The 72,089-nt window shown below is 43.3% G+C and overlaps 1 protein-coding gene across 1 annotated transcript; it reads right to left on the bottom strand.

Annotated features, from left to right (window-relative positions):
• Positions 1–19,463: 19,463 nt before the first annotated feature.
• On the bottom strand, positions 19,464–65,645 carry DIPK2B (divergent protein kinase domain 2B). Its single transcript, XM_081566400.1, has 5 exons — positions 65,204–65,645; positions 59,037–59,301; positions 32,940–33,113; positions 29,296–29,584; positions 19,464–27,569 (listed from the first exon to the last, which is right to left on the bottom strand). The coding sequence occupies exons 1-5, from the start codon at positions 65,434–65,436 to the stop codon at positions 27,229–27,231; spliced, it is 1,302 nt and encodes a 433-aa protein (XP_081422526.1). The 5' UTR covers positions 65,437–65,645; the 3' UTR covers positions 19,464–27,228.
• Between the last annotated feature and the right edge of the window lie 6,444 nt (positions 65,646–72,089).

Raw genomic sequence — 72,089 nt, 5'->3', positions numbered from 1 at the left:
ATAAATATAGCTGGATCCTAAGATAGGTATGTATTTAATTTCACAAGAAATTGTTAGATATCTTTTTGAAGTGGTTGTACCAGTTTACACTTCCTCCAGAAATACATGAGAGCTCTAGTTGCTCTGCATCCTTACAGACATCTGGTGTTGTTAGATTTCAGAAGTTTAGCCATTCTAGTCGATGTGTAGTATCTCCTCGAGGATATAATTTGCATTTCTGTGGTAACTAAAAGTTGAATGGTGCTTCCTGGGTAGCTCAAATGGTAAAGAATCTGCCTGCAATGCGGGAGACCTGGGTTCAATCCCTGGGTTGGGAAGATACCCTGGAGGAGGGCATGGCAACTCACTCTAGTATTCTTGCCTGGAGAAATTCTATGAACAGAGGAGCCTGGCAGGCTACAGTCCATGGGGTCGCAAAGAGTCCGACACAACTAAGCGACTAACACTTTCACTTTCTTTCAAAAGTTGAATGTCCTGTCATGTGTATGTTGATCATTCGTATATCTTTCATGAAGTGTGCAAAATCTTTTGCTCATTTTAAATTGGGTTCCTTTTTTGTTACTGATTTGTGGAAGGCTCCTTATATAATCTGATTACAAGCCATTTGTCAGACATTTGCATTACAAATAGTTTTCCCAGTCTGTGATTTGCCTTTTTATTTTCTTAATGGTGTCTTGATGAGCCAAAGTCTCAATTTTGATAACGTCTATTTTATCCATTTTTATAATGTTTAGGTTTTTATTTTTTCTTTTGTCTCAAAGGTATTCTGCTATATTTTCTACTAGCAACCTTATAGTTTCAGTTTTTACATTTAGATTCTTTACCTCTGAGCCATAAAAACTGGGGAAGCCAGTTTTTACATTTAGGTCTGTGAGTCATCTCAATTTAGTTTTTTTTGTGTTTTGTGAAGTCTTTCAATCAGCTAGTGTAAATTTTCCAACTTTTCTTTTTCAAAATTGTTTCAGCTATTCTGGGTCTTTTCATTTCTCGATGAATTTTAGCTTGCCAATTTAAAAACACTCTGTTGGAATTTTGACTGACACTGCATTGAATCTTTAGCTCAATTTGTGGAGAATTGACATCTTGATGATACTGAGTGTTCAAACTCATGAAAAGCATATTTCCATTGATTTAGACCTATAATTTCTCTCAGCAGTATTTTATAGTTTTCAGTAAACAGATCTTCATATTGCTAAGTTTTTTTATATTTTTGAGGCTATTGTAAATTGTGTGCTTTAAAAAATCTAATTTCCAATTGTTTGTTGCTATTTTATAGAACTATAATTGATTGTTGAATATTGACCTTGTGTCCTGCAACCTTACTTAGCTCATTTATTAGTTCTAGTAGCTTTTCTATAGATTCCTGAGGGTTTTCTACATAAAGAATTATACCACATGTGAATAAAGTTAGTTTAACTGCTTCCTTCCCAACCTGGGTACCTTCTATTTCTTTTTCTTGCTTTTTTGCACTGGCTAGAACCTCCGGTACAATGTTGAAGTGGTCAGAGTAGACATCCTTGCTTATTCTCAGTTCTAGTTAATTGAAAGTTTTTCATAGATTCTCCTTGAAGATTGAGGACATCCTCTTCTATTGCTGGTTTGCTGAGATTTTAAAAAATCAGAAATATATGTTGAATTTAATAAAGTGATTTTTCTGCATTGATTGAGATGATTATATGTTTTTTCTTTTTTAGTTTGCTAATATGATGAATTACATTGATTGATTTTTATTAATAAAAGTTAAACTAATCTTAAACTCTTGGGATAAAGCCCACTTGTTCATGCTGTTTTATTTTATATATTGGTGGATTATATATTGCCAATTTCTTGCTGAGATTTTTATATCTGTGTTCATGAGGGATATTGGTCAACAGTTGTATTTTCTGATAATGTTTTTGTCTGATTTTGTTATCAGGGTAATTTGGTCTCAGAGAATGAGTGGGAAAGTATTTTCTCTCCTCAGTTTTCTTGAGTTTGTATAAAACTAGTATTATTTCTTCCAAAATATCTAATGCTGCTGCTGCTAAGTCGCTTCAGTCGTGGCCGACTCTGTGCGACCCCATAGACGGCAGCCCACCAGGTTCCCCCGTCCCTGGGATTCTCCAGGCAAGAACACTGGAGTGGGTTGCCAATTCCTTCTCCAATGCATAGAATATTGTAATTACAATATTATTTTTTTTAATATATATATTTCTTCTGGAGTGAGCTTTGGTAGTTTGTGACTTTCAAGTAATTTATCCTTTTAATATCTGTGGAATCTACAGTTTTTTGTCATTCCTGATATTAGCGAATTTGTCTTTTTTCCTCCCCATCAGTCAGGCTAGAGGTTTACAAATTTTCTTGATCTTCTCAAAAAATCAATTTTTTACTTCACTGTTTTTTCCCTATTGTATTTCTGATTTTTTGTCCTCGATTTTCCCTCTCATCTTTATTGTTTTCCTTCCTTCTATTTACTTCAAGTTTCTTTAGCTGCTTTTATTTTAGTTTCTTTAGGTGGAAACTGAGATCATTGATTTGAGACATTTTTTAGTACAGTAAGTCCCCAACATATGAATGAGTTCTGTTCCGAGAGCGCATTAGTAAGTCCAATTTGTTCACCAAGACCAACAAAGTTAGCCTAGGCACGCAACTAACACAATCGGCTCTATAGTACTATACTGTTATAGGTTTATAATACTTTTCACCAAATAAAACATAAAAAAAAAAACACAAAAAATAGAACATTTTTTGATCTTACAGTACAGTACTTTGAAAAGTACCATAGTATGGTACAACAGCTGGTATACAGGGGCTGGCTTTGAGTGAACAGGCAAGAAGAGTTACTGACTGGAGAAGGAAGAGGAGGTGGGAGATGGTAGAGATGAAGGATCGTCAACAACAGGAGATGGAGGGCAAGCTGCAATTTCACTCATGACTGACACGGATTGGACTGGTTCCTTGCTGGATTCAATTCTATCTACCCTCTTGAAAAAACAATACGGTGGTGTCTGGGTAGTAGCTATTTTTTTTCTCACATAGGTTGCATTCTGAACAGCTGCTGCAACCTTTGTGTACCATTCTGTGTTCTGGCTGGATCCTATGCCTCAAAAACTAACAGTGCCTCCTCACATAAAGAAAATCCCTTTGCTATTTCCTGTCTCCTAGAAGAAAATGTAGGTAAAACATTCTCTGATATAAATTCCACCAATGTTTTCTTTGCTCAGTCTCCCAAAGGAAATGGAAATAAAAATGAAAGTAAACAGTGAGACCTAATCAAACTTACAAGCTTTTGCACAACAAAGGAAACCATAAACAAAACAAAAAGACAACCTACAGAATAGGAGAAAATATTTGCAAATGATGTGACTGATGAGGGCTTAATTTTGAAAATATACAAACAGCTCATACAACTCGACAACAAAAAAGCAAACAACCCAATTTAAAAATGAACAGAAGACGTAAAGAGACATTTCTCCAACATGAAAAGATGTTCAATATCACTAGTTATTAGAGAAATGCAAATCAAAGCTGCAATGAGGTACTACCTCATACTGGTCAAATGGCCATCATTAAGAAGTCTACAAAAACAAACGCTGGAGAAGGTGTAGAGAAAAAGGAACTGTCTTGCACTGTTGGTGGGAATATAAGTTGGTGCAGCCACTGTGGAAAACGGTATGGCAGTTTCTCAGAAAAGTAAAAATAGAATTACCATATGATCCAGCAATCCCACTCCTGGGCACATATCAAGACAAAACCATAATTCAAAAAGATACATACACCTCTATGTTCATAGCAGCACTATTCACAATAGCCAAGACATGGAAACAATAAATGTCCATTGACATATGAATGGATAAAGATGTGGTACATATATACAATGGAGTAGTACTCAGCCATAAAAAGGAATGAAATAATATTTGCAATAACACAGATGCAACTAGAGATTATAATATTAAGTGGAGTCAGTCAGAAAGAGAAAGACAAATACCATATGATATCACTTATATATGGAATCTAAAATATGACACAAATGAACTTATCTATTGAAACAGAAGCAGAATCAGGACATGGAGAATAGAATGGTGGTTACCAAGGGGGAGGACAGTGGGAGAGGCTTGAATTGGGAGTTTGAGATTAGCAGATGCAAACTGATATGTATAGAATAGATAAACAACAATGTCCTACCATGTAGCACAGGGAACTATATTCAATATCCTGTGGTAAAACATAGTGGGAAAGAATATGAAAAAGAATGCATATATATATGTGTGTATATATATATATATATACACACATATATATATATATGTATGTATGACTGAGTCATTTTGCTGTAGAGCAGTAATTAATACAACATTGTAATTCAACTATACTTCAATAAAATATAAAGCAATGAAAAGAATGAGGTGGCTACTGGAAAAAGCTCAGGTCACCAAGACATGAATCTCAAGGTGGGAGGAGGGGGACTGTCATTGGATTCCCTCAGGTGGGTTTGATTATATGGACTTCCAAGAGACCATGGTAGGCCATGGTGTCCTTTCCATGTCTGAGTCTAAGGAGGTGTGAAGGGACCTTGGAGAAGGAGCAGTTTCTTCTAGGGCTACCACTTTGGGGTCTACTGCCTCTGTGTTTTAATAACTGGACTTCAGCCCCAAGTAAAACTAACTCATCTAAAGAGTCCCAGAAACTAGAGAAAAGATAATTCAGATCAAGGATAACACATGTCCAGCACAACTTGTTCAAGATAACCATTTGAATAAAAAAATATGAACATGGGAGGAGTCATTTTCAGTGCAAAGTATTTTCTGAGTCAGCATTACTTCCCAAGTGCTCAATTCAGGAGCTGATTAGAAGAAAATGATGGTTGTTGTTAAGACACAACATGGTGGCTTACAAACTCAAGTTGAAGAAATACTTTGGTGCATAGCACAAAAACACAAAGATGGAAAATGAGAGACTTGTCATAAATTGAGGTGAATGTATGCATGACTTTCTTTAGTAATATACCCAAGTAGAACTGCTAGGTCATAGAATATGTGTATCTTCACCTTTGTCAGAATATGCTAAAGCATTTTCTAATGACATGGTACCAACTTCCAACTCATCAGCCATTTTGAGTTACTTTGCTGCACATCCTCCCCAACATTTTTGATTATCAGACTTTTAAATGTTTGCCAATATGATATGTGTATAGTGTTATATCATCATGGTATTAATTTGTATTCCTTCTTTAGTTCAGTTCAGTTCAGTTCAGTCGCTCAGTCGTGTCTGACTCTTTGCAACCCCATGAATTGCAGCACACCAGGCCTCTCTGTCCATCACCAACTCCCGGAGTCCACCCAAACCCATGTCCATCGAGTCGGTTATGCCATCCAACCATCTCATCCTCTGTTGTCCCCTTCTCCTTCCACCCCCAATCCTACCCAGCATTAGGGTCTTTTCCAATGAGTCAACTCTTCGCATGAGGTGGCCAAAGTATTGGAGTTTCAGCTTCAACATCAGACCTTCCAATGAACACCCAGGATTGATCTCTTTTAGGATGGATTGATTGGATCTCCTTGCAGTCCAAGGGACTCTCAAGAGTCTTCTCCAACACCACAGTTCAAAAGCATCAATTCTTCGGTGCTCAGCTTTCTTCACCGTCCAACTCTCACATCCATACATGACCACTGGAAAAACCATAGCCTTGACTAGACGGACTTTTGTTGGCAAAGTAATGTCTCTGCTTTTAAATATGCTATCTAGGTTGGCCATAACCTTCCTTCCAAGGAGTAAGCGTCGTTTAATTTCATGGCTGCAATCACCATCAGCAGTGATTTTGGAGCCCAAAAAAATAAAGTCAGCCACTGTTTCCACTGTTTCCCCATCTATTTGCCATGAAGTGATGGGACCAGATGCCATGATCTTAGTTTTCTGAACGTTGAGCTTTAAGCCAACTTTTTCACTCTCCTCTTTCACCTTCATCAAGAGGCTCTTTAGTTCTTCTTCACTTTCTGCCATAAGGGTGGTGTCATCTGCATATCTGAGGTTATTGATATTTCTCCCGGCAATCTTGATTCCAGCTTGTGTTTCTTCCAGCCCAGCGTTTCTCATGATGTATGCATATGCTTATTAGCTACTTATATTTACTTGTTCAAAATGGCTATTTCAGTGTTTTCCCCATTCTTATACTGAGTTGCCTTTTCCTCCTTCATTTGTATGTACGTATTCTTTATATATTCTGAATGAGTCCTTTTTTTCTTTAAAAAAAAATTATTTTTGGCAGCGACACTGGTCTTGTGGGATCTTAATTCCCTGAAAGTGAAAGTCATTCAATCATGTCCAACTCTTTGCAACCCCATGGACTCCAGGCCAGAATACTGGAGTGGGTAGTCTTTCCCTTCTCCAGGGGATCTTCCCAACCCGGGGATTGAACCCAGGTCTCCTGCATTGTAGGCAGATTCTTTACCAGTTGAGCCACCAGGGAAGCCTAAGAATGCTGCAGTGGGTAGCATATCCCTTCTCCAGAGGATCTTCCCGACCCAGAAATTGAACCAGGATTTCCTGCATTGCAGGTAGATTCTTTACCAACTGAGCTATCAGCGAAGCCTTCCCTGACCAGGGATAAAACCTCGTCCTGGCAGTGAAAGCACCGAATCCTAACCACTGGACCACCAGGAAACTAACTCCCTGTGAGTCCTTTGTTAATGACTGATTTGCAATTATCTTCTCTCATTTTGTGCCTTCTTTATGTAGTCGTCTAATGAATTAAAATTTGCAAAATTTTAGTGTAATCAAATGTATCAATCTTTTACTTTGTGATTATTGCTTTTTGTGTCTTGTTTAAGAAAATGTTCCTTCATCTCAAGTCATGAAGATATTCTTCCATATTCTATTCAGAAGTCTCAAAGTTTTGTCCATATTTAGTTTTATAATCCACCAGAATACTTATGTAAGGTATAAGGTAGGGATGAAGGTTGTTAGCCTCTTCCAATCTGCCAAATATCCTCACGTGAGTAGTAATCTTTTATTACCTCCCCTTCGTTCTAATAAAAGACCTCAACTGAACACTCTCTGGCACTTCTCTCCCTTCCTGAATTTTCATTAGACCAACGTAGTTCAGACCTTCTCTTTCTCTCCTACAGAAAAATGTCTCATAGGGACAGTGAACATGGGGCTGATTGTATAATTGATCATTAAGACAAGAAGTGCTTGATAAGAGGGAGACTACTGAGGGGCAGTATCAATAGGAAAGACCCCTCCAAGAGTAGGTGAGCTTCAGCTGTGTTTTGAAGGATGGTTAGTCCTAAGAAATCCCAAGCAGGAAAAAGAGCAAATGCAGGGGTGGGCTTGGACTCAGAGTCTGGTGGTACATTTGGGTTGGTAGTCTTTGCCACTGTGATCTGACCTTGTGGCCTGACACTCAGGATCTACCTGGCTGTATCCCATCCCAATGGTTGGTGGTAGAACATGAATGTGAGCAGAGGTCTTGATACCATCAAAGCATTATATTATAGCATGATGGTTAAGTACATGGACTCTAGAATCAGACCTAGGCTCAAACCCCAGGTCCACTGCTTACTAGTATATGCCATGGACAATTGACTACTATGCACTGAATTGTGCCCTCCTCCCCAATTCATATGCTGAAGCCCTAACCCCCAGTGTGATGGTATTTAGAGATGGGGCCTTTAGGAAACAAGTAGGTTTATATGAAGTCAAAAGATGGGCTCAATAAGGGACAGAAATGGTAGGGACCTAACAGAAGCAGAAGATATTAAGAAGAGGTGGCAAAAATACACAGAAGAATTGTACAAAAAAGATCTTCATGACCCAGATAATCATGATGGTGTGATCACTCACCTACAGCCAGACATCCTGGAATGTGAAGTCAAGTGGCCCTTAGGAAGCATCACTGTGAACAAAGCTAATGGAGGTGATGGAATTCCAGTTGAGCTATTTCAAATCCTGAAAGATGATGCTGTGAAAGTGCTGCACTCAATATGCCAGCAAATATGGAAAACTCAGCAGTGGCTACAGGACTGGAAAAGGCCAGTTTTTGTTCCAATCCCAAAGAAAGGCAATGCCAAAGAATGCTCAAACTATTGCACAATTGCACTCATCTCACACACTAGTAAAGTAATGCTTAAAATTCTCCAAGCCAGGCTTCAGCAATATGTGCACCGTGAACTTCCAGATGTTCAAGCTGATTTTAGAAAAGGCAGAGGAACCAGAGATCAAATTGCCAACATCTGCTGGATCATCAAAAAAGCAAGAGAGTTCAAGAAAAACATCTATTTCTGCTTTATTGACTATGCCAACGCCTTTGACTCTGTGGATCACAATAAACTGTGGAAAATCTTGAAAGAGATGGGAATACCAGACCACCTGACCTGCCTCTTGAGAAACCTGTATGCAGGTCAGGAAGCAACAGTTAGAACTGGACATGGAACAACAGACTGGTTCCAAATAGGAAAAGGAGTACGTCAAGGCTGTATATTGTCACCCTGCTATTTAACTTGTATGCAGAGTACATCGTGAGTAACGCTGGGCTAGAGGAAGCACAAGCTGGAATCAAGATTGCCGGGAGAAATATCAATAACCTCAGATATGCAGATGACACACCCTTATGGCAGAAAGTGAAGAAGAACTAAAAAGCCTCTTGATGAAAGTGAAAGAGGAGAGTGAAGAAGTTGGCTTAAAGCTCAACATTCAGAAAACTAAGATCATGGTATCTAGTCCCATCACTTCATGTCAGATAGATGGGGAAACAGTGGAAACAGTGGCTGACTTTATTTTTCTGGGCTCCAAAATCACTGCAGATGGTGATTGCTGCCATGAAGTTAAAAGACGCTTACTCCTTGGAAGGAACGTTATGACCAACCTAGACAGCATAGACATAAAAAGCAGAGACATTACTTTGCCAACAAAGGTCCATCTAGTCAAGACTATGGTTTTTCCAGTGTCATGTATGAATGTGAGAGTTGGACTGTAAAGAAAGCTGAGCACTGAAGAATTGATGCTTTTGAACTGTGGTGTTGAAGAAGACTCGTGAGAGTCCCTTGGACTTCAAGGAAATCCAACCAGTCCATCCTAAAGGAGATCAGTCCTGGGTGTTCATTGGAAGGACTGATGTTGAAGCTGAAACTCCAATACTTTGGCCACCTGATACGAAGAGCTGACTCATTGGAAAAGACCCTGATGCTGGGAAAGATTGAGGGCAGGAGGAGAAGGGGACAACAGAGGATGAGATGGCTGGATGGCATCACCAACTCGATGGACATGGGTTTGGGTGGACTCAGGGAGTTGGTGATGGACAGGGAGGCCTGGCGTGCTGCAGTTCATGGGGTCGCAAAGAATCGGACACGGCTGAGCGACTGAATTGAACTGAACTGAAGGCTGGGGCCTTCCATGATGGAATTAGTGTCCTTATAAGCAAAGGCACCAGAGGACTTGCTCCCTCTCCCTGCTGTGTGGGGACATGGCAAAAAGGCTCTGTCTACATGACTGAAGCAACTTAGCACACTGCAAGCTAGGAAGAGAGTTCTCACCAGAACCCGACCGTGCCAGCACTCTGATCTTGAACTTCCAGCCCCTAGAACTGTGAGACTATAAATTTCTGTTGTTTAAGCCACCCAATCTGTAGTATTTTGTTAAGGCAGCCCCAACCTAAGATGTTTATTTTCTCTAAGCCATGGCTTCCTCACCTATGAACAAAATAACATAATATTTACCTCTCAGGGTTTATATAAGAAGTAAATGCATGCAAGAAGCGAACAAACACACAACAAAATGAAATGATTTGTTTGTGGCACACAGTAAACACTCAATGAATCTGTGAAGTTACCCTTAAGGAGTGGAAGTGGGAGGAGGGCATCATTGTGACTGTGGGGAACCTTCTTCAACAACATAGATTCTGCAAAGGAGACTAGATCAGTTTCCTTGGTCTCCATGGCATCTGGTGGAATCAGTAGTCCTTTTTCTGGACCCATGGCTAATACCCTCTCCTGAGTGAAGGGATAGGGCAGGGTCATCTATGAAGAGGTGGGTTCAAACCCCATATATGATGTCCAAGTCATTTATGTTAGACTTGCCAGAGTCTGAAGAAATCAGCCAAACACAAAATTTTAATCAAAAATAAAAACTTGAGCTCAATCATGACTCCCATTCATTGCTGTCAGACACAGCTGCCTTTGAACTGTTAGGAGCATTGGACAGCCTCCTTGAGTGGGAATACCTGGGGCACTCCTTTGATGCTCTAAATCTATTTGTGAGCCGGGCCTCTGGCCATCCTGCCAATGTCCCGTTGCTCTCAATGAAGATTTTGGACCCAGCCCTAACTGCCTTTGTCTTCCCTAGGAGAAATGGATTCTTCTGTACAACATAAGAGTGTACATAAGTCACATGAAGACATGTACAAGATCATTGACAACAGCTTTATTTCTAATAACCCCAAACTGGTAGCAACTCAAATGTCCCTCAATGGATGAATGGATCAAGGATAGATGATATCTCCACACAATGGAATTCTACTCGCAATAAAAAGGCACAAAGAACAGATACACACAACATGGGTACACCTCAAAAATATGTTGGGTGAAAGAAACCAGATACAAAAGAGTACACAGTGTGCGAATGAGGTGCACTTCAAGAACAGACGAAACGGATCTATGGTGGAACCATTTGGAATTATGATGACCTTCATTGTAGGTGAGAGGGGCAGAGTAGTGAATAGTAAGTTACATGGAGGACATTTCTTGGGAAATGATGGTGCTCACGTGGGTGTAGAAATCTGAAAATTCATCAAACAGTACACTGAAGATGTGTGCCTTTTAGGTGTCTAAGTTATACCTCAATTAAAGTAATAAGAAAGAAAGGATGGGAAGTGAGAAATAGAATCATCAATTAAACCGGTAGAGCACAAAAGAAGGCTAGATGGAAGAGTCACATCAGCACGTCCTCTGTGGAGGGGGGCAGCCAGCTGCAGTGTGGTCCCTTAAATGGAGCCAGTGTTCCCAGCCACTTCTGGGGGTGGGGGTAGGGGGGCTATGCAGAGTCACTCCAAGAGGGGAGGCCTGCCTTTATCTGGGCACAAGGATTGGGTCTACCCAGCCAGAGACTCCTCAGCCTCCAGGAACAAGTTATCACACAGTCTTTCTGAGGAGACAGATAATTTGCTAAAAATTACACGAGCTTTTGCCAACTCTATTCAGTCTCTTAACCTCTTGGCAGCTGCTTCAGGCACGTCACAGAGCCAGTTGAGACAGTTTCCAGAGTGGAACAGAGTGGGCGTTAATCCCACAGGTTTGCTGCCAAATGGGAAGAAAAATGGCAACTTAAAAAAAACAAAAACAAAGTAATAGTATTTACAGGCCAAGACTGCTTTACTGAAGGGCCCGAGTGTCTCCCAGAGCTTCCGCCCAATTCTGGGTTGGATGGAGTTTGCTCCTGTTCTCAGGGGGCCGCTCCCACCAACACTGTGGCCTCACTTGCTTGTTCCGTCAACACTGAGCCACTTTCTTCATGAGCAGAGGTCGCTTGTCCCCTTTCACTCAGCCTAGAGTGGCCCCTGCTTCCCTTTCTTTCCTCCCAGAGGTCCTGAGAGTGGCAGGGCAAATTGGATTTCTCTCTCTCTCTTCTTCCATCTCCAACATGTAGTTTTCATGCATCTCTCCACAAAAACCTCTATTATGGACACTGCAATGGACAATTACGCTTTGATATGAGTAGCCCAAAATTATGTACGTGCAACCTTACCAAAACTTTTTTAATGTATAAATATTATCCCCCTTTTCTATGAGTACACCAAGGCAATATAAACTGACTCCCACGTGACTCACGACTCTAAGGAGCCCCACAAAACTCACATGGAAACTGAGAGACAGCAGGCTGGGAGTCTAGCACCGAACCACATAAAACAAAAGAGATGGTCAGTGTGAAAATTATTTGTTCCAACTTTCATAGTTGGTCACCCAGTTTCTGAAATTCTTCTGAAACTTTGCGTGGGTGACTTTTTAGTTTCTAGGACTTAACTGGAAATTCAACATTAAAACTGGTTCAGTTTTTTTTTTCAATAAGATTTTATCTCAGTTTTTTTTTAAAGCAATCTTGGCACTGCAGATAAAGTCTGTCTCAAAGTCAAGGCCAAGTATTGGAAGACTTGGTCAAGTCCCAGTTGACCAGACCATCTTGGACATGGCTGCTCCCAGGCCACTGAGCACACACGAGGGAGAAATCTCTGCTCTTTAATATGTCTGCATTTTTTCATAATAAAAAAATAACTCTCCATGCCTTTTCTTTTATTCTTGGTTCATGTTAATGCTTTCAATTTTCTATAGTGACCACATATTTAATATTGTTATTAAAATAGTTTTAAAGCTCCAAAAGAATATTTATTAAATTAAAAAAAATAGAACTGATTTTGTAAAGAATCCAAAGCCCCATTATCTAAATCCAACCACTGTTAATATTTTGTTGTCTTTACTTCTAGTCTTATTTCTATGCAAAACTTTTTATTGAAAAAGAAACAAGAGAAACAAAAACCAAAAACAGAAACAGAAAAAGCTCAACACATGTAGAGCAGTTTGGTGACCTGTTAGTTTCACTTAGCACTGGAGTCAGAGGCATTTTCTTCAGCATTTTCTTCAGCCATTATAACTTCTCTGTAAACGGTATTTTAATTTACTTACATATATAATTGTGTGGGTGCAACCTTAAATTCAGGCTTCTCTGGTAGCTCAGCTGGTAAAGAATCTGCCTGCAATGCAGGAGACCCCAGTTTGATTCCTGGGTTGGGAAGATCCCCTGGAGAAGGGATAGGCTACCCACTCCAGTATTCTTGGGCTTTCCTGGTGGCTCAGATGGTAAAGAATCTGCCTGCCAACCAGTCAAAGTTTGTCTGCTCCACACAACGTAGCCAACCTGGTCCAACACTTCTTTTTGTGTCAAATGCCTAGTATGACCTGGCGGGAGACCTGAGTTCAATCCCTGGGTTGGGAGGAGGGCATGGCAACTCACTCCAGTATTCTTGCCTTGAGAATCTCATGAACAGAGGTGCCTGGCAGGCTGCAGTCCATGGAGTCACAAAGAGTTGGACACCACTGAGCAACTAAGCACAGTACAGCACAACCCTAAATACACAGGTGTTTATCTACTCTTGGGAATTTAAATTACATACAACTCTGCTATTTAAAATAATGGTGTGATTATATAATTTCAATGCATACATCTTCTGTTTCTTATCTTTAAAATCTTTTAGTGTTGCTTTAGAAAAATTTTTTTGGCATAGTTATAGATGTATATACTTTGAAGAGTCATATAGCGATGCAGGGACTGTTAAAAAAAACAACAGCTGCCCCCCACCTCTTCCTCTCCATTTGCCTTGTCACACGGTGGCGAAAAAGTTATCTTTCAGCCAATTCTTCGGTCTACTTACTACCACTTCTCTAAATACCAGGTTTGAATGAAGACATCTTGTATTTTTCTATTGTCTGCATTATCTATTGAATCTCCGTTACGGAAGATAAAGATGTTTTGCTTTATTTTTTTCTTCCTAGCCCTCCCTTCCTATACACACTCTTCCCATTCTCCCAAAATGAATATATCACCATTCTGGCTAAGTCAATATGTAGTGTTACAAAAGGAAAAATTTCCACAGACAACATGCTGTTCCAGTAGGTTTTTATTCAGCGATTCATGAATTAGGCATCATCCAATCTAGCAGACAGAAAGGAGCTCTGCAGAGCTGTACAAGGTGAGAGTTCTTATTTCTTTATTTTTTAAAAAAAATACTTAATTCTTTGGCTGTGCCAGGTGTTAGTTGCCACATGTGGGATCTAGTTCCCTGGCCAGGGATGGAACCCAGGCCCCCTGCATTGGGAGTGTGGAGTCTTAACCACTGGACCACCAGGGAAGTCCCTAGGTGAGAGATTTTTATGGAATAAAGGGAGCAGGGACAAGGAAGTCATACTAAGCATTTGACACAAAAAGAAGTGTTGGACCAGGTTGGCTACCTTGTGTACAGCAGGCAAACTTTGATTGGTTGGTTGACCTAGGCCTTTTTTTGGGAGAGCGGAGTGTAGAAACTTAATTAAATTTTGATTTGCTGGCATGTGGCTTAGCATGAATGACTCCATCTTGGGCCTAATCTGGTTGTTTTAACAGTGTTTCGATTATTGTGTCTACGTAAATGCCATTTAAAGCTGAGCCATGTAGTACACAATGCTCATTTTTCCTTTCCTGCATAAATGTTTTTTCCCCTCAGAAGTTAATTGCGTGGTTTATTCCTTTGCTTGGTTTTCTATATATTTACTGTTAATTCAAATCCAAACACTTCGCCAATGGTCTAAATCTTCTCTCAAAACATTCGGATGCGTCAGGTTTGTATGAGTTGCATCTTCCCAAAGGTACAGCTCTTGAAGCCTTCCGACCTGCTCCACTGTGGACTACATGGCCCCATGCCTAGTGCACAGCTATGTCCTGGGACCACTCTTTGCCATCATCCAGGGACCTTTTCTCCTTTCTCCTGTGCTGAATCCCTTGTTTTCTATATCTCTGGTCTTTTTTATCTTGGTCTGTGTGTATGAAGTTGCTTTAGTCATGTCCAACTCTTTGTGACCCCATGGACTGGAGCCTGCCAAGCTCCTCTGTCCATGGGATTATCCTGGCAAGAATGGTGGAATGGGTTGCCATTTACTTCTCAGGGGATCTGCTCAAACCAGGCGGGTTTCCTGCATTGCAGGCAGATTCTTTACCATCTGAGCCACCAGGGAAGCCCTTTTCTTGGTCTATTGCCCGTTTGGGGTAGAACACCTCCTCCAATAGTTTCCTAAGACAGAGTGCTTAAAAATGAAAACTTTTGAGAACTTGAATGTCTGAGATTGGTAGTTTGAACAGATTTAGAACTGACTGATAATTTGGGTAGAGAACTGAAGGTGGGAAAAAGTTTCTTTCAGAAATTTGCAGTCACTGGCTTCTGGCTTCTAGTATTGTTGAGAAATATGAGGCTCTTCTGGCTCTTGACCCTTTGTATGTGGTCATCTGCCCTACTCCCCAGCCTCTAGAAGCTTGTAGGGTGTTTCCTTTGTCCCTAGAGCTCTGACCAGTCATGCATTGTAATGGGCTTTCCAAAAGTTCTTCCAATGTAAACACTTTCATTTGGGAAATTTAATTTTCTTGTTGATGATTTCTTCTGGTGTGTGTGCCCATGTTTGTATCTGAGTTTGGGTATATGGGTCTGTGTCTCTGTATATGTGTTTTTGTGTGTCCCCATGTCACCGTGCGGTGTCTGTGTGTCTGTGTGTGTGTCCTCTTTGGAAGTCCTATTATTGGATGATGGACCTCTTGGACTAATTTAATTTAATTAGTTTTTAATTTAAAATTTTAATTTTTTCTCTAATTTTTAGTCTGACATTTTGCCCTAGTTCCTGGGAATTCTTCCACTGGTCAAACCTGGAAAAATTTGGATCACCAAAATCAGTTCAGTCACTCCGTCATGTCTGACTCTTTGTGACCCCATGAACTACAGCACGCCAGGCTTCCCTGTCCATCACTATCTCCCAGAGCTTACTCAGACTCATGTCCATCGAGTCAGTGATGCCATCCAGCCATCTCATCCTCTGTCATCCCGTTTCTCCTCCTGCCTTCAATCTTTCCCAGCATCAGGGTCTTTGCCAGTAAGTCAGTTCTTCGCTTCAGGTGGCCAAAGTATTGGAGCTTGAGCTTCAGCTTTAGCATCAGTCCTTCCAATGAATATTCAGGACTGATTTCCTTTAGGATGGACTGGTCGGATCTCCTTGCAGTCCAAGTGTTCACGTACCGTTGAAGCCTGGCTTGGAGAATTTTGAGCATTACTTTGCTAGCATGTGAGATGAGTGCAATTGTGCCGTAGTTTGAACATTCTTTAGCACTGCCTTTCTTTGGGATTGGAATGAAGACTGACCTTTTCCAGTCCTGTGGCCACTGCTGAGTTTTCCAGATTTTCTGGCATATTGAATGCAGCACTTTCACAGCATTATCTTTCAGGAGTTGAAATAGTTCAACTGGAATTCCATCACCTCCACTAGCTTTGTTTATAGTGATGCTTCCTAAGGCCCACTTGACTTCGCATTCCAGGGTGTCTGGCTCTAGGTGAGTGATCACACCATCGTGGTTATCTGGGTCATGAAGATCTTTTTTGTATAGTTCTTCTGTGTATTCTTTCCACCTCTTCTTAATATCTTTACCAAAATAATATCACCAAAATAAATGATAATAATACACTATAACCATTGAATAAAATGAGAATCTCCAAGTCCATATGTATATAAATGTATTAATAAGTAAGCAGGAGGGAAGAAAAGTTTTTTTTAAAAACAATAGAATGCCAGCTAATAAATGTGAAAGGAATAATAGAATTTAAAAAAAAATCACCATTTGGGAACTTCCCTGGTGGTCCAGTGGTTGAGTCTGCCTTCCGATGTTAATGATGCTGGTTTGATCCCAGGTTGGGGAGCTAGAATCCCACATGCTGCAGGGTCACTGAGCCTGAGCACCACAAATAGAGAAGCCCACGTGGCAACAAAGACCTAGCACAGCAAAAAAAAAAAAATCACCATGTGGCAACCATCACAGTAATAATTGATTCAGGCAAGAATCATCAATGGATGTTAAAATGAGTGCATGTGAGTTTAATGAATACAGGACATTTACATAGTCTCAAAGTATTTCCTCTCCAGTTACAGAGTAAATGTACAGTGGAGAAACCAAGTGAATGTCACCCAAAATAGGACAAATTAACCTTTTGTATCTTTTGATAGGCTTCAATGAAGAGAGCACAGAATCACTTCTGAGGCACTTCTGCCAAAGATGAAAAAAAAAAAAAAACTAAACTGAATCATGAGGGAACAACAGACAAATCCAAATTGATGGAAATTCTACAAAATAAAGAGCCTTTCCTCTTCAAAGATGTCAAAGTGATGAAACACACATGCACACAGATGCTGAGAAACTGTTCTAGATTAAAGGAGAGTAGAGAGATGTGCCAATTAAATGCAATATATGAACCTGGGCCAGAAAAATTTTTTCTATGAAGGACATTATTGGAGAAATTGGCCAAATTTGAATAAGGCCTGTAGGTAGATAATAGTGTTGTATCATTGTTAATCCCCTGATTTTCAGAATAGTCCTGTGGTTATATAAGCATTTACTTTATTTTTAGGATAAAAACTCTGAAGCATTTAGGGGCATATCTGCAATTTACCTTAAAAGTATTCAGGAAAAAAATGGAGAAAAGGGGTGGTGGGGGAGAGAGAAAGGGGAAGAGAGAGACAGAGAGAGGGAGAGAGGCAGGATGGAGAGGGAGAGAATGATAAAGCAAACATAGGGAAAAATTTAACAGTTGGGAATATGAACATAGGGTATATGGGAGTTCTTGGTACTCTTCTTTCAACTTTTCTGAAAGTCTTAAATGATTTAAAAATAATATTAGAAAAAAAGAGAAAGAAATGAGGAACTAAAAAGATGACTGGATGCTCTGAACAGCCGATGGAGTCTGCCAACTGTGACCTCATGTGGCTGGGTGAGGTGGTTGAGGGGCTTCCGATGTTGGGATCTTTTAGCCTTTTCCCATGAGGCTCACTCTTCAGTTCTCCTGCCTTGGGGGAAGTGCACAGTGACTGTGCACACATGCCCTTGAGCCCCCAGTTTTCAGGGTGACCTGCTGTGCTAGTTTCTCTGCTGTCCCTGAAAACCCTTGGATTGACTCTCTTCAGGGAAGAAGCTTCTGATCTGTTGGAGCTTGGAGCGTGGCCATCACTTGGCCATTACCTGGCTGTGAAGTGTCGGGGTGAGGGTAGAAAACTGGGATCCAATTGCTTCTTAAAATGGCTTTTTAAGACTCACCCATATTTCAGCCTTCTCCTTCACTTTCTGAGAGATCTAGAGCCATCAATTCCTCAACCTTTTGAGAGATTTTGTGATGTAAATTGAAGGGCTTCTTGAGTGATACTGGTGGTAAAGAACCTACCTGCTAATTCAGGAAACCTAAGAGTTACGGGTTCAATTCCTGGGTCGAGAAGCTCTCCTGGAGAGGGAAATGGCAACCCACTCCAGCACTCTTGTCTGGAGAATCCCATGGACAAAGGAGCCTGGGTGGCAAAGGAGCCTCGGTGGCAAAGAGTTGGACATGACTGAGCGACTGAGCACACATATATGTGATGTAAATTGGGATGGTCATCAACATCCTTTGCTGCCAGTTTAAGATTCTGTTCTTTTGGTCCTGCCAAGTTATTTGCTTTCCAGCTTTCAAAATTTTGTTTCTATTTTTCTCCTCTCTCATTTCCCCCTGTGTGGTAGTTTATACCTATTAAAAGAACCACTTACTCTCATTTTAGTAGGGGTTGCTTCCCTCGTGGCTCAGATGGTAAAGAATCCGCCTGTGATGCAGGAGACCCAGGCTTGATCCCTGGGTCAGGAAGATCCGCTGGAGAAGAAAATGGCAACCCACTCCAGTATTCTTGCCTGGGAAATCCCATGGACAGAAGAGCCTGGTGGGCAGTCCATAGCTTTACAAAGAGTCAGACACGACTGAGCACCTAACACACACTTACACAAGTGTTTAACCCATGGTTTTTAACAATCTGTTCAGAAATCACTCTGCATTCTTGATTACTTCCTTTGGATATCATCCCAGAAGTGAAATTATTGGGTAGAGTGTGCTGTCCTTTTGAGGCTCTTGATGAACATTGCCAAATTGCTTTTTGATAGGATTATATTTTCACCAAGTTCCCACAACTTGCCTCTTTTCCCGAAATTTTGCCTGCCTTGGGTAGCATTATTTTAAAAGCACAAAAAATGTGTGATTTTGACATGGGGAATATTAACTCACTTTTGGCACAGTTCCTCCTAAAGAATGATTTTTTTCAGAGAGAAGCTCCAGGTAGGGGCATGAAATGGAAAGGTGGATTCAAGTAAATGGCTGGGGGCTCAGGGTACTGTGTGTGGGGTGGGGGGAGGGAGATTTCAGCTCTCTTCATGAGGTACCAGGATTTGTATGTAGAAAGAAAGGAATCAGAAGTGAACGTGTGAGCCCCAGGTCTCTACTGCCTTCCAGTGTGGTAGGGGCAGCCCTACTTCTAGTACAGGTATATTCATTCAGCTGGGCAAACTGAACAATGGAAATGGTGCAATGGTGCTTCTACTCAATGTGCATCACCCTGGAGTAAGCCCTAAATGGGAGACCTGAATCTTCTTTTTATTTATTTATTTAATTTATTTCTTTTGTTGAAGTATAATTGATTAACAATATTCTGCCAATCTCTGCTGTACAGCAAAGTGACTCAGTTTTATACACATAGGTAATCTGAATCTTCCTTTTAATCCAACTCACTTTCCCTTCTTAGTTGGGACCATCTTGTCGCACATGTAATCCTTCTGTGTTTTGTCTTTTGTGTTATATCACACAGCTCCAGTATGTAAGACAGCTTCTTCACCTGGTGCTGAACAATTTCTGCTTCACACACTGAGTCGCTTTTTTGGTTTTTTATTTTGGAATAATTTTAGACTTACAAAAATGTTCCCAAATCATATACAGAGTTCCCCCATCTGACATCCCTTAATGTTGACATCTTACATAGCCATAGTACTATTGCTGCAACTAGGAAAGGAAAACTGATAAAATACTATGTACTAATATAATTAGATCTTAGAATTTCACCAGCTGTCCCACTGAGAAAGAGAAACATGGCCCACAGCAGCTGGGCCTTCGCATTCTCCTTGAACCTAAAGCATTTCTCAGATCACTAACGTTAAACAAGGCCACTCTGTGACCATGGTGAATCAAGACAAAAAACAAGGCCATTCAGGTCTGAACACAAACAACATCATGAACATTGTTTAAATAAAAATGACCAAATACACCCCGGCCTGGCTACTGTGAGTGACTGCTGCTTTCCTAACTACAGAGTTACCCTGCGCCATTCCTCCTGCTTTGAAGATAAGATTTACTGAGGTGTGCAATCATGGATTCACCCTCTGTTCTTGACAGGGTTCAATCTAAAGCAAAGCTCTGCTTTCTTGAACTCTCCCCCAAATCACTTAATGAGCCCAAATCTCTAAGTCCTTTCTAACCCCCTCTTACTGAGACACCTCATGTTGCTCCATGGTGCTCGTTCTCCCTTGTTTTGATGAGCAGTAAATTCAACTGGTTCAACTACAGCTCTGTGGCCGCTGAGTTTGGGCTGGTGAGTGTTGTCACTGCTGATGTCCTTTTTCTGCTCCAGGATCCAACCTAGGCCCCCACGTTGTATGTAGTTCTCCTGTCTCCTTAGTCACCGGCAATCCATAATTCCTCACTCTTTCCTTGTCTCTCATGGCTAGTTGTAGGTTGTCCCTCAATTTGTTTGATGTTATCTCATGAGTCAATTGAGGTTTTGCATTTGGGGCAAAAATACCCTTCTCAGCGCATCATATCAGAGGGTACCTGATGTCTATGTGACTTATGACAAGTGACGTTGACCTTGATCACTTGGTTACAGTAGTGTCTGCCAGGTTTCTTCAAGCATAAATTTACTATTTTTTTTCTCTTTGTAATTAATGGGTATGTTGTGGCAAGATAACTTTGAGATGATGCAAGCATCCTGTTTCTTCCTACTTTGATCAACCAGTTTCAGCCCCCACTGAGGATTCCTGCCTGCAATCATTATTAATCGGGTGGTTGCCAAGTGGTGCTTTTCCACTTGCATCATTTCTTCTGCATTTATTGATTGGAACTCTACTGTAAGGAAGAGCTCTTGCCTTTTCCATTTATTTATTTATCTGGTTATTTATTTATATCAGTATGGTCTCGTAAGAATTGATTTTATTCTATGGATTATTTCTATCATTACCTATTTAATATTCAAACTGTCCCAAATTTGGCTATGGGAGCCCCTTCAAATTGGTTCCTGTGTCCTTTTAACATGCCCCCAATTTTTTGAGCACGTCCTCCCTTTCTGGCAGCACAAGAGTATTACAGGCTCATCTTGTACTTTCCCTATCTAGTCTCAGAATCAGCCATTTCTCCAAAGAGCTCTGGTTTCTCTTACTGAAGAAACCAAGACCTAGGCACTATGTACTGGAGTGTCACTGCTTATAGGCCATCTCAGAGAATAAAGCTAGGAAATATATTTCTATACACTTCTCTACACTCACATCTCTATCCCTATATCTATCCATCTGTGTATATATACCTAAAAAATTCTGAGTTCAGGGACTTCCCTGGTGGTTCAGCGGTTAAAACTCCACACTTACACTGCAGGGGGCTTGACTTTGACCCTTGGTCAGGAAACTAAGATCCTACATGCCTCGAGCTGTGGCCAGAAAAAAAAAATCGTGAGTTCATAGTGATACCTCCAATTCCAATCTAACATCACAACATTTAAAATTGGAAGGAGCACAATATTCTGTATTTCCTGACTTGTAACTCTTTTCTCCAAGCAATACTTGCTCAAGACTTAAAGTAGTTTCAGAACTGCTAATTCAGATTTTCACAGGAAAAATATTCACTAACCAGAGCACAGTTTTTGTGAATGGATTTTCCCCCCTCTTTCTAAATTGAGGTAGAATTCACATACTATAAAATTAACCATTTTAAAGTGTGTGTAGACTTCTTGTTGTTTGTTGTCTTATACTATGTAGTCAAAAGACTTACTTTCCAAGTTACCTAGGTTAGTTTCTCTGTATAGTTATTTTATTCTTTTTTTAAAATACAGTTGTGTCCATTTGTTATTCTTTGTATTTCATTTTAGTTCAACCCACATCTTGGCTGATCTTGATTCTTAATTTGTGGATTGTGTGAGGTTTTCTCATGATTCTAAAAAAAAGGTACACTCAGAGAAGTTTCACTCCCTCTTCATCCCTTAGGCTCACTCCCATTCCTCTCTTCTTTCCACTCCATTGACATCCATTCCCTGTAGGGAACCAATCTCATTAACTTCTGGTTTATTCTTTATATTTATACAGCTATACATCCACAGACACACACACATGTGTGTGTATATCTTTTTTTGCATCACAGGTGAGCAGACACATAAAAGTTTTCTTGTATCTTTTTTCTTGTATGAAAAGTAGCATTCTATAAACACACCTCTGTGCTTTTTTTTTTCTCGCTTCATAGTATAGCTTGCAAATCACTCCATATCAGTTCCTAGAGATCTTCCTTATTCATTCGTAGAGCTGCATAGCACTCCTTTGTGTGGATATGTGCTGCAGTGTATTCAACCACTCTCCTGTGGCATTGAAGTTGTTTTCGATATTTGCAATTATGAACAATGCTGAAATCTATAACTTAGAGGCACTGAGTTTTGTGAGAGGGGCTGGCACAAGATCTGAAGGCAGATGACTCAGCTTCCAGAGCCGCCACTCTGTCTGCGGGGCCGCACTGCTTCCACAGGCAGCTCAGGCCTGAGATGATGCCCTGGTCACCCTAGTGGGCTGGGGCTTCTCCCTCTCCTTGTCTGCTTCTATGATGAGCTCCAGTAGGCGGGCCCCTGGTTGCTCAGTTCCCCTTTGCTGGCCTATTCCTCTAAGTTGCCTTCTTGGAGGGTCATTATATTTGCACATTTGGGGCCCCCTGTCTGGTTGTTAACCCTCCCTCACAACCCCCAGTCACAACCACTTTTAAACAATGACACAAAGTTGTTGCGGACAGACCAGAGTATATTTGTGTGTATGTGAGCTCAGCTGTGCCAATATTTGTGGACAACAGGCCCGAAGTGGGCAGAAAAGCCACATCACCATGCATAGGCAGTGAGCCAGAAGCTTTCAATGGGCCAAGAGGGTACTTGAATTTCCTGAGCATGGATGGACTTCCCAAGGCCCGCCAAATTACCTGCTTGAGGAGGATTCCCTCCTGACCCTGGTGGAGGGCCAGGCTGGGGAAGCGAGCGTAGTGGCTTCCCAGCTGCCTTTCAAGATCAACCCAGAGTCTGGAGAGTGGGAGGGAAGAAAAATGGCCCCTGTCACACTGTCTGGCAGCCTGCAGCACCCTCATGATTCCTTTGGTCTGGAGCAGAGCCTTGGGACAGAGGTCAAGATCCCTCCCAAGAGGCTAAAGCACTCACTTTGGCTGTGTGATGAGCCCTTTCTGCCAGGAAACCCTCTGCCCTTTCCTAAGGAAAGGCCATCAGATACAGAATGCCCACATGTGCCAGGTCCTTGAGAAACGATCAGTTATTTAAACGGGATAATAACCCTATGAAGGTAAATCTTTTCCTCACCATTTTATGGATGAGGAAAGTGAGACTTGGAGATGTTAAGCAACTTGCCCAAGGTTACCGAGTAACCAGCAGAGTCATGATTTGAAACCCAGGTCTGTCTGATTCCAGGGCTCTACTTTTTTCCAATATGAACACAAATCCAACGAAGTATTTATTTGAACTCTAGAGGAAACATTCAGGCTCCTGCAACTGCTTATCAGCAGAAGTCAGATGCTACACGGGAGGACTAGTAAAGCAGGAGACCTGAAAATTGTTGCCTTGAGTAAATCGCTTAAACCAGTTTCCTTGTTTGAAAAGTAGGACTTGCCCACAGGGCTGTGGGGATGCCGACCTGACAACTGCAGCCGATGCAGTCTGTTCTCCTAGGTCAGTTCCTTTGCCATGATAAGGCTTCCCTGGTGGCTCAGATAGTAAAGAATCGGCCTGCAGTGCAGGAGACCCAGGTTCAATCCCTGGGTCCGGAAAATCACCTGGAGGAGGAAATGGCAACCCACTTCAGGATTCTTGCCTGGAGAATTCCACGGACAGAGGAGCCTGGTGGGCTATAGGCCATGGGTACTCGACTGAGCGACTAACACTCACTCACTTTGCTGTGATGGTTACTAAATATTTTATATCACCTCTGGTTCCACAGATACTCCTTTTGGTTGTGGAGGTCAAGCGAGACCCCAGTAAATCCCAAGAGCCCACCACACAGAGGTTAATCAGCATTCTCAGGGACTCAGAGCTGGCTGCGTGGGCATGCAACATAGAGTTACACAGGACCTGCACTTAGTTTAACACTCTGCTGGTGCCATCTTGCATTTCTCAATGACAGGAGGCCCCATGTTTTCATTTTGCACTGGGCCCCACAAATTATGTAGCTGGTTCTGCAGGCAAAAAGACAGTGGCTGATGAAACCCAGAAAAAGACTCTATTGTCTCCAATCAGATTCCACTACAATGATTTTATTCTGACTGAAGTCTCTAGAGTATTGACTCACTTGTCTCCTGGCTGTTGAGGGAAAAGAACCGTTCTTGAAGAAGTGGCTATATCCTGTATATGTCCAGCATGCTGTTTTTGTCTGTTCTGGCTGCTATAACAATACCACAGACTGGGTGGTTTATAACCAATAATTATTTCTCACAGTTCCCGTGGTTGGGAAGTCCAAGATCATGGTGCTAGCAGATTTGATGTCTGCTGAGAACAAGATTCTTGGTTCACAGCCAGGACCGGGCCTTCCTGCTGTGTCCCCACAAGGCAGGAGTGATGGAGCTCTCTAGGGTCTCGTTTATAAGGGCACTGGCTCCACCCTCGTGACCTCTTAATAGCTAATTCCCCAAAACTCTACTCCCAAATACCATCACATTGGGAGTTAAGATCTCAACCTATGAATTTAGGAGGGGGACACAAATAATCAGTTTAGAGCCCATGGTGTATGAAAAACACCAAACAAAAAGGGTTGAAAAACATAGCCATTATTCTTAGCAAGAACATTTTCTGAGCACTTGCTCTGTGCCCAGCCTGGTGCTGGTTGTGACAGGGAACACAAAGAGCTCTGCGCCACTGCCACCTTCAAAGAGTGCCCAGCTGGATGGGAAGGAGGGGCATATATCTCTCTGGAATACCTTTGGGATTAGCCTCATATGGGCACAGACTTGGGGTTCAGGGGTACAGAGGAGGGATTCAGAAAGGACTTGATGGGGACTGGGCTGTCAGGAAAAGCTTAGGGTCCAGGTAGGACTCAGGTCTAGTTAAGATGCCCGGGACTTAGTAAGTGGAGGAACAGAACAGTCCAAGCCTCAGACCTGGATATGGATGCATAATAACTCCCTCCTGGTGGGTCTGGCTTTTGAATCCATCAGAATAGACTGGAGTTGGGGAGTATTGCAAGTTGGGTTCTCTGCAAGCAGACCCAAAGATGGAGTTCAAGATATGTGTTTGTCTCCTGTGGCTGCTATAACAATTATTCCAAAGTGGGTGGCTTAAAACAACAGAAATGTATCCTCTGAGAGTTCTGAAAACCAGAAGTTTAAGATCAGTTTCACTGGGCTAAAAAAGCAAGGTGTTGGGAAGGGTGGTCAATCACCCTCCAGACCAAGCCAGGAAGTAACTGTCTCAAAAACTCTCAGGCAGTCCAAACTTGCCCTTCCAGAAGCTTGTCTCAGCATCCTCATTGTCATGGTTGCCCCAGAGGTAGTCAAAAGGGAGACCCCCAACTGCATTGCAGTGTACCACAAAATATGACTTTTCTTGGCTCATCTTTAAATGTCAACAAAGGGACCAAAGTTGGGCAGGACAGAGGCTGAAGGGGACTTCCCAGTTGGCGCTAGTGGTAAAGGACCTGCCTGCTAATGCAGAAGACTAAGAGACTTGGGTTCGATCCCTGCATCAGGAAGATCCCCTGGAGAAGGAAATGGCAACCCACTCCAGTATTCTTGCCTGGAGAATCCCATGGATGGAGGAGTCTGGCAGCCTACAGCCCATAGGCTTGCAAAGAGTCAGACATGACAGAAGCAACTTAGCATGCACACACAAGGCTGAAAGGGAAGGCAAGAGGAGCCTGGACTGGTCGCTGGAGTTCTGAAACTATCCTGGCAAGTCACTCTGCCTCCCTGGGCCTCAGTTTCCACATCTGCTGCATGAAGCCTATTATGCCAGGCATTTTATCTTAAAGGAGGTGACTCAGAGGTAGAAAAGAGGAGGCCAACTGAGAGGTCTCTGAGGGTAGAGGGCTGGCAGGGAGACTGGGCAAAAGTCCAAGGAACCCCCGTTAATGTTTGCGGCCTGGGCAAGAGGATACATGGAAACCCACATACCACGTGGCTAATCATTTGAAAGGTATAAAACAAGCAAGCTGCTGAATAAAATATATTCTGTTGGCTGACCTTGAAAAAGTATTTTTAGAATGACCCATAAGGCCAAGATTGAATGAAAGTTCTCAGACTCCTTAGAGTCCTGCCCTGGAGGCCGTGGTTTAGAGAGACCTGGCCCTGGTCGCCAGCTATGGCTACGAAGAATGTGCTACTCACAGATCTCCTGCTCCAGGGAGCTCAACTGGCTAAGTGCCCCGCACTGTGCTTTGAAATCCATCTTTGTGGTTGGGCTAAGGCCACACTTCCCATGGGCCATTCCTTGCAGCAGGAATATAAGGGCCGTCCATCCTTGGGAAGCTCCTCTGATGACTGGCTTTACCTCAAGGACACCCTGACAGCCCTGCTGAATCTTATTTTGGTTGAGCAGAGGGGAATCTGGGATGTTCTCACCTGATCTTCTTGCCTTCACTTGGGGGAGGGGGTGTCAGCCTTCCAGCCTGGCCTCATGGTTCTCCCCACGGTCTCTGGCTCCCCCCTCCTTTCCTCCCACACAGCCATCTTCCTCAATATAATCCTTGCCCACTTAATCCTGTCTTGACATCTGGTTCTCAAAGGATGTGGACAAACATGTTGGCCCCCAGCCCAGCACTCTTCTCTTCTTACCCCTGCCTCCTTCCCACTCCATGAAGTGCCTCCTGTCCCTGTGTCCCCTCAGCCTGCAGTCTCCTCACTCCATGGCAGAATGGGGAGCGTGGCAGGAGGGCTAGCACCGGAGCCGAGTCTTTCTTCCATGTCACTCTTTTGACCTCCATGGCTCTGTCTCATTTGCCCTGCCTGTGCATGCATGCTTCTGGAACATTCTTTGTAACCAACTGGGCTGGGAGGAGGAAGTGTGTGTCCTGGGCCCTTCACATCTCTGGCATTTTTCACTAACTCAAGAGTCTTGTGGAGAAGAGAGAAAATTGAGGCTCAAAGAGGCTGAGTGAGTGTCCACATCCGGGTCTTCCAATGCCCAACCCTGGGCTCTTCCATGATGTCCCAGCTAGGGGTGGAGGGGGCAGGTAGCAGTCATGCCGCCCTCTGGCCCAACTGCCCTCTGGTGGTTGGCATGTTCCTCTGTCTCTGGGACACCAAAGTGCCTTTCTCCCAATGGCTAAAAGGGAGAGGCTTCTTTCAACCATGCAGTGAGCCAAGTGGGCAGTGGAAGTTCCAAGGATGTGGGTCGACAAGGCTCCAGCCCCTCAGAACTTATCATTATACTTGCAGTCTGGGTAGCGGTAGGAGAATCTGGGGTCACAGGTTCTCAGGGGTCTCAAGATGTCCTTCAGCCGGCTGGCGGCCCCGAGGACCTCCGAGTCTGGCCGGGTTCCATCTGCGCAGCGAGTGAGCTCAGTGTCAATCTCCTCCCGCACTGGGGACGGGAACTTGGCCTGGAGAAGCAGGGGCAACACCTGGCCGCACACCAGCACCAGGTTCTGCTTCTCAGGGATGGTGTCACAGGAGGGCAGCTCGGTCTGGCAGCCAGAGACCAGGCAGCTGAAGATGTCTTTATTGTCTCCTGCACTGGAGGCTGCTTGGCTGCCTACACAAGAGATGGAAGATGTTATACACCATATAGACCCTGTTCCTTGGGGGGAGGTGCCGCTAATGAGAATTTCTGGGCAAAGTGTTTCAGGCTCCTAGCATCTCCAGTCCCCAGGAGATTTAGGGTTCAGGGACACGACAGCTCCTGTTGAGAACCCCAGGGGGGAGCTCCTTCTTCTAAAATAAAATGAGCTGGCCAGGGAAATACACTTCTCCATACCAGAACTTGGCCTTCTAATTATAAGATTCTTGGAAGACTCTTGAGAGTTCCTTGGACTGCAAGGAAATCCAACCAGTCCATCCTAAAGGAAATCAGTCCTGAGTATTCATTGGAAGGACTAATGCTGAAGCTGAAACTCCAATACTTTGGCCACCTGATGTGAAGAGCTGACTCATTTGAAAAGACCCTGATGCTGGGAAAGATTGAAGGCAGGAGGAGAAGGGGATGACAGGATGAGATGGTTGGATGGCATCACTGACTCAATGGACATGAGTTTGAGCAAGCTCTAGGAGATGGTGAAGGACAGGGAAGCCTGGTGTGCTGCAGTCCCTGGGGTTGCAAAGAGTTGGACATGACTGAGTGACTGAACAACAGTTGTAAGGCAGACATACATGCTGTGATTCTCTCATGATTACTACTGAATTAGAAAACACTGAGGAGATTCCTCAGACCAGTTCCATCTGCTCTTTTTAAACACAAAGTCAGGAGAAAGAACAGGTAATCCAGAATATGCTTCAACCGATTGGAGTGGGGCTGACATTCAGTGAGTCACATCTCTTAATACTCTGGAATCACCCTCATTTCTTCTCATTTGGTTCTTCTTAATAAAGGCAAATCAGGAAAGGAGTAATTTTGGCTTAACTGGTCTATCTTTGTAGGCCTTCTCACACAAATAAAATCAGAAATTTGATATTAAAATCCTCTGTCCTATTACAGGGCTCAGAATATCTGGTCACCATTAAGGACTGGGGTGTTCAAAAGGTTCTAGAACCCCGGCTGAACCTGTGCACATCATGAGAAACACAATTCACTCATACACCTCAGTTGGTGCCATGCTTTTCAATTTGAAGACTCTTTGCAACCCCATGGACTGCAGCCCACCAGGCTCCTCTGTCCATGGGATTCTCCAGGGAAGAATACTAGACTGAGTTGCCATCCATTTCTCCAGGGGATATTTCCTACCCAGGGATCGAACTCAGGTCTCCTGCATGGCAGGCGGATTCTTTACCATCTGAGCCACCACGGAAGCCCTTACACAAACAAAGGGGCTCAAATGGATTTTGAAATGTACCAGTGTATCTGCCAGATTGTTCAGATGAAGGCTAAAAGCATTGATGGGAGAGGCTCTGAAGGGGAGCTGGATGTAATCTGGGGGGTTCTCCGTGTGTGAGAAGGGGCTGGGCAGGTCCCCGCACCACACAGACCACGTCAGGCAATGGCAGTGCCCACAGAGGGTGCCGCTGGGGCCATACCACCATGACCACCATGCAAATCTTCCTCTCCTGCATTAACAAGGTCAAGTCCAACTCTGCTTTGGCACTGGAGCAGAGACTTAAAAGGGGGAGAGGGACCTTCCCCCTTCCCAAACCTGGGCTGCTCTCAATATGACACACTGGTCAAGCCCAGTGATGTGACACCCCTCCTCCACCGCCCATCACCCCCCTAACTCCTGTCATCCCGACTTCCCCTCTGACAGCTGCTCAGCCAGACCCATGCTGGGTACCTTCCTGCCTGTCGATCACGCCCAGCGCACTGGCATCCCGGATGAACAGATGCCCGTTGTTGAAGATGCCAAACATGCCCGCATCCACGTGGGTGAAGTAGAAGAAGTAGTTCAAATCATTGCTCCTCAGAGATTCCAGGACACCCAGGAGCTGGTAGGCCAGATCGGCTGCCTGGTCTGGGGGCGCACCATAGAATTCCTGCAGCGGACTGGTGCTGGTACTGACCAGAAATCTACCACAGGAGCCCAGGTACTTGGGAAGTGGCCAACCCTCAGCGCCCGGGAAGATCTGCCAAGCCAAGAGGAGGAAAGATGAGAGGATTAGAGAGAAAAAGCTCCTGGAGGCAGCTCTCTCCCTTTCTCTCTCCCTCTCCTTCTCTTCCCTCCTCTCTCTCATTCTCTCTTACCAAGAACACACAAAAAAATCAGCCTTACATGGGTACCTACTGTCTCAAGACATCAGCAAAGCATCTCTTAACCTTGTTTATACCTCTTGGAACATGGCAATTCTTTGCTCCCCCCCCACCCTCCACCAGTTATTATTCTACTCTCGATGGAGTTATTCGTAAAAGGAAGCTTTCCATACAGTGGATTATATTTCAACACAGTTGCCCCAAGTGAGGTAAGAGAGTGCTGATGCACTTGCCATGATTTTAGAGGGTATTCAGGTGCCAGTGGGGCTTCCCCAATGGCTCAGTGGTAAAGAACCCATCTTCAATGTAGGAGACACAGGAGACCTGGGTTCGATCTCTAGGTCAGGAAGATTCCCTGGAGAAGTGCATGGCAACTCACTCTAGTATTCTTGCCTGGAGAATCTCATGGACAGAGGAGCCTGGCGGGCTACAGTCCATGGGGTCACAAAAGAGCCAGACAAGACTGAGTTTGCACGCATGCACTCAGGCGTAAGGGGAACGTGTTTATTTTCAGAGTTGTATAGTTGAAAAAATATGACTAGCATTTTAGATTTCACAGATATGTCAGCTCAGGAAGAGTCTATGGAGGGGAAAAGGGTCAACTTAAGACTGATTTAAAGAAAAATATTTTAAAAAATAACAGTGCAGTTAGTAAGTTCTGGGATAGGGCAAAAATTATGAAGATGACCCTTGGGTAAAAAGTTTTGGGAACCACTGCTCTGACCCTGGGCTGGGATAATTACATATTCACAGAGACTCCACAACTGACTGGAATGTTCCGACAGCCTAATACTGGTCCAGGGAAGCACAAAGCTCCAGCCAGTTTCCTCTGTCTCCTTGTAAGGGCTCCAGGAGTATAAGATTAACATACACACTAGTATATATATATATATAAAATAGATATCCAACAAGGACTTGCTGTATAGCACAGGGAATGCTACTCAATATTTTGTGACAACATATAAAGGAAAAGGATCTGAAAAAGAAATACATGTGTGTGTGCACTCAGTCATGTCTGACTCTTTGCAACCCCATAGTACTTCAGGCTCCTCTGTCTATGGAATTCTCCAGGCGAGAATACTGGAGTGGGTTGCCATTCCCTACTCCAGGTGATCTTCCTGATTCAGGGATCGAACCTGCATGACTTGCATCTCCTGCATTGGCAGGTGGATTCTTTACCACTGCACTACCTGGGAAGCCCATGTATATATATATATGTAACTGAATCACTTTGCCATATATTTGAAACTAACACAGCATTATAAATTAACTATATCTCACTAAGGAAAAAAAAAGGAGGAGAGAATCCTGGCTTCTCTTTTTTTCCTGACTATTTATTGAGGCAGCTGTATCTAGAATGGTGTTTCTTTATGGGAGAAATGACCGAAACTATAAATACTTAGCACTTTTCCTCTTATTTTCCTTCTTTAAAAAACAAAGTCATCCCCCTTTCTGATGATGTTCTGTGGCCTCCTGCCATTTTAGCCCACTTGCCACGTTGTGAAACCTTTTCTTCTTTTCTCTGTCCACTGGGACCTTTCCCACTGTGTGCCACAGAGGAAGGTCCCCAGCCCTCTGGCAATGTCTAAATGTGCAGCCACGCAGTCATCACTGTGTTGCAGGCTTGTCAGGAGCTAGGACTGGAAGTAGTCAGATCATCTGCCTCAGCCACCAACAGTAGGACAACGAGAGAAGAAGACCTCTGAGGATACAGGAATCAGCAATTCCTTCTTCTCCTCTAGGATTTGAAATGCCAACATTACCAGGTGGCTTTTAGCAGAATGGGTATGGACTCTGACATCGGACAGCTCTGGGTTTGGGTTTCATTGCTGACACTGGCTAAGGTACTGTGACCAAGTCACTTCACTGCTCTGAGCTCCACTTACCTCATCTGAAAGAGGGGACAATAATAATATCCCTGTGGGGTTTGTCCTGAGCATTAAATGAGATCATGATGTACAACAGTCAACACAATGCCAAGAAATGAATTGTTATTATGTACTTAGCCATCATCCTTTGGCCAATAATATATAATTACTATATCATGTATAAAAATAATATATAATTATCTTATGTAATATCTCATAGTTATAATAACATATATAATATTAGTATATATAATATACAGTATATAATTATATAAAAGAATTAATTATATATTAGTATATTATATACTAATATATACTATATAATAATATATATTATACTATATTAGTATAATCAGGATAAAATATATTATAAATAATTATAACACAAATCATTATAATATAATATAATAATTAATTATAAGTATTAATATTAATACAATACTATAAATAACTAAAATATAATAGTAATATAATATCAATCATAATATCAATATAATATATAATTATTACAATCATCAATATCACTATATTATATAATAAATAATTATAATATACTTAATAACAATACTAATCATTGTTAATTGTTATGGTGCTTCTTCTTCCTCCACGCCCTCCTCTCCCTGTACCTTCTCCCTCTCCTCTTCCTTCTCTTCTCTTTCCTCTCCCTCTCCTCCTCTCCCGCTGCCTCTTATTCTTGTTCCTTTTTCTTTTCCTCTTCTCCCCTCTCTTCCTCCCTCCTTAATTTGCTACTCCCTCCCATTTCCTAGTTTCCTTTGTGCCCATTAAGTAAGTGTCCTGACTCTTGGGATCGGGGAGAAAGGGGTGTCCTATAGATGTTGACTTGTTAAGAACTGTCTATCACTGGACTGAAAGCTGCATGAAGGCAGGGACCAGCACACCTGCCTTGTTGACCAGTGTTCTAGAGCATCCCTACCTATTTGACCATTCCCTTTATGATGGAGGTTTAGATTACTTCCATCCTTTCATCTTTTCCAAGCACAGCTGCATAGCACACCTCTGAGTGGGTCATCCTTTGGTTTTTCCCCACCTCCCGAGCTTGCTCATACCTTTCTAATCTTTCAGACACCTGGTCAAAATTGCCCTCCTCCACAAAGCCCTTCAGGGCTTTCTCTGGCCATGAAATGTCCACTCCTAGCTATGCCCCCTCCCCACCAGCTCCCACACTTCTTTCCTGTAAAACAACAACACATTTTTACTGACTGCCACAGAGGTTCTGTTATAACATGGACTGGTGTCCCCAAGGTGTCCAGTGATGAGAGAGAAAGCTCAGCCCAGGGCCCCCTCAGAACCTGATGTGAATTCTCTCCCTGGATGGGCTTTCCGGGGCAGGCTCACTGCATACCTGTAGAAGGACAGGATGCGTGTTGACAGCTAGCGTGTAGAGGAGACGCAGCTTGTCGCGGTCCGTGAAGTGGTCCATGAAGATGCTGCCAGCGTCAGCCACCTCTGCATAGCGCCGGACCACACGATCCAGGAGTCGCTGTGATGGGCAGCGCAAGAGAGGGCTGGACAGGCCCTGCAAGGGGGCAGGAGAGATCCGGGGAGGAGGAAAAGGTGCTGAGTGCTCATGGGGGCCAGCAGGACTGGGTATGGGCAGGCTCTGCTGTAGGGGAGATCCCTGGGTTGCAGGGGTCAGGTGGGCCTTGGGGTGGGAAAAGACCCCCAGGGGGTATGGAGCAGAGTACCCCTAGGTGGTGGAGTGAGAGGGGCCTGAGCGGGGTACATGTGTGAGAGCTGGCATTGAGGAGAAGGGACTGAGAGATCCTGGGGTCATGTAGGAGGGTGCTAGGTAGGCAGTGCATCCCTAGCAAACTCCTAGTAGAAGTTTCAGAGCCTCTGTGTCTCCACACACATTTTGCAACTCAGGAATTGGCAGTTTGCAGGTTAGTATTGGAAGGGTTGGATTCAGGATTTGAACCTGTTATGAACTGCGTGTTTGCCCCTCTCTTGCATCTCATTCATGTGTTGAAACCCTAATCCCTAATGTGATGGTATTAGGAGATGGGGCCTTTGAGAGGTAACCAGGTCATGAGGGTGGAGCCCTCATGAATGGGATTAGTGTCCTTATAAGAAGAGGCCTGAGAGAACTTGCTCCCTCTCTCTGTTCTCCATCACCCCAAGGAGACCATGAGGAGATGGCTGTCTGCAAACCAGGAAGAGAGCCTTCACCAGGAATCAATTGGCTAGCACCCTGAGTTTGGATTTCCCAGCCTCCAGACCTGTGAGAAATACAATTTTGTTTTTAGCTCACCTAGTCTCTGGTCTTCTGTTACAACATCCTGAGCTAGGACAGAACCCAATCTGATAGACGCTAACATCCAGGCCTTTTCCCCTGTGGTAGGTCTTGCCCCTCCCTCAACCTGATAAGCTACCCAGGTGGAGACCACAGAAGATGATTTGAAGCTATGAGACAATCTCTTTGCTTCTGATAATCTTTTCCTACACAGCCTGAAATTCTGCCATTAAAGATAGTCATTGTTGGGGCAGGGGTGGTGGTTAGGGTTGTGTGTGTGTGTGTGTGTGTTCTAAGTGGCTCTCAGTCATGTCCGACTCTGTGTGACTCTATGGACTGTAACCCGCCAGGCTCCTCTGCCCATGGGATTCTCCAGGCAAGAATACTGGAGTGGGTTGCCATACCTTCCTCCAGGGGATCTTTCCAATCCAGGGATCGAACCCGCGTCTTTTATATGTCCTGCGTTGGCAGGTGGGTTCTTTACCACTGAGCCACCCGAGAAGCCTGGTGGTTAGGGTTAGAGGTAAGTAATTTCTTCTTCTCTTTTCCAAGAGCTGATTCATAAATAAAAAATACCTCTGGGAGAGGTATTGGCCATAAAACAATGATAATAGTAGGTAATAATTATTGAGTGCTTACTATACAACAGGAGCTATTCTAAGTCCCTCACAGGTAGTATGCTCTTTCATTTCCTTCTTCCAAGAACCTAATAAGGTAGGTACTACTATTGCTACCATTTTGTGGATGGCAATACTGAGATTTAGAGAGATTAAGTGAGTTTCCTCAGGTCACACATACCTAGTATTTGTACTCACACAGACAGTACACCAGGTGAGAGGTAGGTAGGTGGAGCCAGGTAGGACCTGCATCCTTATCTTTACTGGGGTTGTAACTCTGTATTTGAGTAAGCTCAGAGCACTCATTCATTCATTCACCTACCAATGTTTGCAGAGAATCCACCAAAGACCAGGCTGTATTCTAGGCACTGCAGATGTAAGGGGGACCATAGCAGACACTGCCCTTCCAGGCCTGTCAAGTGGGCAGTTGACAGTTGTTAGTTGCTCAGTCATGTCCTACTCTCTGTGACCCTCATGGACTGTAGCCTGCCAGACTCCTCTGTCCATGGAATTCTCCAGGCAACAATACTGGAGTGGGTTGCCATTTCCTTCTCCAGGGGATCTTCCTGACTCAGGGATTGAACCCGGGTCTCCTGCATTGCAGGCAGATTCTTTACCATATGAGCCACCAAGTGGGGGAGACCATCAAATGCCCAGCAGTTACTATATGGTGCAGGGAGTGCTAATGACCGGCCTGAGGCCAGAGAGCTGTGGGAGCCCATGGGTGCAGGGCCACACTAAAACTTTTGGAGGCATTGGTACAAAATCCTTTGTTTTCATGGGTCCCTTCCTCCATAAAAAAATGCTAAAAATGGTATTTTACAACTGCATTGGTATAAAGACAAATACATTAATATTATACATTCAAACATGTTCTTAGACGATTATTTTTCTTCTGATTTTGAAAGAAATCAAAACATTTTTGTGGGCCCCTCAAAGGCTTCTTGGAAGACAATGAAGTCTGAGTGGAGGTCTGAAGCAAGCATAGAGTGAGCCTGCAAAGAGGCGGGGAGGGTATATGTGCAGAAGGAACAAGATGTGCAAAAACCTTAGAGATGCTATGACCACATGGAATAAAGATTCCATTCTTGGAATTTCCAAGAAATTTTTTTTTCACACTTTAAAAACTTTATTTAAAGAAATTCATTGTTTTTTTTAATATATTTATTTTTAATCAAAGGATAATTGCTTTATAATATTGGGTTGATTTCTGCCATACAGCAACACGAATTAGCCATAGGTATATGGAAAGAATAGCATGGAAGTATATACACTAACATATGTAAAATAGATAGCCAGTGGAAATTTGCTGTATGACTCAGGGAACTCAAACTGGGGCTCTGTAACAACCTAGAAGGGTGGGAAAGGGTGGGAGGTGGGAGGAAAGAAATTCATTAGCTTTTAAAAGCATTACCAAGAGAGAAAGAAAAACAGAAAAGGTTTGGAGCAGAAGACAAGCCCCTTAGTAGTGTTTGGTGGGAAGGTGGGATTTTTGGTTCTCTGAAATTGAATGTTTATTGTTCTTATAAATGAGAAGGAAAAAACAAAACGGTTAAAGTTCCCCCAAAGCCCATGGCTGTTCTATTACTCACACCCCACTGACAAAAAAAGCACCAGGAAAGAGCAGAAGACAAGAGAAACCAAGAGTGGAGCCAGGTCCTGGATGGGGGTGATTTCCCCTGTGCAGAACACTTGTACAGTCACAAAGAGGAAAAAGCTAATTTTTACCAGAAAAAGAGTAGAAAGGAATATGAGGGGGAAAAGGGATAAATGAGGAATTTTAATGCATAGGGGAAGGGGGATGATGGATCGTACAATAAATAGAAACTTTTGAGAAAGGCCCTTAAAGGGAGTGGGCATATTTTTCTTTACTCCTTTTTCCTTCCTGACTGGGATGTGGAAGTGATGGCTGGTGCTTGTGCAGCCATCTTGGACCAGGGCATGCTAAGGGTTGTAGAGGATCAAAATGAAAGTAGGCTGGATGCCTGACAATGACAGAGCCATTATATCTGCCCTAGACAGCTATGTATCCATTTCTTTTATGTAAAAAAGATGTATATTTTGATCTTGTTTAAGCCACTGTAACTTGGATTTTTCTCACATGCAGGTGAACCTAATCCTAAATATCATAGAAGAAAAGAATGGAGGTAGCAAGGTCGGTTAAGAATGTGAAGTGGTCCATTTGTGTGATTAGAGAATGAAAAGATTTGAAGGTATTTGTAGGTAGTAGAATCCACAACTCTTGGTGATTGGCTGAGTGGGAGAGGGAGGCCAAAGAAAAGGGAGGTGTCAGAGTTAGTAGTCAACATGAAGGTGGACACCAGAGGTATCATTTGTGGAGATGATTTTAAAACATGTTCACAAACTCTTAGACATGCCTCCCATCCAGGTGGAGTCTAGTTCTCCTCCCCTAGAGTATGGACTGGCTTTGTTGACTCACTTCCAGTGACTGGAAAGTTTATGGGAGTGATGCTATATGGCTTCTGAGCCTTGGCCATAAAAGGAGATACAACTTCTACTTGGCTCTCTCTTGTACCCAACCACCATGCTGTACAGAAACCCAGGCTACTTGGAGAAAAAGCAAGATCCTTAGCTCTCATTCAGCTGAGTACCTAGTTGACAGCCAGCCCAGCTTGCCAGACAAGTGACTGAGCCATGTTGGGAATGGCTCCTCCAGTGCTGTATTGAGCATCCTAGTTGATGCTGTGTGGGGCCTCGGGAGTTTTCCTACCAAGCCCTACCCAAATTGAATATTCATGAGCAAAACTGATGATTGCTGTTGTTTTAAGCCCCTAGTTTTGAAGTGGATCATTATTCAGCAATAAATAACTGATATATTTGCTGAAAAGGTTCAGGGCCGCTTCTAGAATTATCACCAAAAGAGGCTCTAAAACCATTTGGTACCCCAATCTCCCTTAAAGGTGGAGGCAGCTGCTTCCCAAGGTCCCACTCACAGAGTGGGGCTTTGTAAACTTCTGTTTGTTGTGTGGTGGCCAAGTGCAAGCCCACAATGATATTGGCCAGTGGCAAAGAGAAGTAGGACACTAAACATTTCCAATAAAACAATGAGTCATTATTTTATTGGAAATACACACTTTCTATGGATTTCCCATTGCTTTGGAGGTTCCAAGTCACTACTCCATTCTCTATACATGGGCAACAAGGCTAACACATCACCTTCCAGTGAAAGATAAAAAGAAAACCAAACCCTGAGCTTCTTTTGGTCCTCCCTCCTCATGCCCAGTTTCCTCATCCTTGTATTTCCTGTTTGGTGCCATTGGTAGGTCAGGGTCTTCATGGTGCAGTGATAGTGCTGGGCTTTTGCTCTGCTGCATTGTCACTTTACAGGGATCTTCAGTGCAAAGTGGTACTGAGTGACTGTCAAGCTTCTCTACCACAGTCCCTAACAGTCTATAATACAGTCAATGAAATAGAATGGGTACATCATTGTGATAGTCAGCTTTATGTGTCAACTTGGCTAGGCTGTGGTGCCCACTTATTCAATCAAACACTAATCTAGGTGTTGCTGTGAAGAAACTTTGTACAGGAGGTTAACATCTACAGTCAGTTGAGTTAAAGGAGGTGAGATTGTATTTGATAATGTGAATGGGCCTGATCCAAGAAGTTGAAAGGCCTTAAGGGCAAAACTAGGTTTCCCTGAAAAGGAAGAAATTCCACTTGTGGACTATAACATCAGGTCCTGCACAAGGGTCTCCAGCCTGCTGGCCCATCCTATGGATTTTGGACTTGCCAGCCTCCTCAATCTCGTAAGCTAATTTCTTAAAATAAATCTGTTTATATATATATGTGTGTGTGTGTGTGTGTGCACAAATACATCATATATGTCATATAATCATATTACATACAATTATTTTGTATAAAATTTATTGTATTAATTAATAATTAATAATTTATACTGTATTAATATTGGTTAACAAGTTATGAATATTGTATATTTGTATAATATACTACCATAATACAATATATGCATTACAGATATATAATATATACACACACAGATTATACACTGGTGCCAAGGGAAAAGCACTTGCTCTCTGCGGAAACAATAGCAATTGAGAAGGAAATCTAGATTTGCTTTCACTTTTGAAGCTTCTAGTGAAATCTGAGTACACCAGAAGTAACTTCCCCAGTGAGCTGTTTGACCTTCAGTTGGCTTAAATCCACATCCTTGCCTGTGTTTGCTCAACAAAATCATCAGCAATTAGCGGTGTCCTCATGTAAAGGGTTCTTACCAGAACGAAAGCATGAAAGCGAAATTGCTAGACAAATGACTTTGTGACTCTGATGGAGGTCCTTAAAAAGTTAAAAGAGTTGTGCTTATTGTTCCTCCCTAGGAGCCAGAGATAAGAGAGTCAAGGCAGCAGGAAGGGGGTTTCCTCAAAGCACACCACAACTTAGAAGTTATGTGGATCTTCAATAACCTTGCCAGAATTGCCCCAGGACTTACGTTCCAAGCCATGGTTGGTGGGACACAGTTCGAGAAAGGAGGGTAACACTTTCTGGAAGTTCTAAGTGTCAGGCCATATGGCAAGCCTTTTCACAGACATTACCCCGGCATACAAGGACTCTTAGCTTTTAGTTCTCTCTTGCTCTGTGATGCTCCTGGAAATTGAAAGTGATTGATTTCGAAAAGAGCTTAATTGATTTGTTGGAAATGCAGTAACATTAATTTTTGCAGCGTGTGCTGGCCAGTGCAAATGGTAGACTGCGTTATCAAGGGATCTGGTAAAATATTCCCATTTTTCAGATGAGAACACTAAGGTAAGGAACAAGAAAGGGAAGTAACTTGTTAAAGACCATGTTGCTTATGGGTACATAGTATCCTCAAGTTCATTTCCCATATTAATGATCTCACTTGGTTCTGGATTGTTTTTAGCTGTTTCTCCAAAGCAAATTTTACTTGAAAAGCAAAGATTTACAAAGCAAACTAAGTGTCCATCAACAGATGAATGGATAAAGTGGGGTGTGTGTGTGTGTGTGTGTGTGTGTGTGTGTGTGTGTATATATACAATGCAATACTGCTGCTGCTGCTGCTGCTAAGTTGCTTCAGTCGTGTCCGACCCTGTGCGACCCCATAGACGGCAGCCCACCAGGCTCCGCCATCCCTGGGATTCTCCAGGCAAGAATACTGGAGTGGGTTGCCATTTCCTTCTCCAGTGCATGAAAGGGAAAAGTGAAAGTGAAGTCGCTCAGTCGTATCCGACTCTTAGCGACCCCATGGACCGTAGCCTACCAGGCTCCTCCGTCCATGGGATTTTCCAAGCAAGAGTACTGTAGTGGGGTGCCATTGCCTTCTCCGAATGCAATACTACTCAGCCATAAAAGAAGAATGAAATTTGGCATTTGCAGCCACATGGAGGAACTTGGAGGGCACTGTGTGCTAAGTCCCTTCAGTCGTGTCCGTATGGACTGCAGCCCCCCAGGCTCCTCTGTCCATGGGATTCTCCAGGCAAGAATACTGGAGTGGGTTGCCATGCCCTCCTCCAGGGTATCTTCCTGACCCAGGGATACAACCTGTGTCTCTTACATCTCCTGCATTGGCAGGTGGATTCTTTACCACTAGTGCCACCCTTGGAAGGCATTATACTAAGTGAAATAAGTAGATCAGAGAAAGACAAATACTATATGATTTGTCACTTACATGTGGAATCTAAAAAAAAACATAACAAAATAGTGAATATGAAAAAAATATGAAAAAAGACACAGATATAGAGAACAACCTGGTGGTTACCAGTGGGGAGAGGGAAGTAGGGAGTGGCAATACAGGGGTCAGGGATTAAGAGGGTACAAATTATTATGTATAAAATAAGCTACAAGGGTACATTGTATACACCACAGGGAATATAGCCAATATTATTTTTTTTGAAAAAACCACTACAATATTGTAGAGTAATTATCCCCCAACTAAAATAAATAAATTAAAAAAAGGCAAAAATTTACCACCACTGAATACACTTGCTCTGATGGAAATACATGTGTAGAAGAAAGAACACTAGCTGCTCTTAGAAAGAAAAATCTAAGACAAGAAGTTGGCTTCCCTTTAAGATCAGAAGTCAGCAACTTAACGGTCACAGTGCTAACTAAAGGCACAGTTTAATTCAGGAATCTGAGCTTCTTTCCAAGAACACATAAAACTGATGAATGGAGAGTTTCATGTTGAAATGAGAGTTGATTTTCACTTCTCAGATAGGATATGTTCTTTGGTCCTAAGGCTTTTAAGAACGTAAAAATGAGACAAATAAAAATTATGTTTGTAAATTATGGCACACATCTGAAGATATCAGATGTGCTGATTTCAATCACTTTATTCGCCTCCTTACTCTTTCCAAGGGTAAGGGCTACCACCATCTTCCCCATCAGTGGATCAGAACACAGGCGGTGCACACGCTGTCTGTAGAGAATGGTCAGCCTGTGTACTTTTTTCCATGCACCAAGAGGATAGATATTTCCCAAGTTCGCCATCTCGAGCATGTCCATTGTGAGATGCTCAAACACTATGGAGTGTACAGTGTGAAAGTAAAAAAAAAAAATCGTATTGCTGCTCTGTGTGGGTATGTATGAATACACACATGTAGTGATGCCAGGAAAAAAAAAAAAGATCTGAAGTTAGCTTTTCCAGTAAGAAGGTTTCTCTGGCCAGCTCAGTTTGGAAAGCTGAGGGAAATCTTGAACAAATGAGTTTTTACATTTAGTGAATTTATTTTTGTTAAGCTCCTAGCACCCAGGGAGAAGAGAAAGTTCTAGGGCTAATAAACGCGAGTTGTCTTTCTGGTTGCACGACTCAACACTTTTCACATGATTTAGTTGTTAAATATGCTTGTGAAGCAGGGTTAGGTTAATTATGTATCAGAGTTAATCAGTGTGTCTTGATTAGAACAATGACAATTCAATAACTGTATCGGTTGTGGATAATTAAGCCGAAAGTTGCTTGAACATTTCTTCAAGCTGCATTGTATTCAAAACCATGAAAATTCTTGTTTGGCTTATGATATTGAGAGATACAGCTCATGGTTCTTTTCCTACTCCAGTAGATGGATTTTTTCTCCCACCTTTTATTAAAGTGCTTCCTGGTTTTGTTCTTTTTTTAATCTGAAACACAGACTTGATGTGAGGTTTCTTGGTTTGCTAACTTTTCATTTTACAAATGCTGGCCACCACGGTGATTATCTTGAAGAAACCATACGGATGATTTTCAAAGTTAAAGCATCCAAAAATGTCCTCATAAAACAGTCTTTTATGTTACTTTATGACACACCTTGTCTCAGCCGCTGTTATTGGTACTGGAGGAGGGAGAGAATTTTGTACAATAGATGGTCCCCAAATCATTTCAGTTTTGCTTTGAAATCCATAAGCTATGGTAACTTTCCGATAGGCCCCTTCCCCCTGTCCCCCTGCCCCCAAGAAGCTTCTCTCTGGTACGGATCAGTTTAGGTTCCATGCAGTTTAGTCCCTGAAGGAAAGCTAGTCACAAAGGGTAGAAGCAAGGACAGGGAGTCAGCCAAGAGTGGATCCAGAATCTGGAGTTTGCCTTGGATCACCTCAGAGTGGATAACATACCTCGGAGGGATGACTAGATGTTAAAACAACATTAAATCAAAAACTAAACAGACTTGGTTGGGCAGGGCGAGGGCTATAAAACATTTCCCTTGCACAGGAATGCCTGTCTCTGACAGAGCTCTCATTTCCACATAAAACAGAGCTTCTAGCTCCCCAACATCCTTTCCTTGGGTGGGGTTTCTGTTTGTTTAGATTCTTGATACTCCGCAGAGTTTCTGGGTTGAGCCCTGATGGGTTGTTTGAGAAGTTCTGTTTAAATCGATGGAGAGGATTCCCAGGAGAGGAGTAATGCAGATTCCCTGCTGGGATCCCCTTGGGTGGTTATGTGGCTTTATCCTGTCTCCTGCTTCTAGCAGCGCCTCCAGGTGGATCTTCTTCATATCTAACCTCTCCAGGCCACTGCCTGCTCCCCCCTCATTTCATCCTGGAATCCATTGGCCTGGGTAGGGGTCTTTGCCTGGATAGGTGGCAACCCAACTGCAAAGGTGACAAACTGGATTCAGTACCAACTTTGAGAGGCAGTAGGGCTTCCCAGGTGGTGCTAGTGGTAAAGAACCTGCTTGCCAATTCAGGAGACATAAGAGACGCGGGTTCAGTCCCTGGTTTGGAAGATCCCTTGGAGAAGGGAATGGCAACACACTCCAGTATTCTTGTTGCCTGGAGAATCCCATGGACAGAGGAGCCTGGTGGGCTACAGTCCATGGGGTTGCAAAGAGTCGGAGACAACTGAAGCAACTTAGCGCGTGCACATGACAAAATAGTTACACGCATGTCTTTTAGAGGCAAGTTACCTCTAATGCCAGCTCTGTCATTTAACAACCACATGACCCGGAAAAATTTCTTCAAATGATCTATACCTTAGTTTCCTCATGTGTAACTGAGGGATAATAATTAAGGGGACTCTGACTTATCTTCTAAACCTGGATATTTTTGAGAGTGAAAGGGATGATACTTGTAATTAGATCAGGACAGCTGGCATATGCTGGGACTGTCTCTGGCAAACCTGAATGTATAGTCACTCTAATAATTATGGTACCCACCTCATTGGGGTGTTGGGAAGGTCAAATCTTTGGGAAAAGTGTCTGACACATGGGAAGGGCTCTATGACTATTTGCTATTATTTACCCCAAAGATAGGACCTTTCCCAGTTTTCCCACTTCTGTTAGTGACCCTTCTCCCAGTCTTCCAGGTTAGAATATCTAGAGCTGTTTTTGACTTTTTTATCTTAATGGCTGATCTCTTCCATCTTCGATTCACCATGTCAAGTTGTGCTGTCATCAATGTGACCTCCAACATGTATTATGTCGTGTCTATTTGTGACCTCAGTCACCTCTCCCCCAGCTTGTGCTCCCCCTGGGCTTAGCTGGCCCAAGGGTGTGCCTTTAGGCAAATCTCTTTCCCTTTCTGAGGCTGTTTCCTCATCTCTCATGAGGGTATGATGGTTGTTGTTCAGTCGCTAAGTCATGTCCAACTCTGCCATCCCATGAACTGCAACACACCAGAATTCCCTGTTCTTCACCATCTCCCGAAGTTTGCTCAAACTCATGTCCCTTGAGTTGGTGATGCCATCCAACCATCTTGTCCTCGGTCACCTGTTTCTCTCCCTGCCCTCAATCTTTCCCAGCATTAGGATCTTTTCTAATGAGTCGGTTCTACGCATCAGGTGGCCAAAGTATTGGAGCTTCAGCTTTAGCTTCAGTCCTTCCAATGAATATTCAGTGTTGATTTCCCTTAGGATTGACTGGTTTGATCTCCTTACAGTCCAAGGGACTCTCAAGACTCTTCTCCAACACCACAGTTCAAAAGCATCAATTCTTTGGCATTCAGCTTTCTTTATGGTCCAGATACATCATTCCATTGCCTGGCTCTAACTGGCTCTCTGGACATTGTAGATACCTGATATGACTTTCCTGAAAGCATGATTAACATCTCATTTTGTTTTACATGCTGTGGAGTGCTTTGTAAACATAAGGTAGTGTTGTCAGTTCCAGAGATCAATAGGATCAATGGTAATATTCCCCTTCCCTAAATTTCACAATAAGTTGGATCTCTGAGTAGGAAACAACGTAGCCTTTGGAGGGTCAAACAAATGAACTCCATGCTGTGACTATGGTTGACCCAGGACTGTCTTTAAATTTGGAAAAAACAGTTGGGAACCACAAGAAACCCTGGTGAGGGAGCTATGGAAGGAACTTCAGAGAGAAGGGTTGGGGAATGAGTGTTATCATCTTGTCCCCTATTTGGAGTTTCCAAGCAGACATATGCAGAGTACATCATGTACTTATATGCACAGTACATCATGAGAAACGCTGGGCTGGAAGAAACACAAGCTGGAATCAAGATTGCCGGGAGAAATATCAATAACCTCAGATATGCAGATGACACCACCCTTATGGCAGAAAGTGAAGAAGAACTAAAGAGCCTCTTGATGAAAGTGAAAGAGGAGAGTGAAAAAGTTGGCTTAAAGCTCAACGTTCAGAAATCTAAGATCATGGCATCTGGTCCCATCACTTCATGGCAAATAGATGGGGAAACAGTGGAAACAGTGGCAGACTTTATTTTTCTGGGCTCCAAAATCACTGCGATGGTGATTGCAGCCATGAAATTAAACAACGCTTACTCCTTGGAAGGAAGGTTATGGCCAACCTAGATAGCATATTCAAAAGCAGAGACATTACTTTGCCAACAAAGGTCCGTCTAGTCAAGGCTATGGTTTTTCCAGTGGTCATGTATGGATGTGAGAGTTGGACGGTGAAGAAAGCTGAGCGCCGAAGAATTGATGCTTTTGAACTGTGGTGTTGGAAAAGACTTTTGAGAGTCCCTTGGACTGCAAGGAGATCCAAGAAGTCCATCCTAAAGGAGATCAGTCCTGGGTGTTCATTGGAAGGACTGATGTTGAAGCTGAAACTCCAATACTTTGGCCACCTCATGCGAAGAGTTGACTCATTGGAAAAGACCCTAATGCTGGGTAGGATTGAGGGCAGGAGGAGAAGGGGACAACAGAGGATGAGATGGTTAGATGGCATCACCGACTCGATGGACATGGGTTTGGGTAGACTCTGGGAGTTGGTGATGGACAGAGAGGCCTGGCGTGCTGCAATTCATGGGGTCGCAAAGAGTCGGACACGACTGAGCGACTGAACTGAACTGAACTGAACTGAAGCAGACATAGGGGTTGGTTACACTGGGCACTCAGACAGGAAATCCAAGGGTCAGGAATTGGCTTTGTGGTTGGGGGAAGAGGGTACACAGCCCATGGCCTCCTGCAACCCATGCGCAGGTGGCCAGGCCAGTGAAGATCACTTGGCTGATTCTCCTCTCAGATCAGCACCCACCTACAGGCTTCTGACTACGAGCTGTCTTCCACTGAGGAACCCTACTTAATAGTGGAGTCAGGATTTGAACTCAGGCCTGAGTTCCAGGTCAGATAGTACTGCTTTCTCGCATTGAAACTCAGCCTCTCCTCCCTCCTTTTTTACCAGCAGCTGTGTTTTGGGAGATCTGTCCTATTTCTGCCACACAGCCTCACTGACCTCACTCCCTTGCCCATCCACCATGCACACCACTTTTAGGTCCCATTCGTGGAAAGAGCCACTGTCTTTAAATCACTTTTCTTTAGAAATGCCAATTTTCAAACCCTGTTCCAGACCTGCTGAGTCAGCAGCTCTGGGGCTAGGACCCAGCAATGCTGGTGTTAATCAATCCTCCAGGGGATTCTGATGCTTGTTCAAGTGTGAGAACCACTGTCTTACAGAATAAAATGTAGCCTCCCACCGCCCTGCCCCAGACCTACCATTACAACATCCACCCACTGCTCTTGACACATACTGTAATCATGGGTTGTGACATTTGCCACTTTCCGCAGTTACATATTATTCTCACTTTCATGGCTTTGCCCAGACACTCTTCATTTATTCTCTGGCAGATCTGCCCTGGTCAGGGCTACCTCCTCTTGCTTACTGTCCCTTACTGTGTCTCTTACTGTCAAACCTTTGGCAGCCAGAGGCTCCCTTGGTGGCAATCATGGCCTCTTTTTCTATGAGGTAGTCAACACCCTGAGTGATCCTGCTGGTGGAAGTGGTAACTAGCTTTTTCCTCTTATAAGAGTTTATCTCTTTCTTCCCACCTCGTCCTCCATTTTCCTCCATTCCAGGGTCTCAGGGGCTTTGCCACTGAAGTCTTTGTGACCTGCTCCAAGATTTTCACTGTGGCAGATGAAATAATCATTGTGGCAGACAATTCAGCTGATAGTTGGGACAGGCAGGGCAGCTGACACAGAGTAAAACACATTATTTCATGGTTTGTCATTTTGATTCAGGTACACCAAGGTTGGTCATAATTCTCCACTGGGCCATTTCATTTTATAGGTTGCTGTTTTTTTGTTTCTCTCTTTCTTTTTCAATCAAAAGATAGGAAGCCAAGTGCTTCTGACAACTCATTTGTGCATGCAAACTTGCAGAAATCTCCACTGAAGCTCAGTGGCTTCTGCTGTGCAAAGGTCCAGTGGTCCAGGAAGCTCAGATAGAATTCTGATTATCAGGAAAACCTTCAAACCAGCCTCAAGCTTGCCGGGGGGGAGGGATTACCAGGCTAGTTTTTAGCCCCAGCTGCTCTTCCCAGTGGGGAGAGGTTAATAGAAACTCAATGAAATGGAAGTCTTGCTCTGTGTGTGTGTGTGTGTGTGTGTGTGTGTGGTTAGTCACTCAGTTGTTTCAGACCCTTTGTGACCCCAGACTGTAGCCTACCAGGCTCCTCTGTTCATGGGGATTCTCCAAGCAAGAATACTGGAGTAGGTTGCCATGCCCTCCTTTAGGTGATCTTCCCAACCCAGGGATAGAACCCAGGTCTCCCACATTGCAGGCGGATTCTTTACCATCTGAGCCACCAGGAAAGTCCAAGAATACTGGAGTGGGTAGTCTATCCCTTCTCCAGGGAATCTTCCTGACTCAGGAATTGAACTGGGTTCTCCTGCATTGCAGGAAGATTCACCTCTTCCCAGGTGGTGCTAGTGGTAAAGAACCTGCCTGCCAATGCAGGAGAGGTAAGAGATGCTGGTTCGATTCCTGGGTTTGGACGATCCCCTGGAGAAGGAAATGGCAACCTACTCCAGTATTCATGCCTAGAGAATCCCCATGGACAGAGGAGCCTGGTGGACTACAGTCCATGGGTTCACAAAGAGTTGGACATGACTGAAGTGACTTAGCACGTACCTCTGTTGAGGTTGTACCACCTATATCAGTCAGAGTTCAATCAAAGAAGCAGAATCACTAGATTTTTTTTTAAAACAGGATTTGAACTTACAGAATTGTACAAGTAGGTTAAATAGTCTCTGTAAGGCAGTTGTTCTCCTATATGATACTGGAGTTTGAAGTCCATAGGCGGGCACTTGAGAAGGAAAGACAGATGCAAAATGGGGGAAGATCAAGGAGAGGGTTGAATCCGTAAGCACAAAATGGATGGAGCTCATGAGGATGGACTGAAATCCATGTCAGTTCTTACTGCCCTTGAGTTTGATGGTGTCGAGACCTGCAGAAGCTGGGGCCCTTTGGTGTGGAGCTAACCCTAACCTGGGCTTCCCTGGTGGCTCAGAGGTTAAAGCGTCTGCCTGCAATGCAGGAGACCTGGGCTCGATCCCTGGGTTGGGAAGATCCCCTGGAGAAGGAAATGGCAACCCACTCCAGTATTCTTGCCTGGAGAATCCCATGGACAGGGGAGCCTGGTGGGCTACAGTCCACAGGATCGCAAAGAGTCGGACACGACTGAGTGACTTCACTTTCACTTTCACTTTCACAACCCTAACCTGGAGTCAGAGAAGCTGAAGGAGGAGCCAAGAGAAAGCAGAGCTGCAGGCCTGGCTGCTGCTTCACCCCAGTGAGGGGAGCCAGGACAACAATGTGTGTGAGCCACAGAATGGCCACTATTGCCCTTCCACTCTCTCAAACTCCTAATAGAATCTCTGCAGTCTACTCTAACCAGAAACATGAGAGAAGAGAACTCTGGGAAATGTAGTTCAGCTTATAGGGCTTGCCTGGTGGCTCAGATGGTAAAGAATCTGCCTGCAACGCAGGAGACCCGGGTTCGATCCTTGGGTCAGGAAGATCCCCTGGCAAAGGGAATGGTAACCCACTCCAGTATTCTTGCCTGGAGAATCCCATGGACAGATGATGGAGTCTCAAAGAGCGGGACATGACTGAACGACTTTCACTAGGTCACACTGATACATTCCAAAGGCACCACATCACCCTTGGCTTTTTTGCTTCTCTCTTGGTGACTTTTCTTCAATCTGACTGAAGTATTTCACTGGGCCCCAACCATCTTAAATGTATTTGGTATACTACCTTCTCTTTGAGGTGCTGTCCTCAGAAGTGCTTGGGCCAGCCTATCAGACAAGCCTCTGGAGGGACCACTCCTCCTCCTTCTCTGCAAGAGGCCCACCATCTATTTCTCCCTTGTATGCTTTGGGTCAAAATGCCTCAGCTGTCTCTCTTCCAAGATAACTATGGAGAGATCAAACCCTAGAGAAGCTAATAGATAACTGTGTCACCATCCCTCCTCACCCAAATTAGGTAGACATTTTTGGTATCAAGAGTCATATTCCAGGGAGTAGAAACCATGGGACTTTCAGGCTTGTTAAAACCTGAGTCATGCCAGGAAAGATGCTCTCTTGGGGAAAGACGCGACCTTCTGAGACTCTGAAATCTGATGGGCTCCAGAGTTGATCAACTGGGGAGTTAGCACAGGCGTGGATTGAGAGTCACCTTGAAGCCATGAATAATGATTGGTGACTGAGGTCTTGTTCATTCACTCATTCGATCACTCCTTCATTCCCCAAAGATTTATGAAGTGTCTACTCCATGTTAGACATGTGTAAGGGAAGACATTGATGAATAAGATGCAGTCCCTACCCTCAAGTGGCCCTCTGTCTGGTTGAAGAGGCAAAAACAGAATGAAAGAGAGAAAGAAGGGGGAGGGGGGAGGAAAGGAGGAAAGAAGGAAGGAAAGAAGAAAAGAAAGAAAAAGAAAGAAAAGAAAAGAGAAAAAACCCAATGCCATGTACTCTATAGAAAGTGCTTTTCTGGTCTGCTATAACTGTGTTATTAGGTCAGATTCTCCACTGGCTCCCATAACAGGCTTGATTCCTTTCACATGTGCTGGGCTGAAAGCCACAGGTATTCCCCAGGCTTTCTTCAGCCTTGAAATGGTATCCAAAATGCCAAAGCTTTTTAGAATAAGGTGAGATTTTCAAAAGAAAGGAAGATGGCTTTCATAGTTATATTTGGATTTGGATATATGAATGCAATAGCACTAGCTTTTTCCTCTTCTGGAAATCATTTTGAGATTTCTAGTTCTGGCCATGACAGAGTAAGTGGTATCAGGCTTACCCTTGTGATGGAAATAGCTCTAACACCTGGACAATATATGTAAGACAACTGTGAGCATTGGACCATGACCAACATAAGGCAGTGATCCTTGAGAGAAAGGATGCGTATGAGCTGAGCCCCATATCTCTCTGTCTTTTCCCCTGAGGACACTTTCCAAGCTGCACTGCAGGGTCCTGCTAGGTAGAAGAACAAGCGAGCAGGATTTGAGGCTACTTGAGCAGCTAGAATCTAGGGGGCAAGGTCCTATACAGGAAAAGTCACAGAGAAGGAGCACCTAAAAAGTATGTGAAAGTTTTCCTTCAGATCTTTGGCCAACTCCTAAACTGCATAGGAGCAGGGTGGGACTCTAGGGCCACATTAAATGGCTGTGTCACTGAGCAGAGAGTTTAGAGGCCACATATTGCTGGGGAGATGGGGGTTTGGACTAGACTTCTCTGTGGGCACCCTGGGCTTTTGAATGGACCTCAGAAAGTCCAGAAAGTGAAAGCCTGGAGAAGCAAATGGCAACCTACTCCAGTATTCTTGCCTGGAGAATCCCATGGACAGAGGAGCCTGGTGGGCTACAGGGGCCACAGGGTCGCAAAGAGTCGGACACGACTGAGCGACTTCACTTTCACTTTCAGAAAGTCCACATTCTGGTAGTTAGGCTCATGTTCTCTCAGCAAGGACTATGTCCTAGGAGTAAGGACGAAACTGAAAGAGACCTGCAGTAACAAAGTCCCAAACCCAATCTCAACAGAATTAAGGCAGCAGTTCTTGACTCAGGGCTATTTTGTTCCCCAGGGGACATTTGACTACATCTGGAAACAATTTGGATTGTCACCGCTGGGAGTTGTGATGCTACTAGTACCAAGTGGGTGAGGGCTGTGGATGCTGCTAAACATCTTACAATGTACAGAACAGCCCCCACCCTATCCCTTCAACAAAGAATGATCCAGCCTCAAGAGTCAATAGTGACAAGATTGGGAAACCCTGGATTTAGGTGATCAATTTCATTGGCTGCTAGAACAAAGCTCAGTAGTCTTTAGGAGAAAATAACATAATTTAGGGCCTCTTCCATGTGTTATCCTTAAAATCCAGCATATAATGAAAAATTACCCCAAAAGAACACTTACTTCACTGTATTACAGTTATTATATACTTCACTTCTACTAGACTGTGAGATTTAAGAGTAATAAACACACCAGTACCCTGTTCCCCTCCATCCCATTCCAGTGGTGAAAGTGCAAGTCACTCAGTCATGTCCAACTCTTTGTGACTCCATGGATTATACAGTCCATGGAATTCGCTAGGCCAGGATACTAGAGTGGGTAGCCTTTCCCCGATAATCAAGAAAAAAGGAGGGCTTCCCTGGTGGTCTAGTGGTTAAGAATCTGCCTTGTAATGCAATCGACATGAGTTCAATCCCTGGTCTGAGAAGATTCCACATGCCACAGAGCAACTCTCAAGCCCTCAAGCTACAACTACTGAGCCCACATGCTGCAACTATTGAAGCCCGAATGCCTAGAGCCTGTGCTCTGCAACAAGAGAATCCACTGCAAGGAGAAGCCCGTGCACTGCAATAAAGAGGAGCTCCCACTTGCTGCAACTAGAAAAAAGCCCATGCGCAATGAAGACCCATCGCAGTCAAAAATAAAACAAAATAAAGAAAAAAGAAAACAACCAATAAAAGCAGAAGTAGAACTAGAGATAATCGAGATATTAAAGTTAGCAAGTATAGAAGTCAAAGTAACTATGATTAAGATTTCAAGAAAATAGAGGAAAAGACAGACAAAAATTATGAAAGGGAGAGAATTTCAACAGAGAATTAGAATCTATGAAAAAAAGTTAAATTGGTGTTTAGAAATACAAGATACAATATCTGAAATTAGGAAGTTACTGACTGGATTTAACCCCAAACTGGGCAGAGCAGAACATAAAATTAGTGAGCTATGTATGAGAGATAATATATGAAAACTTCAGAAGTAAATGGAGGAATACCTTTGTGGCCATGGGATAATTAGGACATTTAAAATAATTAATAAACTGGACTTCATTTAAATTAAGAATGTCAATTTATCAAAAGGTACCATTAGGACAGTGAAAAGGCAAGCCATGGGCTGGGAGAAGATATTTGTAATACATATATCCAACAAAAAGTCTTGTATCCAGAATATAAACGTAACTTTCACAATGAGACAGACAACCCAATAAAAAATGGACAAACAACATATGCCAACACTTTACAAAAGATGAAATCAGAGTAGCCGATAAGTATATGAAAAGGATCTTTATATTGTAAGTTATGAGAAAAATACAAATTCAGCTCACACAATGAGATATTGGTAGACACTCACCAAGATGATTAAAATGAAAAACTAACAATATCAAGTGTGATGAAGATGCAGAACCATGGAACTCTGTCTTCCATTGCTTATAGGAAGAAATCAGTACAACTACTTTGGGAAACTGTTGGGTAGTACTGACTAAACCTGTTCATAGGTACACAATATGACCCAAAAATCTCCCTTCTGTATGCCTGTGTTCACCAACTGACATAGATAAGAATGTTTGCAGAAGTTTTAATTTACAATAACCCAAACTAAATACAATACAGATATTCATCAACATTAGAATGAATAAACTGACTTCATCATACAATGGAATAGTCTACTGCAATGAAAAACAAGCTACTGATTCATGCAACAGTATGGTTAAATAGCATGACAACATGTTGAGGATGTATTGTGTGATTCCATTTAAATGAAGTTCAAAACCAGGTAAAACTGATTTATGGTGATTTAGTTCAGAACGGTTACTGTTGGGAAGGGGTGGGGTGATCGACTGTTCCATTTTTCTTGGAAGTGAGGGGTTTCACAGAATGTGAGACTTTCAGGACTGAAACAAGTCTAGTGTCAAGAAAATCAGATGGTTGGTCACCCTAGAGGCAGTCTTTTTAGGGAAGGGACACAAAAGAGCCATCTGAGGGGCTGGAAATGTTCAGTATCTTGATGTGGACAGTGGTTACAGGAATGAACACATGTGTAAAGATTTATCTAGCTCTACATGTTATATATGTACATTTAAGTGCATAGGTTATACTTTGATTGAAAAACTTAGAAAAGAACTCTATTTTTCAAAGTATTAAGTGAAAATAAACTACAGACCAGGGTCATGGGGAGAATTTTGGTGGATAACAAAATGAAGGCCCAACGTTCATAATGTTTGCCTGTCTTCTTTGACAGGTACTTACTTGGTCTTTGATCTGAAAAGGGTGGAGCAAAACAGTGGTGAACAGGAATGGGGTGCCAGAATGTGTAAAGGAAGCTTTCATTGTCTGGAATGAGTCTTCCCACCTGGAAGATTCACAGAGACCTTGCAAACAATATTGCTGAATCTCGGGCAGTGAAAGGGGAAAACAGAAAAGGCATGAAAATTCATTTCTGATATTCAAAGGAGCAAGAGGATCGATTTTGCAAAGTACTGCATGATAGGAAATATTCTTAAGACAAGGTATTAATAGAATGATTTGTGCACCTCTAGAAGAGGAAGAGATGATCTTAAGTCATTACCGGGGAATCATTTAACAGAATTATTCTAGAATAACTCTTTTTCCTTTGACCTGGTCTTTGGCATTTCTACTTTTTAAAATGTATTGAATGTTTCTGTGGCTTAATAAATGGTTTTTAGAATGTAACACATGTATCAGTTACTTCTACCAATTTTTTTTCAAGCAAATATCTTTATAGATTATATATTATATACTATGTAGATAGCCAATCCCCAGGACTCTGAGACAAGCTACACTATCAAAAGCGTTTGCTCCAGAGTAGGTCGTGATAGTGATAGGGATAGCTAGATAGCCAGGAAAGACATCATAGAAAGAACAAAGGATGGCTTGATTGAAGAAGGGGCTTGGTTTGCTAACATGTAAGTTCAGGAAAAGCTGAGGGCCCCGGGAAGATGATGTCTGCTCTGATGGTCTGTCTTGGTGACTGTCTAGGCTTCAGTAATGCTTTGTCTGGGGACTGCCTCTATTCTGCATTTGAGACTTACGGGGAAGGAGCCACTGGCAACTCATGTCTACCTTTCCTGAGTCTTCTCTTGCCTCCGTTTTTCTCTCCGAACCTGTCTGTGTCAAGGGAAACCTTTCACTGTCTCCTTTTCATTCATGAGATCAAGAATAATTTAGGAGTCATTTTCGAGGATGGGTTGGATAATCTATGAGTCTTGTTTCTTTTTTTAAAAAAAATTATTTATTTTTGACATGTACACGCTGCTCAATTTATTTATTTATGGCTCACCAGAGCTTCCCTGGCTCAGATGGTAAAGAATCTGCCTGCAGTGTGGGAGACCCGGGTTCATTTGTGGGTTGGGAAGATCCCCTGGAGAAGGGAATTGGCAATCCACTCCAGTATTCTTGCCTGGAGAATTCCATGGACAGAGGAGGCTGGTGGGCTACAGTCCATGGGGTCGCAAAGAGTTGGACACGACGGAGCAATAACGCACACACACACTGCTAAGTTATCAGACTTCATCACATATGCTTTGTCTCCCCAACTGGGGCGTTATCTCTCAGAGTGCAGGGGCCTTGTCTAGACAGCCTTATACCCTCCTAGGGTCTAGGATACGTCCTGCATATACCCTTTCAATATTTTTGAATAAAATTTAAACAAAAAGAAATTTTATCATTCATTTAGCAGTTACCTGTAAAACTGTATTCTGATTAAATGGTTAATATGCACTTTGGTTACTTTATTTCTCTTAATGTATGTGTATGATGGTTTAGTCGCTAAGTCATGTCCAACTCTTGCGACTCCACGGACTGTAGCCCACCAGGCTCCTCCTCTGTCCATGGAATTTTCCAGACAAGAATACTGCCTTTTCTTTCTCTAGGGGACCTTCCCAACCCAGAGATTGAACTTGGGTGTCCTGCATTGCAGGCAGATATTTGACCGACTGAACCCCCTGTGCCTCTTGCGTCTCCTACATTGGCCACTAGGGCCACCTGGGAAACCCATCTCTTATTGTATTTATGTAAAAAAAGGAATCGGAGAAGGCAATGGCACCCCACTCCAGTACTCTTGCCTGGAAAATCCCATGGACGGAGGAGCCTGGTAGGCTACAGTCCATGGGGTGGCTAGGAGTCGGACACAACTGAGCGACTTCACTTTCACTTTTCCCTTTCATGCACTGGAGAAGGAAATGGCAACCCACTCCAGTATTCTTGCCTGGAGAATCCCAGGGATGGTGGAGCCTTGTGGGCTGCCGACTATGGAAGCAGCAGTAGCAGCAGCAAAAAAAGGAATTGAGACCAGGGAAGTAAAATTGCCAGGCATCTTGCTTTAAACAAAGCTTCCTGGACACTCTATACCACCATCTAGTGGGAGAAAAAACTCCACTTCCCACCCGACAAGAAACAGGGTTAGCGTATAGAACAATGTCCAGAATGGATGGCGGTTGAGGGGATGGGAGGAGGACCTGAAGGAGGAACTGTGTTTTCCTCTGATTAGCCATGCGATGCTGAGGGTGGCTGCTTCTTGGCGCTTGGAGTAACAGCAGAGGAAGCCTTCTTTGTGGTTTTGTGAACAAGCACATCATGATAAACTCTGGGTGCTGTTCTTGGCCACGGCTCTATTTGTGGGCTAGTAATTTAGGCTGTGGGATATTCCCGTCAGAACAATGCAGGTTTTGGAGGAGAAAAGGCATGGTTTTATTAGCGTAAGTGCCACAGACACACACCCACACACATTGCATTGTTTCACCCTTTTGCTGATTCCTGGTCCAGTCCAGCCTCCTCGGCAGCCCTTAGGTGCAGTATATTGCCTGTGGCTCAAGAGAGGGTCCTTGGTATTGATACAAAATTGCACTTGGCATCTGATAGTGAGCACTGGATCTTTTCATCCAAGTCGACTTTTCTAAGCAACACCAGCAATCCAGGTTCTGAGGCCCCTGCACCAGTCAGATCCCTCCTGCCTTCAATTTTCTTTTATTTCTTCGTTTCTCCTTCCTTCCCTGCCTTGCCAGTTTTCTGAGCCAACCCATCAGTTTCTTGTGGCTCCCTTTGTCTCCTCCAAACACACATCAGCACATCCACACTCAAATATGCACACTTGAGGGTCCTGGCCTAGATCCCTGGTGGAAAGTGGCTCTTGAGGAATTCAGAGAAAGCACACTGAAGCCATGTGCTAAATGGCCTTGCCGAAATGTCGAGTTGGCATCGGGCCATTTAATATAGAGTTGAAGGATGAGGCAAGTCTCCCTACCATCCATGCTACAATCTCTCTCCACTTGACTCCTGAAACTCCCATGTGAAAGAGAAATACTATAATTTCCAAATTAGAAATCAGGACTTCGTGTCTGACTAATTATCAGAAAAATAGGATAGAGCTATTTGGCCAAGCCTGGGATGAATCGGCAATTACATAGATGTCACCTCATAGTCCAGCTGAAATCATGACAGAGGCTGCTTGCATGGAACACTATTGAGGAGAATTCCGGGGCCACATCTAGGTTTTGTGGGGGGAATAATGCAGGGAGGTATTAGGAAGGTCTGAGATAGTCATGGGATGGGCTAGTGGGAGCATCATAATATTGACTTTACACACAAATGGTTTCTCGGAGGGCTACAGTGAAATGCTATTAGCTGTTAACATCCTGGCATGAATTAAATTATTAATGTCACCTGTCTGGGCTCTAAGGGAATGGAGTCAGAGGATTGGTGAAGTTTTTTTAATGACTTATTCTTCCTTTTTTTATTAAGGTAAAATTTATATCACATAAAATTCATGATTTGGACCCTTTTAAGGTGAACAATTCAGTGGCTTTTAGTTGTACAACTATTACCACTATCTAACTCCAGAAATTTTCATCACCCCAAGAGATGCCATGTATCTATTAAAGAGTCACTCTTAATTCTCTTCTCCTCTCAGCCCATGGCAACGACTGCAATATGGATGGGCTTCCCAGGTGGGGATAATGGTAAAGAACCCACCTGCCAATGCAGGAGATGTAAGAGACGTGGGTTTGACCCCTGGGTGGGGAAGATCCCCTAGAGAAGGAAGTGGCAACCCATTCCAGTATTCTTGCCTGAAGAATTCCATGGACAGAGGAGCCTAGTGGGCTACAGTCCGTGGAGTTGGGAAGAGTTGGACCCAACTGAGCAACTAACACTTTTACTTTCAGGACTCAACCACAGTTTCCAGTCCCCAGGGATCTTCTGCTTCTACCACAGCATCTATACTCATCAAGGTAGGTGACACTAGATGTACCTGGCAGGTTGCTTTGGGCTTTCTAGGCCCCCTAGGATAATCTCTACTGCATTATGAAGTGTCTAGAAATGAAGGAAAGCGGGAGTCTTCCTTAGTTCAAAGCCCAAGACCAGTTTAGTCACTGTCTGTGGAATCCCAAATGTATCTTATGCACCAGGATATTCTGTCCTTTGGTACATGGTCCAGGACCCAGGTGGAGATAGTCTGGGGCTGGTGACTTGGGAGAACTGTGCCTGTCAGCAAGGGAGCAGACAACAATGAGAGCAGGAAGAAGTGATGGGATTTTCAAGGGGTTCTGAAACAATTCCTTGTGTATCTTGTTTTACTCTTCCTGGGGACTCTTATTTGTTCCTGAGCACATATTTGAGGCAAAGCCCAGGAGGTCTCATATTAGTCCTTCCCATGTGGCCAGGCTGAGAATGACAGACGGTGGGTACCCCAGGCCAGTGCGGGGAGGGTGTGTCTGCAGGCGGAGGGTGTGTCTGAAGGTGCAGAAAGAGGCACAAGGGCATTACACCTAGGGTGTGTACCATGGTGTGAACTTTGATATCTGTCCTCTGTTTTCTGTTTCTGCCCAGTGTTGAGCAGCTCCCATAAGGTTCTTCCCACCTGAGTCTCCAATTCCTATCTCCCACACCAACTCCAAGACCCTTAGGCTGGGTCCTGCCACCACCTCCCCAGCCTGGGAATAGCTTGACTTCCTCTGGCTTATTTTCTCCCCATTCCAGGCCAGTGAGATTTGTAAAAGTACAGAGTACAAAAGGACCATATGTAAAGTTCAGTGTCAGATGATGGCCATGTTACCAGCAGCTTGATTCCTCTTGATTTCTAAGCAGTTTCCACATGACCATAAGGCAAAGTCACATGATCTTGCCACGTGGTTGAGATATCTACGGACCAGTGATTCTGCTTTGTTCTGGGTGACTCATCTTGAACACACCAAAGGGAAGATCTATTAGTGCTCAGAAATCGCCTGGGCAGCCTTATGTGCCCGTTTGAGGGGGCTAGTGGTCTGGGGACTTCAAGAGACAATCTTGGCATGCCCCTGAGGGATGCCAAATCCTCCAGCCTCATCATGGCAGGAAGACTGAGGTGAGTTCTTCTTTCTCATCTTTGCTAAAAGCGAGTGGCTCCTCAATCTTTTGAGGTGGCGTTGTCTGCCCTAAGGAGCCGGGCTGGATGTGTGTGGAGGTACATGACTATGTTGGTTTGGATAAAAATCAGATGATACCAGCAATGACAGTGCAGAGAGGGACAAGCACAGGGTAAGATGTCACCAGCAATGTGCCAAAGCTCTGAAGGCAGCCTACTCGTGGGAGTGGGTGGGAACTCTCAAATGGGAGGAGGGAGCTGCGTTACTGGAGTCTGCTTTCACAGTGACTTAGGTTTGGTTCTTCTTCATGGTGGGAGATGAAAAAGGAAGCTGATTTTCAAAGTAGGGTTTCTGGATCATGAAAGATGATGTATATGGAAGCTTCTAAGATAGTCACATGGAGCATAGAGAACAGACTTATGGACATGGGCAGGGGGAGGAAGAAGGTAAGATGAATGGAAAGAGTATCATGGAAGCATATACACTACCATATGTAAGATAGACAGACAATGGAAATTTGCTGTATGACTCAGGGAACTCAAATCAGGGCTCTGTAAAAACCTAGAGGGGCAGGAAAGGATGGGAGATGGGAGGGAGGTTCAAGAGGGAGGGGACATATGTATACCTATGGCTAATTAATGTTGATGTATGGCAGAAACCAATGCAATATTGTAAAGCAATTATCCTTCAATTAAAAATAAAATCGTTATGAATATTTCAAAAATAGAACAGTGACAGTTTAGGGGTTAGCAAACATTGTAGGCAAGCTAAGCCCTTTTGGGGGAGGGGGCAAGGTTGGTTGGTGAGGGTCATCCTGTCAGATGTTCAGACCAGAGATGGCAGCTAGGAGCTGTTTCCCAAAGAGACTCTCAGGGTCACATCAGAGAGAATGGAGAATGACAATGGGAGGAGTCCCTACAACTAAACCACTTTGTGAAGTTGCTCAGTCGTGTCTGACTCTTTATGACCTTATGGACTGTAGTCTGCCAGGCTCCTCTGTCCATGGGATTTTCCAGGCAAGAATACTGGAGTGGTTGCCATTTCCTTCTCCAGCGGATCTTCCCAACCCAGGGATCAATCCTAGGTCTCTTGCACTGCAGTCAGACTCTACTGTCTGAGCCATCAGGAAATCTCTTTAGTTCCTGTCTTGTCACAAACCATGTTGTTTCATGACACTGTTTTGTCCCACTTTAAACAAACTACAATTCCTTTTGCCCAGACAGATCTAGATGTGAGCTGGTAATGGTACCCTCTGTTCTCCTGCCCCCCACAGCCAGGACACTCACCCGCACCAGGTCTGGTGTGAGTCGCTTGGCCTGCAGCCATTTCTGGAACCTCCCCGTTTTCCGTAGGACAAGCTCAATACTGCAGGTCTTTGGGGCAGCTGCGGAGGCACAGATTCTCCTGTCTGAGATCTTGTTTTGCTGTTTGCTGACCAGCCTTAAGATCTCCACAGGGCGCCAGGTTTTGAAATCATCTGAGTAATTTGCAGAGTAAGAAGGCAAGTCATCAGGAGGTGATCCAAGGTGTAAGCCCAGCCCGTTGTCAAACCTGAAAAAGGATCAGCCATTTTCAGATCAGCCTGGGAGCTGGAGAGAAGGAACTAGCAGGGACAAGTCACACTGCCAGAGCCAGCAGAGCCCGGGGACAGGGACATAGGGGTCCACGTCTGCTCAGATCCATTTCTTCTCCTTAGACTGGGGTGCTTCAGGCTCTTTCTGTCAAAGGATTATTTTTGTTTTCTCAGGCTTAAGGACGTTTATATGTGATGTCAGAAAAGGGGAGGGATCTGCCTACCGGATACAAACTTTATCTTCTTCACTTAACTGGCTTTCTGTGAAGGCAGCAGCTTTACACACGCTGGTACCTTTGATTCTCCTCATGTCCCATCCCCACTTTACAGATGTGGAAGCAGGCTTACAGAGCTTAAGTGCCTTGCCCAAGGTCAGATAATATGTGGCTAAGCAGGGGTGCAAACCCAGGGCTCTCTGTCAGCAAAACCCATGATCTTTCTCCTTCGCTACCCTGGTTCTAGTTGGCATGCGGAATCTAGTTCTCTGGCCCCTTGCATTGGGAATGCGGAGTCTTAACCACTGGACCACCAGAGAAGACCTGAAACCATAGTTCTTGAAGAAGCTTATCGTCCTGCACTGGGGAGAGCACTACCCCCTTCATATCCAACCCCAAATGGCCCCATCAATTTTTCTTTCAGTCCGAAGATTTAAGTTAGTGGTCCCAGCCAAGTGTCAGGGAACGGTGGCTGTTAAAGGGTCAGCAGACTCAAAGCTATCTGGGAGCCAGAGGGTGTGTGATTCCACACAACGGCCTGGGCAATGCTAGATGCTCCCCAGGGGAGAGGCACTGGCCTATTACCATTTGCTGATTTTCTACTCCCACCCCACAGTGACCCTTTTCTCCAGTCATCTCTCAGCTGTGTGCCAACATTTCCATCAGGAAAGAATGCTAAATCTTCTTCTCATTCATGTATGAAAAATTACTAAGAAAATTGTGTATCTTCCTTATTATTGAGGGTTATACTGCAAATGAAAATTAGGTGTATATGTTATATATTTAATTTCTTTTTAAAAAAATAAATAATTATTTTATTGAAGTATAGTTGAATTACAATGTTGTGCTAATTTCTACTGTATAGCAAAGTGATTCAGTTACCTGTATATATACATTCTTTTCCATATTCTTTTCCAGTATGGTTTATCACAGGATACTGAGTATAGTTCCCTGTGCTACAGAGAAGGACCTCATTTTTAATTTAATTTCAATAAGAATCTTTAAATTCTTATTACTGGGCATTACTGGGCAACCTCATGATAATGAGTTTTCTAGGAACTAGCTCCACACCCTACACTGTATTTTTTTTCTCACTTATATGACACAGTTACCCTAAGAGACTGCAAGCTTTTCTAAGAAGATGCTCTAAGAAACTGTCAGTCAATACCTTTTGCAATACTGGACTGTTTAAACTTCAATGGAAATAGGCGCAAAGAATTCTGTTCCAGGACATTGCCACAAATCTGTTTAAAAAGACCAAACACCAAAAACTTGCAAGGAATCAATTTTAATGGCATTTTTAGGACAAAAATGGGAATTGATCCTCCCCACTGAGGCAGGCCTGTCTGTTTCCTGTAGCTGCTCTTGTTCATGTGGGTTCAAACCACTACTCCCCAAGGGCCTGTAACTAAGAGTTTACAACCAGGTGGCTCTTTTAGATAACAATAATAGCAATACACATTTATGAATCACTTTAGCAATCACTTTGCTAAACACTTTATGTGCCATAATTCAGTTATACCTTTCAACAAACCTATGAGGTCAGCGCTGCTGTTATCATGCAGATAAGGAAACTGAAGCACAGAAATGTTGAGTGCTTTACTCCAAGTCACACAGCCAGGAACTGGAGGAGGTAGCCTTCAGGGCTTGTTCAGAACTTATACTCTGAACCACTTTGCTGCTACTTAGTCCTTTATCATCCATTTTATGAATTAGCTCTTGGAACAGACTGGTAACATTATTAGTGGTTATAGCTGTGTGCTAAGTCCCTTCACTCGTGTCTGACTCTTAGTGACCCCATGGACTGTACCCCACCAGGCTCCTCTGTCCATGGGATTCTCCAGGCAAGAATACTGGAGTAGATAGCCATGCCCTCCTCCAGGGGATCTTCCCGACCCAGGGATCGAACCCAGATCTCCTGCATTGCAGACGGATTCTTTACTGTCTGAGCCACCAGGAAAGCCCATGAATACTGGAGTGGGTAGCTTATCCCTTCTCCAGGGGATCTTCCTGACCCAGGAATCAATAGGGAACAGATAGGGAAAAAAGGAAAGGTGACATCATCCACCAATCATGTATCTTCAGCCTACCCAGTAAGCCTCAGGAGCTCATTCTCTGTTGCTGAACAACAAGCATTGTCCAGTTCTTAATGAGGACAGGTCCTGAAGTGCTAATGCTTGTCTGGCTACAGCATTTCAGCTTATCATCTGAAAGTCTGGGATGGGTTTTCTCATAAGGTAGCATCATGATCATTTTTCAAAGTGGAAGAATGTTTGGAGACGAACAAGAACAGGATGAGCAAACACACCTTTGGAAAGAGAGGCAAAGGATGTGAATTTACAGACCATTTAGCAAAGAAGAAATACAAAAGGCCAAGAAATCTGAAAAAAGGGCTCAACTCAGAAGAATATACAAAGCAAAAATAATAGTAATAGTAAACATTTCTGAGTGTGCAAGAAGTAAACTCTATAGGAAGAAGTCTCCATTTGTATATATATACATATATGTCTCAAAATTCTGAAAATTCACTCTATTTTTTGACCCAGAAATTTTACCTTTTAGAACTTGTTATAGGAATCAATTATTGATATGCATAAAAGTCTAACCACAAGGAGGTTCAACATAGCACTGTTTTTAATAACATAAAGTGCAAAAAATCCTAGTTGTCCCACCACAGTGATTTAGTTAAATAAATTAGGGTTGACTGATGAAATCGAATACCTTGAAACCACTAAAAATCAAATTGTGGGAAATAGTTTATGTGGAAAAATCTTCCCGATATATTGTTAAATAATAGTTTCCAAAAGAGTGCATAATATGCTCACATTTTTGTTGAAAAAATTTTAATCCACACTTAGCAAAAAGGTAGTAAGGGTCATACACCAAAATGTTAATGAAGTGGTGATCTCTTGGTGAGGAATTGTCTGAGATCTTTATTTTGTGTTTTCTTTAACTGATATTTCCTGAAGATTCTAAAATAAAGAGATATCCCTTTTAAAATAAGGAAATAACTATTTACAATGTAGAGAAAAGGACTATAAACAAGTCTACATTTCCAGACTCATTCACTGGCCTCAGTTTCCTTGCATTGAGAATGTGACTTCTCAACGTGAAGCGTTCCAGACCCCAACCTGCCCTGCCTGGTGATTTCCTGCTTGGATCTGCACACTTCCCTTTCAGGCAGGCACATGTGGAAAATGAATTCTGAGGGAGCTGAAGTAATATCCTGAACTCAAATTGGAACACAAACCTATTTGGGGAAATGCTTCCTGAATTTGGCCATTACTTGCCTGATGAGAAAAGCCTCATTTCTTTCCACTTGGTGAAGAGTCGACTCTAAGATTCATATATTCTTGTTTACTTATCTGGAGGAGAAAGTGAATCTGGAGCTCTTTCTCAGGTGAATCCCTTAATTTTCCTCCCTCCTATCTTAAAATATGTCCATGTTTTCACTGCCTTCTTTCTCTAAGGAATCAGTCCCACCCACTTCCCCTGTGTTACTGGTTTTATTCATCCCATTTCTTAGGTGGGAATTCTTGAGTTCATTTTCCACATCTCCATCTTTCTTTCCTCTCACGTTGAGTTGATCAACAAAATAAGTCTCCGGCTGAACTGACTTGCATCCTTCCTGGCCGGCTTTGTTCTCAATGATCTTTCTCTTGGACAAGGAGAACTGGTCTGCATCACCTGGCCATTCTGCACACTGCTTTCCAGAAGATCTTTGCAAAATACTGGCCTTATCTTGTCCCCACCCTATGTAACACCCTCACCATTGCCTGCTACAGAACTCCCGTAAGTGGAAGTCTTTCCATTTTTCAACATTCAAAATGCTTTAAAAATGATAATAGAATACACACACACACACACACACACACACACGTGTGTGTGTGCGCGCGCTCAGCTGTGTCTGACTCTTTGCGACCCTATGGACTGTAGCCTGCCAGGCTTCTCTGTCCGTGGGATTTTTCCAAGCAAGAATACTGGAGTGGGTTGCCATTTCCTCCTTCAGTGAATCTTTTCAATGTAGGGATCCAACCTGCATCTCCTGTGTCTCCCGCTTGGCAGGCATTTTCTTTACCACTGAGCCATCTGGGAAACCCATATATACGCACTACCATATATAAAATAGATCACTAATAAGGATCTACTGTGTAGTGCAAGGAACTCTGCTCAGTATTCTGTAATAACCTATTTGGGAAAAGAATCTAAAAAAGAATGAATATACGTGTATAGACAACTGATTCACTTTTCTATATATCTGAAACTAACATAACATTGTAAATCAGCTACACTCCAATAAAAATTTTTAAAAAACAGTCTACTAGGAAAAGTTCATATCAACTCCCTGTGATATCTACCATCTCACAAAAGAAGTTCAACATTTTTATTGGTATTTTCTGTTTGTTATTTCTGTTTAGTAATTTAGTGGAATACTCAAGTTTTGGTTAATATAGATTCAAAATAAAATTATTGTCAGTTAATGCCTTCTGCCTGCTCACCAAATCTTACAAGCCAGGGGCAGAGCCTCGGGGGAGGGCATAAGAGAAGAGATCTATTACAAAGGGTCTTTAATATTGAAAAGGCTGGAGACCACTGGCTCACAGGTTAGGGTCCCAATTCCTTGGTATGGCATTCAAGGCCCCCTGCCCCTTGCAACCTCCTCCTTGTGCTATGCCTCCACATGGGCTCCATGCTCCAGCCACAAAGGCACACCTCTGGGCCTTTGCTTAAGCTGATCCTTCTACCTTAAGCTGCTCTCCTCCCACTTAATTTCAGCTCATCATCCTTCATGGCTGTGCTCAGAAGCCCTTCTCTAGTCCCCATTTGGAATTAATATTCTCTCCCTGGAGTTCCCCAAAGTCCTTTACACTTCACTTCTGGTCTGCATCAGATCAGGTTTTATTGCTATTTGTAACACTGTTCCCTACCTCCTGAACCCCTGGAGGGCAAGGACCAGAGTTATAGCAATGTCATTATAGCATGTCCTGGGCCGTGGCCATAGTAAAGGTTCATTGAACATGAGCTGACAGGGTTGAATTCCAGAGCATGGTACCATTCTCTGGGGAGAGCCATGTGCGTGAGATTTATTAAACTTAGGTCTTCCTCTGATCAAGGTAACAGCTCACAACAGAAAACTCATTCAGAAACTTTGGAGCAAACTGCTTTTGTATGAGTCCCAGATATGCCACTTATTAGGTGGTGACCTTGAGCCAGTCACTGAACCTTGCTAGGTTTCCGTTCACTATCTGAATCATGGGTGCGAATCACTAACTCCCAGGATTGTTGTGAGGCGAAAATAACAGTAGCTTAAAAAGGTTCGTCACATAGTAAGCTTTCTATAAATTTTATTTCCCTGCTACTATGAGAAATGAACTTGGTAAACTCAATAGTCCTGGGCTACTTCATTCATGGAGAAGAAAACTTTAAAACTTTACGCTCCCACTTTCAAAGGAAATGTTGGATTTAGCATTTAGAGCTGGAATTAAGCTTCACACCTTCCCTCCTCTCCATCCCAACCTTAACCCATTACCACTACAATTAAATGGCTTTGCTTCAGCTCGCACCCCAAAACTACACCCTGACTTGTTTTCAAGAAATTCCTGGACCTCATCACATGAAGGGAACAACATTTTGCCCCTCCGAGTTATCCAACTGAGATTCTGACCTTATTTCTTCTTTAAAGAACTTCTTGCAAATAGATGTCCCGATGCAGGCGTTACATTTATCAAGACCGAGGAAAGTCCTTCCCAAATTGTAGCTCGTTCGGACTCGGGACACTGGAGAAGGAGAGGGAGAAGCCGGCGAGGAGACAGAGTAGCTCAGGCCGGAGACCCACAGCAGCAAGAACGGCCAGCCCAGGTGGAGGGCGGCAGCCTTGGGCCCCAGCCGGGGCTCCATCGCAGGCTCAGGATTCCAGCTGCAGCCCTTGGCCGCCCACTTAGGGCTGCACAGAGGCAGGTCTTGGCAAAAGAGAAGGGGCTGGCTTTAGGGCGCTGACCCCATCCCAGCTTCACAGGATTCTGCTGGAGGATGCTAAGGACCTTGGGGCTAATGAGGCTGGGGAGGAGGTGAGGAAGTCCGTGGAGGATGCTGATAAAACCGTTTCCAGAGTTACTCTTCCTCTGCCCCGGGCCAGAGGCTACAGGCCGGGGAGGGGCTGAAGGGCAGATTTCGGGATGGACAATGGCCAGAGCCTCCCTATGCAGTCCTTTTGACAAACACAGGATATCCTGGCTGTGCAGGAAAGGTCCAGGCAGGATGTATGTCCGACCTGGTTTCCACCTGGGAGTTTTAAAGGATCCTGAAGGCCTCCACCCTCCACTGTTTTAATTCTGGGTGTATCTGTCCCTATGGATTACACACACACACACACACACACACACACACCCCAACCCTTCCCTGGCCCCCTGCCATGGATAATTCAGCCTGCCCCTTCACCAGCCATATTTGGCTGTGAAAGAATTAGAAGTCAGTTCACCAGCCATTAAGTAGAACATTTTGATTGGAAAGGTGAAGCCTTTTTACCGCTTAGGGCAGGGGTCCCCAACCTTTTTGGCACCAGGGACTGTTTCGTGGAAGACAAATTTCCCATGGACAACGGGGGTGGGGGGATGGTTTGGGGATGATTCAAGCACATGACATTTATTGCGCAGTTTATTTCTATTAGTATTACATTGTGCTATATAATGAAATAATTATACAGCTCACTGTAATGGGAGCCCTGAGCTTGTTTTCTGAGCTTAGGTGGTAACAAGAGTGATGGGGAGTAGCTGTAAATACGGGTGAAGCTTCACTTGCTCACCTGCTGCTCACCTCCTGCTGTGCGGCCCAGGTCCTAACAGGCCATGGACCAGTTTTGGTCCATGGCTAAGGGTTGGGGACTCGGCTTAGGAAACACAAAAACTCAACAGAGTTTATGCTTCAGCTCCTCTTCCCTATCTGAGAAGAAAGGAGGGGAAAGGACCCAATGGCCTCTGGTGTGATGGGGAGAGCACCAGAAAGATCCTTGTGCCTGCACCCAGCTGTGTCTACCCTTCTCCCCACTTACCTGAAAATCCCTCTTCCTTTAGCTCAGTTCGTAAAGAATCCGCCTGCAATTCAGGAGACCCCAGTTCAATTCCTGGGTAGGGAAGCTCCACTAGAGAAGGGATAGGCTACCTACTCCAGTATTCTTGGGCTTCCCTGGTGGCTCAGCTGGTAAAGAATCTGCTTGCAGTGCAGGAGACCTCGGTTCGATCCCTGGGTTGGGAAGATTCCCTGGCAAAGAGTATGTCAACCCGCTCCAGTATCCTGGCCTGGAGAATTCCATGGACTGTATAGTCCCTGGGGTCACAAAGAGTCAGACATAATTGAGAGACTTTCACTTCCTTCTTAGTGGCCAGGCTGACTTGGTGGGAATGGATGCCCCAGGATGGCCTTCCTCCTGACACCAAGATAAGGTCCAGAACATGATGTAGATGGCTGTGCTAATTTAGAAATATGTAGGGGACCAAACCAGGGAAGGCAGGCTTGGGTTGAGAGAGGGGAAAAGGGAGTCAAGAGAAGGCTGGGGATGGCCTCTGAAGAACTGGGTATTTTTGCCAAAGATTGGTAGGCAGAGCAGGGTAAGGGCAGTTCTCTGATGGTTAAGCATGTGCTTATTAGCTAACCGTATATCTTCCTCAATGAAATGTCATGTTTGTTTTTTTTTGTTGTTGTGAAGTTGTGAGAATTCTTTATATATTCTAGACACTAGTTCTGTGTTGGTCAGGTGGCTTGCAAATATTTTGTCCCAGGTGGTAACTTGTCTTTCATCTTCTTAACAAGGTCTTTTGCATTTATAAAAGGTACAGAAATACCAAAAAATGGTACGGGGCTAAGTACAGATCCCTGGAGAAAGTGCTAGAAATGATGTTCTAGATTAAACGTGATTTAACAAAACATATATTACACCAGGTTTCTCTGGTGGCTCAGTGATAAAGAATCCACCTGCAATACAGGAGACATGGGTTTGATCCCTGGGTGGGGAAGATCCTCTGGAGAAGGGAATGGCTACCCATTCCAGTATTCTTGCTGGGATAATCCCACGGACAGAGGAGCCTGATGGGCTACAGTCCATGGGGTCGCAAAGACAGGAGCAACTGAGCGCACATTCATATTGTACTTACTGTTACCTCAAGGCTTTAGTTTAGGTCCTGCAGATGGTATCAGTAGCAGGGGGACCAAGAGCTCAGGAAAGTTGGTCGTGGATAGTACAGCAGCAGCAGCTTGCTACACCAGGGGCTTGATTCAGCTCCTGATATCAGGCACTGATTAGAGTTACCAGCTGTTCCAGTGTGCCCAGAGCTGTCCTGATATTAGTCATGAAATCTCAGGTAACCCCTTAATCTTGAGAAAACTCAAATGATTGATCACCCAGGTACTGGTAGACCTCCCATACAAGGTATATGAGATGACATTTCAGGTATGCCATTTGGCTATTAGACTAAAAGATAACATTAAAGGTTGGAGGGCTTGAGAGACACTTTGGAAGCAGACCTATAGATCACACACACACACACACACACACACAGAGGTTTTTAAAAGCTTAGTCAACTTTAACATTTTCTCATTCATTAAATAGAAGGCAATGGCAACCCACTCCAGTACTCTTGCCTGGAAAATCCCATGGACGGAGGAGCCTGGTAGGCTGCAGTCCATAGGGTCGCTAAGAGTCGGACACGACTGAGCGGCTTCACTTTCACTTTTCCCTTTCATGCATTGGAGAAGGAAATGGCAACCCACTCCAGTGTTCTTGCCTGGAGAATCCCAGGGATGGCGGAGCCTGGTGGGCTGCCGTCTATGGGGTCGCACAGAGTCAGACACGACTGAAGCGACTTAGCAGCAGCAGCAGCAGCATTCATTAAATATTCTTCTATAAGACCATTTATAAATACTAATACTCTATTCCACTATATAGGTATAGCACAATTATTTAACAGATCCCTTGTTTTTGACACTTTGGTTGCTGATGGGTAGGATTTTGACAGCAGAAATTCCTCAGAATGACGAAAAACAGATTTTTTTTCCTCACTTCGAAAATGCCATGAATTGTAATATCCACTATCAATTGAAGTAGCAGCTTTTAAGAGGAAAAATATAAGAAACATGATATCAAGTATCCATTTAAAAATGATTGAGATCATCCTTATAACTTTAAGTATCTGCTACTTCCCTTTTTCGAATCCTGACCAAATTTTGACAGTGTTTTTCACATTTGGAGTCTGAACATTTTCCTGAGTTGCTGTTTCCATGGACTCACTGCTTTTTATAATGTTCGCATGATTCTCGGTCTCTTCGGTACACTTAATTCAGTGACATGGCAAGTATAGCAGATAAGATTTTCAGTCTATATGTTCAGATGTGAAGACATACAACTTTACATTTTATAATTCAACCTGATTTCTACTTTGAGCTTTCCATTCAGGATTGCTGGAAAAACTTAGCATGGTTATTTCTTGAGTTCTTCCCTTCTCTTCTGGAATTTCTTTGTGGCTCTGTGGGATTTACTTGACATTCAGCCACTGGATGGAGATATTTGGTACCCCTCTCCCTTCTTCTACTTGGGACACATGCTTTAGCCTGCAAGACTGCCCATCATGCCTTTAGACGTACCTTGAATGTCATTTTCTTTCTGGAATTTTGCCACTCCCTTACTCGGGTTCAATCCCTGGGTCAGGAAGATCCCTTAGAGAAGGGAATGGCTACCCACTCCAGTATTCTTGCCTGGAGAATTCCAGGACAGAGGAGCCTGGCGGGCTACAGTCCATGTGGACACAAAGAGTCAAATACGACTGAGCGACTAACAGTTTCACTTTTTCACTTTACTCTTTTGTTCCTAGTACCACCAGGAAGTAGAGCCAAGATTCCCTCTCTTTTAGGCCATATTTCCTTTCTTCCCTGCCATATTCTCCCCCTGAGCAAATGAGAAAGGGACTAACTCTCTGCTTGAACTGGTAAGGGTGGGAAGGGAAGAAAGAGGAAAGGACAAAGGTAACAAAACACAGGTTACTGTCTTCAAATGATTTTCTGTCACATAAAGTATAACAGATTGTGCTTTCATGACTTATTTGGTGGAACCATAGTTTCACTTTTTCCCCTAATTGAGTTATTTGTCACTAGAAGTTAAAGATCTTCTCTTAAAAGTCCTCCAGATCCTGTGACGATAGAGTCTTCAGAACCTGGCAATAGTTCTTCATGGCATCTGCTCCACCAGGGCAGAGATCTTCCCCTCTTTTGCCTCAAACTTCCAGAGCAGTTTATAGCATATGCTGCCTCATTTTAAGTAAAAATTAGGTATCCAAAGTTAATATACAGCTGCAATGACAATTAGATGAACCGATCCCTTTTACACATTGTGAAATTCTCAGTCACAGGCAGCAAGGAGCCTATCATCACTTCTGCCTCAATTCTGAGGCTGACAGTTTTGTATGATCTTGAATATAAGGCTTCCTAATTTCAGAAACGTTGAAGATTTTTTTTTTTAAATGTGTAACTCAGCATTGAAGAAATCTGCAAGGCAGCCGACAGCCAGCAGGAGGCACAGTAAGAGCAGTACTTTGATTTGTTTAATCCCAGGGGTGGGAATGAGTGAGTGAAAGTCACTCAGTCCTGTCCGCCTCTTTGCAACCCCATGGACTATACAGTCCATGGAATTCTCCAGGCCAGAATACTGGAGTGGGTAGCTATTCCCTTCTCCAGGGGATCTTCCCAACCCAGGGATGGAAACCAGGTCTCCCTCATTGCAGGTGGATTCTTTACCAGCTGAGCCATTAGGAGGTGGGACACATGGGCAAATGGTAAGATGAGAAGCATAAATGAAGGACCCCACTGAAGGGGCCCTGGCTAGCAAGCCAATGATTTGGAGTGGCATGGAAGGCCAATGTGAATGGTGTGGGATGGATTAATGTGTGAAGAACACTGGGCAGGCCATGACACGGAGTTGGTTTGAAGAAATGGTGCCCAAGGCCAAGGAATGAAAGCAAAGGGATAAATGTGAGAGGTCATAAGAGATATAGTCTTCATGACTTGGAAACTGAGTCAATGAAGAGAATAAGGGAGAAGGAAGAAGTCACGGAATTTCAGAGTTTTCATACCTGGATGTCTGGGAAAATATAATACTCTTGACAGATATTGCGAATGAGGAAGAAGAAATTGGTGTTGGAAGACAAAAATCCTGGTTTTAGATCTTTGAATTTAAAACATTAACTGCTTATGTTTTATTAATTGATCTCAATGGGCATGATTGCTTTATAATATCAGAATGTGCCCAACTAAATTGTTACCCAGTTCCCGTGTTTCCATCTTGATGATAAAGCTTTAGCTTTAGATTTCAATAAATATCTTTCTGAAATCTGGTTATACTGTATTATTAACATTCTCCTGATGTATATGTGTCAGACTAGTGATGTAAAAACAGTAAATGAGGGGATTTCCTGGCATTCCAGTGATTAGGACCCTGTGCTTTCACTGCTGAGGACCTGAGTTTGATCCCTGGTAAGAACTGTGTAGCACTGCCAAAAAAAAAAAAGACCAATAAAAGAAAAAAAACCCAAACATTGTATATATGTACCACATCTTCTTTATCCATTCCTCTGTCAATGGACATTTAGGTTGCTTCCATGTCTTGGCTATGGTAAATAGTGCTGCAATGAACATTGGGGTGCATGTATATCTTTTCAGACCATGTTTTCCCCTGGATATATGCCCAAGAGTGGGATTGCAGGATCATATGGCAACTCTATTTTTATTTTTTAAAGTAACCTCCATACTGTTCTCCATAGTGGCTATACCAATTTACATTTCCACCAACAGTGTAGGGAGTTTGAAGCTGATATTTACACACTGCTATATTTAAAATGGGCTTCCCTGGTGGCTCAGTGATAAAGAATCTGCCTGCCAATGCAGGAGATGCAGGTTTGATCCCTGGATCAGGAAGACATCCTGGAGAAGGAAATGGCAACCCACTCCAGTATTCTTGCCTGGGAAATCTGATGGACAGAGGAGCCTGGCAGGCTACAGTCCATGGGATAGGAAAAGAGTTGGACACGACCTAACGAATAAACAATATTTAAAATGGATAGCCAACAAGGATCTACTGTATAGCACAGGGGACTCTGCTCAATGTTACATGGCAGCCTGGATGGGAGGGGAGTTTGAGGGAGAATGGATACAAGTATAAGTATGGTTGAATTGCTCTGCTCTGCATCTGAAACTATCACAGCATTGTTAATTGGCTACATTGTTAATTGGCTATACTGCGAAATGAAATAAAAAAATTTTTAAGAAAAAAAATCAATAGAAACAAGTAAAACAACAACAACAAAACAGTGAGATGAGCTGTTATGGTATTTTTAAAATTTATTTATTTATTTTAATTGGAAGCTAATAACTTTACAATATTGTAGTGGTTTTTGCCATACATTGACATGAATCAGCCATGGGTGTAGGTATTTTCTTGATGAACCCTATTGGCCTTTACTGATCTCCATTGCCTGTTGTTAAGTGCTCACAAACAGTAGTTTTGCTCAGTA

This window comes from Giraffa tippelskirchi, chromosome X (genome assembly GCF_054371585.1).
Source record: "Giraffa tippelskirchi isolate mGirTip1 chromosome X, T2T-mGirTip1v1.2.pri, whole genome shotgun sequence".
NCBI classification, from domain to species: domain Eukaryota; kingdom Metazoa; phylum Chordata; class Mammalia; order Artiodactyla; family Giraffidae; genus Giraffa; species Giraffa tippelskirchi.
This window is presented reverse-complemented; position numbering and strand designations above follow the sequence as displayed.

What these genes read in the sequence shown, in the direction of transcription:
- DIPK2B (XM_081566400.1), bottom strand. Translation starts at nt 65,436, where the DNA reads ATGGAGCCCCGGCTGGGGCCCAAGGCTGCCGCCCTCCACCTGGGCTGG. An exon ending in TTCTTTAAAGAAGAAATAAG is followed by an intron (nt 59,302 to 65,203) that starts GTCAGAATCTCA and finishes ATCCTTTTTCAG; the next exon opens with GTTTGACAACGGGCTGGGCT. An exon ending in CGTGATCGACAGGCAGGAAG is followed by an intron (nt 27,570 to 29,295) that starts GTACCCAGCATG and finishes TCTCTTGTGTAG; the next exon opens with GCAGCCAAGCAGCCTCCAGT.